Genomic DNA, 61102 nt, shown 5'->3' with positions numbered 1-61102 from the left:
GATAAATTTATGTTCACACCCATATTTTAAAGAATAATAAATATGAATCTCTTAAGTTGCTTTGTATGTGTTGAATAATAGGAACTACTTTGAAAAGCTACAATATCCATTTTCTTTTAACACTATTTCCTTAACGAATAAAATAAAATTTAGTTAAAAGGTCATAACTCATAACTAACCTATCAAAATTTTCAGGGAGTAATCCTATGCCTATCCCACACCACCTTGTTTAACTTGAGGTTGTCTTGATGCACATTAATTTGGCCTACAATTATGAGATAGAAGTCCAAAGCAAATTACAGCTATGCGCACATGATGACTTTGCAAAAGGCAACTCTAGTAGAGTTGCAGTCTAACACATACAATAGAAATGATGAAATTATCGCTTTCAGAATATTTCAAGTTTTCTTCACATTAGGAGCTATATATTGTACGAATAATCCAACACAAAATCAAGTAGGGAAATGCATTCCTTGGAGAATATATTACAAATGCTTCTATCTCCCCTCCTGAATTTTCAGTCTTCACTCTTCACTTTTTAAAAGATGTTTTTAATTTTAATACCCACTATAACAAACACACATGACTTCTACATTTGACAAACAAATCCAGTACAGGGGCTACACAAATTCATGTCCCTTCAGAACAGGAAATATGAAGAACCAAGAACAGATGCATGATTTCTTCCCAAGTTGCGCCCTCGGAGGCATTCCACATCAACAACATCCGAGTGATCTATGAAGAGATTCACCTGAAACATATCAAAGAGGTATAGTATATGTTTAATATCCCAATAAAATAAAATGAATAAAAAAACCCTTAATATCAATAGAAGATGTCGTATGTAAATAAACATATAGTAGAGAGTATTCATTTACATTTGGACCATATTGTTTGATAAACCACTCGGATGTTCTCTGATTTGAAGCTTCAAACATAGTCTTCTCAATCCCAAGGCGCCCTATGATCTTAGCTATAAGGTCTGCGCGCATGTTATCAGCATGTTTGGAAAGATCATCAGCATCAATCATTATCATGTCTGCACCGGCTTCCAAACATCTCTCAGCCCTTCTGATCAAGAGATCCACATCTTCCACGAATTCTGTGGCAAAAGTTTCAACACAAGTCAAACTAATATTTTGTTGTATGGTGATTTTGGGTGTTTGTGTTTCATTAACAAGTACAGAACATTTATATCATCATACTCTGTCCTTACAACTTACATCGCTTATATCACCCTTAGATTTTGGTATAAGCTTCACTCCAACACTCAAACTCTTATTTTTCAAATTTGATCACGATGGTTATCCAATTGACCTCCACATTATATGCTCAAATAGCCCTCAATCCAAAAGGATTGATACCATGCGCACCACCAGTAACTACAAGCTACGCTTTCTAATACAGCATTCAAATTACTGAGGAAGATGATAATACCATGGTAAAATATGTTCTGCATCATCCATTTGATTCCACACACATTCTAACTTTGAAATTTAAGAAAAGAAAAATTAAATGAATAAAAACTTATCTTATTATCTGCATTCATTCATCTGTTTAAAGACAATTTATCATCCAAATTGAACTCACACATTCTGAATTTCAATATTTCATTTCATTTCAACCCATTGTACTCAGCAGAATTAGAAAAGGAAGAGCATAGAGCAAAACAGAAACATGCTATATTTATTTTCCCCTCCAAAAAGATACGAGTTAACCATTCTATGAGTTAAAAGCTGAGGTTCCATTTAATTATGAGGTAGAATGAGCAGGTATCAGACAAGTTTACATCTCAAGATAAAAACATAAATCATACACACACACGCGTTTGCGCGCACGCACCCATACAAATATGCTTACCAGATGATCTGGGCGCTGAAGGAGGAATATAAGCCCCAAAAGCCCTATAAGGACCTCTTGGAATATCAGACTCCTTAATCTTGACCTCAAAATGAGGCTTAGCTTTCATGCCACCACTCTTAATCAATCTGACAAATCTGAGAAGAGTCTCTTCGGGAATCCCAAGTGAGCCCACATTGAGCTCAATTGTGTCAAAACCCATCTGCTTGCATTCCTGTCACAAGTCACAGCAATAAATCATGCAAATTATTATTGACCTAGCACAACAATAACAAACAGCTAATTAGAAACAAATAGAGAGAATTCTCAGACTCAAACCTCAACAAAATCTTTGAAAGCAGAAGGGCCTTTGGGAATGGTGTGCTCAGCCCAATCACCAGTGCTAACGTACACATCGTGGTGATGAGCCATGTCGATCACTTCTTTGAGAAGTGACTTTGGCATCAAGCTGTGAGACCCTCCAGAAAACTTCAATCCATCAACGTACTCTCCCATTGATTCAAATATATCCTAAAATTAATCAATTAATTGATTAATTAATGTAATCTCCACTTAAGCCTAATATAATTAAATTAGAGGCACGCAATGCAATGCAATGCATGATAATGTTAACCTGAAGAACATTGTGGTTGAAGAGAGAGTAATCAGGGCTTCTCATCTCGGTGACGCCGTAGCGGCGAGGTTTGGAGGGGCGGTCCTCGTTCTCCTCGAAGCTCTTCCATCTGTACGCTGACATTTCTCTTTCGCGATGAGATGAGAACTCAAAAGAGAGGAAGCGGGGAATTGAAGATGGATTCTTTTGGGATTAATTATTGAATCGAATTTCTCTCAGCAAAAACAAAAAGCAGCATCTGTTATCCAAATGGAAATGGATGCTGATTGTGATCGTGATTGAGTTCCTTCTCGGAGCTGAAAGAAGGATTTAGTTCCTTCTAGAAACACGGCTTATTCATATTGCCACGTGTTCATCTATGGTCTCTTTTAGACAATAGAACTTTGCATTTACATAAAAATATAATGTTTTTATGTATTATTCTTTATTTGGATAAAAAAATAAATAAAAATATTTTGATAAAAAAAGTGAAAAAAATTATAATAAAATAAAATTATATCGATATTTTTTAATTTTTAATTTTTTTATTAATTAAAGGATGAATTAATAATTTATTAATATTTATATATTTTTCTTTGTTTTTAGATTAAAAAAAAAACATAATTTAATGAGTTCTAAGTTATTTTTTTTCTCATTTAAATAATAAATTTTTTTTTCTTTATCCATTCTTCATTTTCTTTAGAAATTACTTGACCAATAACACATAATTTTGTTGAAACATCTAGTCTATCACTTTATTTACTGTAATTTTTAAAAAAGGATTAAGTACGATCTTAGTCCTTAAGATATAGGTTAAAATTTTTTTTGTTTTTAATCTTTTTTTCATATAAAATTATCCCTAAAGTTTAACTTACTTTTAAAATCGTCCATAAGATTTAACTTGATTTTAAATTTGTAGCAGCTGAAACGAAAGCTGAAATGAATAATAGATATATTCTTTTTCTTCTTTTTCTCTTTTTCCTTCTTCTTTTCTTTCCAACACTTTTCTTCTCTTGTTTTTATTTTTTTATTTTATAATTCTTTTATTATGAATAATTTGGTCCAATAAAAAGATTTAAATAAAAAGAACGATTTTAAAATTTGATTTTAAATCTTAAAAAAAATTTATATATAAAAAAAGATTGAAAACAAAAAAAATTTTGACCTATTAAAAATTAAAATTGCACTTAACCTTATCAAAAATTTTAGTTTAGATGAAACAAACCAATTCACTCGTTATTTAATAACTATTGTAATATATATATATATATATATATATATATATATATATATATATATAATAATTTTTTTTTTAAAGTTTGGGGTTGTAAAAGTGTGGCTAATTTGTTTTTATATGAAAAAAGATTGTGTGTAATTTATTATTATGGATAATTGGTGTGTTTTTTTTTATATGGATTATTTTTTTTCAATTTTAAGTAATAAATCGGATCCTCAGATTTAAAGAAGTAGAAAAATCTAAAAGTCAGATTTCATAGTGTTACAAATTTAAGAGTCAAATTTATATATTCAAAAAAATTTAAAATAAAAAATTCAAATCTAACTCTCATATTTGTATTTAAAAAAAATAAAAATCACAAATCTAACTCTCAAATTTGTGATATAAAAAAAAATTTAAAACACCACATAACTCTCAAATTGTGATATAAAAAAAAATAAAATAAAACACCACAGATCTGAAGATAAAAAAATATCACTATCACTCCATGTTAAAAATACAAAGGGTAAAAGTTTACCTCAATTATATATATTAGGTATAAATATGAAAAATAATTTGTTTTTAAAAAAAATAGCGATTACAAGAATATATCCCTATTTGGCCTATATATATATAATCGTTGCCATGGGGTGTTCTTATTTTTAATTTAAAGAAACAATAAAACTTGTAGATACCAGTCATACCACCAGTAAGTCAAATATCTGCCCTCCACCAATTGAATTAGTATGAAAGGGTAATACAATTCATATGAAAAGAAATACGTGAAAAATATATAACTACCATTTTAATTTTTATTTTTTTAATCAAGTCATATCTAAAAGGTAAAAACAGTGGTTCTTTCGTGTTCGATTGCATTTATCATCTTTAAATTACAGCTCATTTCTCCAACTGAGTTTTTCTTATTTTACAGAAAATAATGAAAACTAAAAGTATAGAGATTAGAGAACAATATTGATTCCAACAAGTTGAGTAGCAATACCCATGGATTTGAGCTTTCCTTGCTCATGAACCTCTGGTTTTTTTGTTCTCCATGGAAGGAAGGAATATTAGAAAGGGAAACAAGAAAAGAAGAATACAGTAAAAGCAGCTTTTACCCCTCTTAAGAACAACTAATAATTGCTCTCAGCCTCTCACATGAGATAATTGGCAACAAACCTGGCTCAATCTTTATTCTTATTCCCCCCACATTTAGATATATCATATCATATATATATAGTGCATCTCTATTAAAGTGGGAAATGGAGTTATCAACAAGGTATCTATTATTACTTCTTCTTCCCTTTTAGAAAAAATGGCCAAAAACTATGGTTTGCCGGCATACTTGGGGTTCAAGCAGAAATTTCTCAAAACACGGTACTTGAATGTTATTATTATATATATAGTATGTTTCATTATCATTATTATTGAGAACATTATATATATTAATGTGAAACAGGTGAAAGATTTGAAGACATGGGCAGTTGAATGCAGGGATTGGCTGCTGCAATTCTGTTGGTGTGTGCACATGCAATTGCTCACTTGCTTGGAAGATGCATTTGCATTTGGTCAACACAACAATACCAAACAGCCACTGCTAACAAGCAATTAGCTCTAGCCTTTCTCATATTCTCATGGTAAGTTAATAGCCCTTCATTTCACTTTAATCTTCAATTCTATGCCATAAACTTTAAACTTGATGTGAATGATTATCATTCTTATTGCAGGATCGTATTAGGAGTTGCATTCTCGATGCTCATCATAGGCACATTAGCCAACTCAAGATCAAGAAAGTCTTGTGGGATCAAATAATCGGTTTTTATCCATTGGAGGAATTTTGTGTTTTATTCATACATTGTTCAGTGTTGCCTATAATGTTTCTGTCACTGCTTCAAAAAGGGAAGAGAAGAAGCAACAATACCTATCATCTCGCCAAACATTTCGATTCATAGAAAAGAAATGTACATGAAAAATTATTTTTTCCTTTTCACATATCTTACCTCCTCTTCCTTTTTGCTCATAACTCATAACTGAAGTATTGAACAAAAAATTATTGACATGCACTTGTCACGTGAAGTTTGAATTAGGATTTGTATAAAGGTAATATAATTTGTATGTATTTTGGTCCCAAATATCATCCACAACTCTTTTTCTTTTTCAAATTATATATTTTATATATGTAATTGTGTGAGATGAGTTAATGTGGGTGAAAAGTCTGAATAATTTAACCGTCACTTTGACTAAGAAAATGTTACATAAACTATTTCAACAACTCCTCAAATAATTACTTAAAAAGAAAAAGAAAAGTGTATTTCACACGCATGATTTCTCTTTTTATTTAAGTGGTTGTTTTTTAATTTTTACAAAAATAAATAAATTTAAAAGTCAACATCACTGTGTGATTGATACAATCTTACAAAAAAAAATGTAAAAAGTAAAAAACTATTGATTAGATGTTTTTATTTATAATCACAAATATGTTTTTGAAATATTTGTATCATTTATTTTTATCAATATATCAAACACAATCCCATTTTTCTTTCAAGAAAAAGGATGGACATAAATCTTCATTACTATCAAATAAAGAAACACATAAATTTGGCTAATTATAAGATTGTGATAACAATCACCATCATCCACATTTGCAAACTGTGATGGAACCAAACTTTCATTGTTACACTAACATGATTTATACTATTTAGTACTAGAAAATGATAATGTGTCAGTTATATATCAGTTTTTTTTTCCCGCAAAATTTGAATTCTACAAAGATTCAATGGTCATATTCTTTTTGAAGTAAAAAGGTTCATCACAATAAAATAGAACAAAGAAACTAAAGAGTAAGTACAAAAATTAATCTATATTCATTTCTATCATTGTCATTAATAACTATTAGGATCAACTTCGTTCTACTCTTTATAGCTCATAAATGACTTGTTAATAACTTTCACAACTCCTATTTCTTGACTCTTAAAGATTATATTATTCTTTTTCTATTCATATGTACCAATTGATAGCAAAAATATCAATTAACCACCTATTACGCTCTTTCTTTCTTACTGTCACTTGTGTTTAGCTCTCAAAATGTTGCTAAATTGTCCCTAAAATAATCCACAATTTACCATAATCAAATACACTATACCTACTAAGTAAACTCACAACAAAAAAAACAAGTGGTAAAAGTCTGTTTATTAATTTTTAATTACTAAAAATTCTTTTTTGCTTTAAATAAACATGAAAGAGACTTATTATTATTACTGAGTTTTTGGTTTGGTCATAATTTTCTTTCATGCTCATATAGAAATTGAATTAATTATGATTTTGTAATAACTAATAACTATGCAAATTGCAAAACTTAGGTGGGCTGAATGTACCAAATCACCCTTGGGTGGGCCTTAACAAAAACAAAAGAAAAGATGATTTTTGTTTCAAGGAAGATAACCGTTAGTTTCAAATTTGAATTTATAAAAAAATAATCATTATTTCTTTATTTTATTTTATCGTAGATGATTAGATCAATTGGGTGAGTTCACCGCGCCACACCCAAATTCAAATTTCACGCTCCATCCACAACACAACACAACACAACACAACACCGCGCTCTCTTCGTCTTCCCTTTCCCACAAACCCTAAGTTCCCAAATCGACCCGACCATTTCCGAAGCCAAACATGGCTTCTCGAAACCAGAACAGGCCTCCTCGCAGCCCCTCTCACGTAAGTCCCCATTTCCCCCCTTTCATCTAATTTCAAAATCGATTTCATTGTTTTCATTCACTGATAGTCATAATAATTTTCGAATCTAAGGCAATTTCTTCTTCGGATTTTTTTGTTTGTTTTATTTTAGAAGAAGGTGGGTTCAGAAGAATTATTCTCGGATAAGCGTCGAAGGATCGGAGCTGACAAGATGGAGAGACAAGGAGCCACTGGAGGCAGGATAAGGACGCCATTTTCATCCGTTAACAACCGCACGGATACCGCAAGTGAGGCCGGAAGCGCCGAGCCCTCTGAGTGTGATACCGTTGAGTTCACCAAGGAGGATGTAGCGGCCTTGTTGAATGAGAAGATGAAGAAGGGGAATCCTTATGATAATAAGGTACTTTGACAATCTTAATGAATTTGTGTTATCTGGGCGGTGGATCTTATTTGGACAATTACTTTTTGCTGAAGTACTTGGGTGGTTGTTGTTATGCTGGTGTTTTAAGTTTCATAGTGTTTTCCCAACTCGTTTTGCAGAAAAAGATGGAGCAGATGACGGACCTGATAAAGCGGCTTAAGCTTTGTGTTCGCTGGTTTAAGAAAATTGAAGAAGGAGATGCCCAAGAAAAGCAGAGGCTTGGTTCTGAACTAGAGGCAGCTCAGAAGAAGTGCAATGATATTGGTATTGTGTTTCTCTCTTGACTTTGTGGACTTTTTCGGTGACAACTGATAAATTGATTGGATGTGTTGTTGAAAATATCTGATTTTTGTTAAATATGTGATTGAATCCTAGCTTCCTTGAATTCTACTATTATTACGCTGTGGCATCCAAGATGCAGAGTATTATCCGTGAACAGGGATGTCTTTCTTTAGTGTAACTGTCTAATAATTTCAAATTCCTAACAAAATTTGATGTTGAAGAAAGCTTCAATTTTCTACCTTGTTGCTTTGGCTGCTGTTTCTAAAAGGCTACATAGTACTTACATTTCCTTTGACATGTTATAAGAAATTGATACCACTAGACCAACAATTTATTCATTAAATTCTCATGTTTTTCTCAGAGATTGAGTTGAAGAATATGATGGAGGAATTGAACAAGAGAATCACTGATTTAGAAGAGAGAATTGCAAAGGAAGAATCAGATAAGTTGGTAAGAATGCCTGGTTAAATATCCCAATTGAAGAGTCTAATTTTGCCCCTCTTGCCTAATGGCCTAAATTTTCTTGGATTTAAAACCAGGAAGCAGATAATCGTTATAGAGAAGAAAAGGAAGCAAGGAATGCAGCTGAGAAAGTTTGTAAAGAGAAATCCGCTGAGCTTGAGCGGATTCAGGGCGAGAAATCAGCTGCCGAGCGAAAGGTAATACTGTGCTATATTCTAGAAAAGATAGTCATTGATAAACTGGTCAAATATGTCAGGCAAAAATATTTCTCTCGGGTTATTCCTCACTTGATTTAATAATGCTAGTCAGTTATTTGATTCCTGGTGATTCCCTCATTGTTATTCATTTATCATTTTTTCTTTGAAACTCTTGAGTTTTGCAGGCAAATTCAAATGAAGACTTGTACAAAAGATCACAGGAGTACAATATGAGTCTGCAGCAGTACAATAGTCGTCTTCAGTCAGATCTTGAAGTAGCTAAGGAGGCACAGAGAAAACTTGAAACAGAGAAAGCAACTGCTGTTGAAAGCCTTAGTCTTGCTAGAGGTCACAATAAGATACTGCAGAATGAGTTGGCGACTCTTAAAGTAAGTTTTTTCAGTCTGATCTTTCTTTCTTTCACCTGCTGATGCAGTTCTGCTGTTTTCTGTGCTGGCATCGTTCTTCATGATGGCACTGGAATTCAACTTGTACTCTGATTCCTAACATGTCATAAAATCTTATTGTGAAAATAGGAAATACTTTTGATTTGGAGCATTATGCTGTTACATGCTTTTCAATTATTGGCATTAGCTTCCAGTTGTCTTTGTATAGCATCCTAAAGTTTGTTCACTCTCTTTTTCATATTTGGTTTTTCAGGCTTCACAGAGTGAAGCTCTAAATGAGAAAGAAAAATTAGCAAATGAACTAAAATGTCTTCGTGAGGAGTTAAAACAAATCAGAGATGACCGTGATTGTCAACAGAAGCAAGTAAAGAATTTAACAGCAGAAGTAGCAAAGTACAAAGAATTTACTGGGGAATCATGTAAACAATTGGATTCCTTGATAGATAAAACAAACGCCCTTGAGGTTTGTACAGATTTCCAACGTTGTAATTTTTTATCCTTTTTATTAATTATGTGCACTACTGTGACCATAAGTCACAATATCATAATAGAGTGGGCTTTCTTTATAGGATACTTGTTCTTCTCAAAGGGAGAGAATATTCACACTCGAGCAGCACCTGGCAACTGAAAGGGAGAAGTTAAAGGTAAGGCAATTGACTTATATGTATCACATATTCTTACCTTTGAGGGTTTTTTTTTTTTTAAATTTTATCGGAAATAATTAAGTGATATTTATATATATAGTCTTCGTTTGATTACTAGATTTGATGCTAACATCTATTTTATTTCTTTTAGATGGCTGATATGTCTGTATCAGAAACAAGGACAGTGTTTGAAGATCAGAAAAGAATCATACGTGAACTGCAAGATAAATTAGCAGATAAAGAATCTCAAATAGTTGAAGGAGAGAAGCTGAGGAAAAAACTTCACAACACCATTCTGGTAATACTTTTTTGCCAAGCAATTGGTATCATCTCCATATTCCCTCTTAAGTTGTGAGGCAAATATATTCTAACCAATGGTCATTATTCTAATTTTCAAATTGTAGGAGCTAAAAGGAAATATTCGCGTGTTCTGCCGGGTGAGACCTTTGCTACCAGATGACGGCACAGGAACTGATATGGTCGTTTCTTACCCTACGTCAACAGAATCACTTGGCCGGGGAATTGAATTGGTTCAAAATGGTATATGCACAAATTTCTTTGCACCATTCTCTCTGCTACTATCGTTTGTTATAATTTTCACTTAGTGTCTATGCTTGCCAAACAAGTATAACAATGTCATCGTTGATGATCAACAGGGCAGAAGTACCCTTTTACATTTGACAAGGTGTTTCATCACGACGCTTCTCAGAATGACGTATTCCTAGAGATATCCCAGCTGGTGCAGAGTGCACTTGATGGATACAAGGTTGATTTTTTACTTTGACATGGCATACTCAACACTTATCTTTTCTTTTTGGTACAAACTGCATTGACAAGAGGGTCATGGCTTGTTATGGCAGGTGTGTATCTTTGCGTATGGGCAAACAGGTTCAGGCAAAACTTATACAATGATGGGCAGGCCTGATGCTCCAGATTTGAAAGGGTTGATACCACGTTCTTTAGAGCAGATATTCCAGACTAGTCAATCTCTGAAAGATCAGGGTTGGAAGTACAAAATGCAGGTTGGTACCTAGTATACTTCGTCCTGGTTTTCATGTGGGTTATACCTATGAATGGGAGCTGAAATATTTGGTTAACATTTGTAGGCATCAATCTTGGAAATATATAATGAGACCATCAGGGATTTGTTATCAAATAGGCCATGTGGGATTGACCAGACACGAACAGACAATGGTGTTCCTGGCAAGCAGTATAATATTAAACATGATGCAAACGGAAACACACACGTTTCTGACCTAACCATTGTGGATGTTTGTAGCGTGAACGAGATTTCCTCACTCCTAAAACAGGCTGCGCAATGCAGGTATGGTTTGGTTTATATATGTTGGGTCCTCCAATATAATGCTTGAACGAAATTTTTTGAGCAGAGTATGTGCAAGAATCTGTGTGCTCTTTCACCTGAATTTCAAATGAAATATTGTTCTTGTTTTACAATTTACTTATAAGTTAAGATTTGTGCCTCTTTCAGGTCTGTGGGAAGGACACAGATGAATGAACATTCATCTAGAAGCCATTTTGTCTTCACTCTGCGTATTTGTGGGATAAATGAGGTACTTGACTCCTAAATCCTAATACACATTGATAAAACTTTTATTTTTCATTCTGAGACACACTTGTAAATCTTTGTACTTTGTCCTAATACTTTATTTTCTGATGTGTGTAGAATACTGAACAACAAGTACAAGGTGTCTTAAATCTGATTGATCTTGCTGGAAGTGAAAGACTTTCAAGGAGTGGGGCAACTGGGGACCGGTTGAAGGAAACTCAGGTATCAATTTGATTTGCATTGTTCAACAAAACAGTAATTAATGTTTGTAATAAAAAAGAGATAGTAACTAATTTTGTTTTGCTGCAACAGGCTATCAATAAAAGTCTCTCATCTTTGAGTGATGTAATATTCGCTTTAGCAAAGAAAGAGGAACATGTTCCTTTCAGGAACTCAAAACTTACATACCTTCTTCAGGTATGATTCTTAAACTTGTTACATACTTATATAGATGTGCATCTCATATTTCTATGTTGTATGCATGTGCATTGCAGCCATGTCTTGCTGGTGATTCAAAAACATTGATGTTTGTCAACATTGCACCTGATCAGTCATCAACCAGCGAGTCGCTTTGCTCGCTTCGTTTCGCTGCCAGAGTCAATGCCTGTGAAATTGGGATTCCAAGGCGTCAAACTCAGACAGCCACACATCATCCATAACCCAAAAATAAAACTGTTATTTATATTAGTTTGGAAAAAAGAAAATGCTTATTCTTTGATGGTGCTTTGATAGATGTAAGAGTGTAACATTTCAGAAAAAAGGGGCTTGTGTAGTTTGTTTGTAAAGAGGCTTAGATTTAGCCTCGAAAAGAAAGTACTAATGATTTGTATCATTTAGCTGACCATGATAATAGTTACCTTTTCATTATTTTAGCAGTGTTGACCATTCTTAAAATAAAACTTTCTTCCTATGAATTGTTCTTGAGGGAAAGCTCTAAATAGAACAACACAAATCCTTGGTCCTTTTCTTCTGCCTCTTTTTTTCTAAGAGGGATGAAACTTCGTTTTGAAGAAAATTCTGAATAAATAAAGGCCAAAAACAAGACAACAAAGGATGCTAGCAGTGGTAAGAGACAACAAAGCGATGGGGCCATTTTATATGGTCCACAGAATTCGAATATGTTTGTTTTCTTTAATGTTATTTAAGTCGAGTTCCGAGGATGGTGGAATACGACCACGAAAAATAGAAATCATGAACTTGTATACGGATGAGCAACAGAAATAAATGATGTCTGAAATATGCGGATGATAGGAAAATAAGAAATAAATAAATACTAAGGCATGAACTTGTATATGTTAATAGAGTTGAATTTGAGTAACTGTCAATTCTGTGAGTATTATTAGTAAAAGTATTTAATCTAAAGACATATTCCTTCCATTAAGATTAAGATTATTAACATGAATAACAATTTCTAGTCTTTTAACATTTTATAAAAATATGTATAAAGCCTGTTAAGACTTGTTAACATGAATAATCTATAAGAAATAGTTGAATGTTAGAATTTAAAAAGAAATATGACTATTAACTTTTTTTTCCAATTCATTACTAGAATTTATAGCCTACTTTTGAGTATCCCAACATAAAAAGATAATCTGAGATACTATATTCTGTTGTGAGCAACAGAACCGAGAAACGTAAATTTTTCTATTTCTTGAATTTACTCATCCCTTCTTTCTTAATTTTGTTTAGGTACTGTACTCTCTTTTCTTCAATAAGAATTTCTCTAACCAAATAATGACAAAGTTACATTCATGTGATTCATCTTCCGGGAAGCTGTTATATGTTATTGCACATGGATATTACATGTCAGAATATATTAGCAGTCAAGCCTATGCTACATATTAATTTCACTCTCATAAGCTTGGCTACATTATCTATCTTAGTAATTTGTTTCCGTGACTCTCAGTAGGTTCAAAATTGCACTCCATGTACCATGTATGTAATTAAAAAAAAAAAAAAACTAAGGTTATAAAACTGAAATTCAGCATGGATGTTTGAACCCCATGTATTTCCCTGACTTGTAGTCCTTCCAAATATCCATGGCTCCAAAGCTAGTCATGAGGACAATGCTGAGTGCCATCACTAAGCTAACAGAAAATACTATCAAGGATGGTCTTCCATATTTTTTGATTGCTCTATGCACCACTAATAACCCAAGGAGTGATGCAATGAAACATATTATGGCCAATGTTACTGCTGTCTCTATGTGTTCCATTCCCAACATTACATATTGCAATGCTGACATGGTAGATGAGAAGAACACCATGAATGAGCATGTTGCTGCTGTTACCTGCACAACCAATATAGTCTTTTACACATATATCTTATATTGTCATATCAGCAAAAATATCTGTCTATGTTATCTCAAAAGTTATACAGATACCAGCATATATTCGAAATTAAAACTCCGAATTCAGATTAATCATAATTAATGTCATAAGTGAGATTTACCTCAGGAGGTACTCCAACCTGAATGAGAAGTGGACTTATGAGCATTCCACCACCAATTCCAAATACACCACCCAGCATCCCTGCTAGTAGTGCCATCACTGGAAAAATCATCTTATTTGGTTGCCCACTTCTGCTTAGGCATGGACCCTGCATAATCAAATTTTAAGGGAAGTTGAGTAACTTAATTGAATAGAGAAGCTTCTATTCTAAATTCTAATCAATATTTCATGAATTCAATTAGTTAAGAACTAGTTTCCACTATGTGATGTTCACTAACTTCTTTTCTAAGCACAATCCAGGCAGTGAAACCTATAGCCAGAGGTACTTGAACTGATGAGAGGATCCAATATCCAACACCACATGCCTCCATTGGAATTATACTCTGCACAATTTCACAATTCAAAGTATGCCAATCAAATAAAGTATCTGATTAAATAAATCTGCTAGATCGAAATTGCCTATGGCTATAACAAAAAGAGTGAAAGAAAGTGTTACCTGTCCATATTTATTGCCACGAAGAAGATAGAGGAAGAAGAAACAGAACCAGACTAAAAGCAACACCCCCAATTTCAACCAAGGGATACCAAATTTTCTATTCTCTTCAGCAGCAAGAAGAGGCTCAAGACTCTTCAACCCTTCATCATTCTCTTGTTTGTTCTCCTGAACTAGCCTCTGGCCTTCTTCATCAGCAGCATTATCCCCATTCTCAACTCCCTCAAACCCTTTCTTCCTAATCTCTTCTGACTCGGCCTTCCAAAACAGTACCCCATTGATGCAAGTTTTTGAGGTAGACCAAGTGAGAAAGACGGCAAACAACAAAGTGATCAACCATTCTGGGAACACAAGGTTGCAGATAACTCCAATGCTCACTCCCAGCAACATACACGGTTCTGACAAGAGAGCTATATCATAATCAATCAATGATTTGCCACCAAATCTAGTACTAGTGGTGCAGAGGAGGTTGCAGAAAACGTTAGCAATGGAGCCTCCAGTGACCATGAAAGCAGAGAGAGACGAAGCTGTTTTGAGGTCTAAAGAAGCAACAATGGTGAGTATAGGTATAAAGAGGCCACCACCACCGATCCCACCAGCACTGGATATGGAAGAAGCCACGAAACACAAGAGTGATGCAAGAAGCATGTGGCCTGATAAAGGTACCTTGGCATGTTCTTGTGATCCATTATCATCATTGCTGTTTCTCCATTCAAGGATTTTCTCCACCGAGCTTGTTTGTGATTTTGCAGAGGAGGGGTTGATGGAGTTGAAGGCTACGATGAAGATGAGAAGGAAGCATGAAAGAGAAGCGTGGTTCATGATTGGAATCACTGGTGTGTGGTTTGTGTGTTGTGGGGTTTATATAGTGACACAATTAAAGGAAGAGGAAGCATATGATAAAGAGTATGAATAAATACAAGTGAGTAAAAACAAATAAACAATATTGGACCGAATCTCCATTCAATTCTTTTTTTTGCTGAGTAAAACTATATAAAGATCACACTGAAACACACCATCTCTCCTTTAAATTAGTTAAAACAAGATTTTGCTGTTAATGATAGTATATAGAATTAACTTTTAAAAATAAATTATTAATGTTAGCTAATCTTTTTATTATTTTTTTTATCTTTATCTTTTAGAAGATTTAGAATTTTTAATTTAAGTCAATGATAACAACAATGGATGGCCGATCATAAAGGGTAAAATTGTGATATTAAGAATGGTGTTGGAAAGAAGAAAAAAATATGAATTAAAATTGACTACCAAAAATTAATTTCTAATTAAAGTAAAAAACCGTGGAACTTTTATATTACTCGATTTGATTCCGCACATAAGTAGTGGTTTTAAATTCAATTGTCGTAGGAAATTAGGATTTGTTAAAAGTCGAAAAAGAAAATATCTTTTGCTTTCATATTAGATATTCCTTCTTTAATTTATTAAATAAAATAAATATGACAGAAGACTAGAAAGAAAGAGCATTTCTAATGTTAATTTTAATTTTAATTTTATTTTGGGTTTTATAAGATGATACATAAATATTTGTGGGATTATTTGTTATAAATAGTAATTTAAAATTAAAAGTAAAATTTATTTTTCTAATGTTTAGTTTTAAATTCTTAATTCAATTAAAATTTTATATTATTTTTAATTATTTTATCAACATAATTATACAAATAATAAAATGTTATGAATTCTTTATTAAAATAATATTGTATTTTTAAGATAATATTAATTTTATTTCATTAACTAATTGTAATATAGATTTTATTTTTAAATAAATTTATTTTTTAAAAATATTAAAAATCATACTTTAAAAATATTCTATTAAAGATGCTCTAAAAGATTAAAATATTTACTAACTAATTAATTGCACATTTATTTTTTAAATATTAATTAAAAGGATAGATTAATATTGTAGAATTAATTTAGATGAGTCAAATAGGCAGTAGTAATCTATTCGTATTTCGTCAGGCTCCAATAACTTGAGTTTTATTTGTTCAACCACTTTGAAACTAGAAATTTTCAACACAAATCTTTTTATTATTTTAAAATAATTTTAAATTAAACTTAATTCTTTAAAAAATCTAAATTATTAAAATAAATCAGTTTATAATTTACCAACGTTGAAAAATATATGGATTATCAAATGTCAACTATATGTTAATTATATTTTAAAGAATTTAATATATCTCGATTTTGGAATGACTAAGAAAAGTTACGGCTAAAAATTTTAAATATAAAATAGAAACTATGATAATAGAATATTTTATTTTCCAGAGTTTCAGCTTTGATTTTATTTGTTATTTTGCATAGTGACATGCGAGCTTTTCAATTATGTTTAGTTTTCTCCACTCATGCAACAATATATTGGAGGAAAACACTGGTTGAGATTAGGAGTGACAATGAATAAGGTGAGGTAGGATAAGATTTAAATTTAACTTTTAATATTATCTATAGATTGAGATTTTTATATAAATTTAATTTTATTTTATTTATAAGTTGAGAATATTCTAATTTTAGTTTTATTAGTTTTTAATTTGTGGGTACTCAATCTTATTCGTAGGTTATTAAAAAGATATAATATTATTATATAACTTGAAGATAATTTAAAATAGAATTAATTTTTATGTAAAAAATATTAAATTATTAATTAATGATTTTTTTAATAACTAAGTATCTTTTATATTTAATAAAAAATGTTTGGTCAATATTTAATTAAAAGAAAATAATACTAAAAACTTACTTTTTTTCCGATTAACAATACTATTTGATTAATAATATTAGTCAATCTTTTTAAAATTATTTTATTTATTTTAAATTATAAATCTAAAATTTTAAATCTTTAAAAAAGTAAAAAAATTTAAATAAAAAAAGATAACTAATATTAACTCACCAATTCACCAAACATTTGGTCTCTCTATTTTTTTCTGTTAAATTAAATGAACGGGTGAATAGGTTAGAGTTAAACTAAATGCATACACTTTTTATGTCATATTTTAGGTTAGAATCTATGATACTTGACTGTGTATGATATGCATGAATATAAATAATGATGACTATACAGTAATTTTATTTTTTTAAGATGATTAAGGACTGCTGACAAATGACAATTTGATTAAGATTGAGTGAAGATTAGGTTCAAGCTTTCACCTTTGGTAATTACTATATATCCTTGCCAGACTTTTCTAGATATTACATAATTTTGAAAAAGGAATCTATCGACATAGGATGGGTCGGCATCAATCCAATGAACATGAACACACATATGCCAAGATTCCAAGGTCTTGGTCTCCGTAAATTTGAAGGGTATTATATTAGATAATTGCTTGGTGTTTATAAATATTTGCCAAATTTTTTAAAAGAATTAAAAATTAATATTTAATTTTAAAAATATAAAAATAAAAATTATTAAATATTCAAAACTTACTATATTAAATAAATTAAACAAAAATTAAGCACCATATTATAAGCATCATAGAATTTATCATTATATTATTTATTACAGAAACTAATTAATAATAGAATAATAGATTGTGAAACTTAATTAGTGAATGTATAAGAAAAAGTTTAGGGATCAGTAATTTTTATGTTTTGTGGTAAGTACTTAATCATAAAATAAAAATGAGTGATCTTCTATCATTAAATGTAATCTCACACTATTAAAAATATTATTAATAACTAATTAATGATTATAAAATACAAAAATTACTGCTCTAATACTCTTCAATGTATAATTGTGCTAAAATTTGGGCAAAGACATAATAGAGAATAACATCTCTTTGATAATCTAGAAGAAAGAATTGGTAAAAGCTCTTTCAGCCTAGATCTCTTCATCAGTTCATCATTTGCTTAGGGGTTGGTGGCATCATTATTATGTGCGTGAGATTAATAATTTTAACTAATTTTCTTTTTGTTATCAAATATTTTTGCATGGATAATTATAAGAATCTCATGAATATATATGTCGTGATTTGCATGCAAATCCAGTTTGTACAAAACAAGGTCAATGTTAATATTGATGCTTGAATGACGTCGGGTTATGTTATAGTGGATGGAGAAAAGTTTTCCAAATAAGTCTTTATTTGTTTTTAAAATAAATTATGGATATTAATTATTTAATTATTAGATAAATAATTTGATATATTTAATTAAATTATTTAATATAAAATATATTTGATATCTTTTATATGCATAACACCATATAGCGTGCGTCTATTTAGTAAATGTGTCTACCTAAGATATAAACACATTGATATATATTTGTTGTTTGATTAGTGAGACAAAATTTTGATAGCTACAAAAAAACGTAAAGGTACATAAAGACATAAAAGTTATGTATAACATTGAGGGGGTGAAATACAATATTTTTAACATTTTTTTAATTATATCTCTATTTTAAATTTATAAACCCAAAACTATCATTTAATATTTTAATAAGATTGTGATTTATGTGTTTTATCTTGTATTTATATATCAAACAAATTTAAAAATATATATCTTATTATTTTTATGTCTTTTTACCTCTATGTGAAGGGATGCACAAAACAAACGTAGCCATACTTAATGGCAGGTAAAGCAACTTATAAAGCCAAATGAGTTGTTGATTATATTGTGTTGATCTTCAACTATATACAAATAAAAATAATACAACCTCATTAATTTCTTATTGACCATTGATCTTTTAATACATAGGAGCACTCAAATAAAGACGTCTAAAACGTCTTTTTTTAAAGATATTTTTCAGTAATTAAAATTTAACATATATAATCGGTTAAATTATATTATTTTTATCAAAATTAAGCTAAACAAATTAATTTAACCGAAAAAATGGCAAATCAAATCTTGAACTGATTTAAATTAATATTATTTTTTAATAAAAAATGACTACAATACCTTTATTATAAAGAATGATTAAAATACTCTTATTATATATATATATATATATATATATATATATATATATATATATATTAAAAATTATAAATCCTAACCCTACAATAGAAAAATAAAAGACTAAAATGTAGGATTTTTAAAATTAATATGTATAATAGAATATTTTAGTCATTTTTTATAATAGGATATTGTAGTCATTTTCTATAAAAAATAATATTAATTTAGATCAATTCAAAATTTAATTTACTATTTTTCGGTCAGATCAATTTATTTAGCCTAATTTTAACAAAATAATACGATTTAATCAATTATATATGTTAAATTTTAATTATTAAAAACTATTAGCACCTGAGTCATACATGAGACAAAAACAATATATATTTAAGAGTAGTAGGCAACTTGCTGGAGATTTCATTTCAGTACCACGCGGCGGCTGAGTGGCACTTCTAGTCTAGTGCTAATTCATGGTTCAAAGGCTAAAATGATTATGTTTATGGTTATCGGTGCCAAGAACAGGAAATAAACGAACTCTCCATCATTCTGCTTTATTGCTTTTAATTAGTAATCACTTTCTATCTATTTCCTTCTCTAATTTCCAGTTGCACAAACACCCCTTTCTATCAACATGATTTTGCCAATCACATGATCGATCTTATCTGTACTTATTCATATTTCAAGACTCATATGTGACCTAATTATCTCACATCCATGCATTATTTATGATAAAAACTTTCTCTTGAACTTTTTTGAATACCACAATCATCATTTCTCTTTTTCTTTTTCCAAATATGCCAAAAGTAGGGATAAGTCATTGTACTAATTAAAGTTGTGTTTTACTCCTATACCTGTGCCTTGGTTAGTGGTTACATTCTTCAATGATTTTGAATACTTTTCATTAGTTAAAAGAAAATAATTTTTTAATGTTGAAGAAGATACTCAATTATGTAAATACATGAAGTGAATTTCGGTTTTGCTTCCAAGGGAATTTTGGTTCTGAAGAAGTTACAGGTTGGAGATGTGTGTCTTTTGGTGCATATCAAGTGACAAGAAACACTTTAGGCCTTTAGGGGGAAGGGGTTATTCAACTTTATTTCATATATAATTAAACAGTGATTAGTGGTAGAGTGACAGGGCAATGCAAGTGGCCATGAATTTCCAAGCCCAAATCAAATCACTGTGATAATGTGTCTAGTTTTGTTAGTCAATAATGCAAGATTTTCAGTGGTAGTGAGTTGGTGACTGCCACAACATACAACCACTTAATTAGAAGGATTTGGACTACCACCTACTGATTTTATTATTAGAACATGTGACTGAAGTCTGAACCCTTCATTGACACCAAAAAGGAACAACCTTTGGCACTTAATGGCAGAGAACTCAGATAATGCATTAATGTACTATATACAGTAGTACCATGTTACATATATATAGATATATGGAAGAGTTTCTGGTATGCCATTCACTTTATTGGAATTTCAAACTTCCAAGTACGGACCAGTAGCAGGTTGAAATTTTGTTTTTTGTACCGGGCTAAATTACTAAAATGTACGTCCTATGGGTGTTAAAAAGACAAAAATAGACAGCCTATAGTATATATATTTTTTTGGTGCATTTGTTACCGGCTTATTGCTATACACCCAAAATAATAATAATAATAATAATAATAATAATAATAATAATAATAATAATAATAATAACAACTTTTTTTCAATTTTTCCCTAAAACTTCAACTGCCCCAATCTATTCGTTGCGGTATGTTCAACACTAGTAGAAGATTTAAAGTAATTAAGAAAGCCAAAATTATTTATTTATTTTAAATATTAGAATTTTAATTTTTTTTTAGAGAAAATATTCTTAAGTATTTAAAAATGTGTAATTTTATAATTTTTAAATGATATGAATATTAATTAATTTATAAATATGTTTTAAGATAAATAAAATCAATATTAGTATTGGTCTGAATTGGTTTATTTGAGTAAAAACAGTATATATTATAAAAAATAAAATACTTTTATTAAATTTTAAATATATTTGGATATATCTTAAAAAATATATTTTTATTAAAAAATAAATTATTTGATTTTTCAAAAGCCAACCATACTTTGCTTTTAGAAAAAATAGAAGCAAAAGACATTTTTAATATTTTTATTTTTTTTAAAGTCTATTCAAATATAAAATAGTTTTATTTATTAAAAAATAAAAAATAAATATTTTTAAGAAATCAATTCAAACTGACTCTTAATGTGTTTAATATAAAAATAAAATATTTACAAATTATGTATATTTCCTAAAACTTAATGCTTTAATTATATCTTTAAATTATATATCTTAATTTTCTAAATAAATAACTATGTAATATTATAAATATGTATAGATAGATGTATATCTTAATTCATGTGTTTAGATTACTTTTTAATTTTTACATATAGTGTACAAAAGAATTTTACACAATCATCTAAATGTATGAATTTAATTGGATGATCATATAAAATTATATTATCAGTATATTAAAATAATTTATTAGGAGTATAAATAGAGTAGGATATACTATACCATAAACCCACACGATTTAATTTTTTAATTATTATTCTAATACGTTATAATGACCGCAACAGAATACATAAGTTATATAACTAATTATTTACCTATTCTGCAGAAAATAATAAATTGAGAATAATATAGTAAATTCGTTTTTAAAATTTTTTGATCGAAAAATTTAATTTTCAACAAATTTTAATTATTAAATCAGTTACTAAATTTATTGCATAAATTAATTTTCATCTTAAATTCTGTAACAAATAGACAAATTAACTTTCATTATTATTTAGAAAAATGTTACAAAATTATCAAAATTTATTATTTTTTATCATTATTTAACTATTGGCTCAATTATTTTAGTTTAATCTTTTTAATCTAATAATCTAAAAACATATTTTATTTTTAGATATTAATGACTAAATGATGACAAAAAATATTAAATTCTGATAGCCTTTTAGTATTTTTTTATTAAATAATAAAAATTTGAATATATATATATATATATAGAATAAATAATTTAATATAAAAATTAATTTCTTTTAACAAAATAAAAGTTTAAACAGTGATTTGATAATTAAAATTATTAGAAAACTAAAATAATGTTTCATAAAAATTTTCTTAAATATCGATCCAGTCATAAATTAATTAACACTAATTTACTATGATTAAGATTAGTAATTTTGTTCAATCTAAGGTAGGGTATGCCTAAAATAAGCACAATACTTATATGTTTATTAGATGTGCCATATTTATATAGACCATTAGATTTTATTAGATGAAACTCAAAGGCTAATATAAAAGAAGAGTATTGATGGACTCTAATAAATACAGAATATCTTAGTACATAAAGAAATACTTTAAATGGCGATACTTTAATACACAATACTTTAAATGGCAATTAAATCTTTTATTCTTAAATAATTAAATATAAAATATATAAATAGAAAATACATGAATATTTTTTATTCATTAAGATTAATTGTTATATAATTTTTTTATAATATTAAAAAATTATATTAAAATAATATTTTAAACTGTAACATAAAAATATAAAATAATTAAAATTTGAGTAAAGTATTGTTTTTGTCCCCAACGTTTGGGGTAAGTCCCAAAGTTGTCCCTAACATTTCAATCGTCCTATTTAAGTCCCTAACATTTCAAAATTGACTTAATGTTGTCCTGCCGTTAGGGATCCATTAACAGAATTGACGGCGGAACAAAATTGAGACGATTTTGAAACGTTGGGGACTTAAATAGGATGAAAACGTTAGGGATGAAAACGTTAGGGACAAAAACGATATACAAAAATAAATTTTAATTTAATTTTATCTTTCAATAATATTAATTTTTTACTGTATATAGTATTCAATTATTTTATAATTACATCTAAATAAATTACATTTAATCACATTACTTTTATTTTAAATCATTTTTTTATAATTTTAAAGAATTTTGATACATTAAAGACAAAAGGTATAATTTATATTTTATTATATATATATATATTATTTTTTTCTTTTCTGCAAGTTTATATACTAGTCATTCTACAAAAATTTCATGATAACTAAAAATCTTTAAGAGTAAAATTATAAAAAAAATTAATTTATTTAAAATGAAAGTAATATGATTAAGTATAATTTACTTAGATGTGATTAAAAAAATAATTGAATACTATGTATAGTAAAAAATTGATATTATTAAAGGATAAAATTAAAATTTATTTCTATGTATCATTTTTGTCCCCAACGTTTTCGTCATATTTAAGTCCCTATCGTTTCAAAAATGTCTCAATTTTGTCCCGCTGTCAATTCTGTTAACGGATCCCTAACGGCAGGACAACATTGAGTCAGTTTTAAAACGTTAGGAACTTAAATAGGACGATTGAAACGTTAGGGATAAAAACGATACTTTACTCTTAAAAAGTTATTTTATATTACTTGACAAATAATTAGATTGTTATATTCAAAATTTATTAACTAATTACTTTTGTTAAAAATATTATTATATAATTGTTCATACCCTAACCCAATGTCCAGGCCCAGACCCAAACACCTTAAGAAGGCCCCATCAGTAAGGTTGGCCTTCCCCCACAACTGACATCCGCATAGGAGGTTGGTTCCAACGCTAGGAAGTCGGTAAAGAGTGTTAACTGGCAGATAACACTCATTCAAATAAGTAACTGCCTCTAAAATCTTTTAACCCACTCCCCAAGTCAAATCTCAACCTCCCTAAGATAAAGGGACGGTTATCCTCCTTAAAAGGTGGAACCATTCCAACGGTAGCTATGGGTTTACCATTATAAGTACACTGACAATCCTCAGGTAATTAGAAGTCCCATACTCTTAAACTTGCTTAGACCCTTGCTGACTTAGGCATCGGAGTATCTTTCCAGGTATCACCCCCGTTCCCTTGCACATACATAAGTCGGACGAGGACTCTTGACCGGGAGTCGGATCAAAAGCCTCCTCATTCACCCGATTGGGCCAACCTTGTGAGTCTAGCCCATCAATCTCCGGTTACCCAACGTAACAATAATATATTTTTTTATCAAAATATTTTAAAAAATAATTTATTTAAAATATTATATATAAGTATATAACACATCGAGATATTAACTTTTTTATTTTTTTTAAATTAAAAAAAGCATAATAAGTATTAAAATTATATACAAGTCGGACTATTGCAGAAATATAATCACATAAATGCAAGGTGAATCACCCTAATCACATCTCTATGTAAATTAAATGAGTCAGACTAGATTTAGCTTTCTATATAAATCAAAACAGTCTGGTTCAATTTATACATATTTGCATGTTATCCTAGTAAATCTAATCAGGTTGTTTCGATTTATGCATGCGTGCATGCTATCCTAGTAAATCTAAACATAGTGATTAGATTTACACATGCATAAATCAAAACAGGGTAATTAGATTTATATAGAGAGCTAAATCTAGTCTAGGTCATTCGATTTACTTAGAGAAGTGATTGGGGAGATTCATATAACATTTTTTAATAACCATATTTTTTTATTCATTTGATAATTTAAATAATTATCAATAACTTTATACTATTCACATACGGTTTCTACCTTCTTCGATTCTCCATATTTATAGTTGCACTAAATTTTCGTATCATTTTTTTTGTTTTAGTTAAGTTTAAAATTTTAAACATTATTTTAGATTAGTAACAAACACGAACAAAAAATTATTAATTTCTAAAAAAATCGATGTAATTTAAAATTATTCATTTGAAATTAACACATTATTTTTATAAAAACCAACACATTTAAATTAGTATTCAAGCAAAAAAATTAGTATTAAAAAAGAATAAAAAATTAAAAATTTTAATAAATTTTATTTGAACATATATAATTAAAAATTTAAATGTGTTGGTTTATATAAATATAATGAGTTGGTGGTTTTAAATGGACAATTTTAATTCACTAATTTTACATAAATTCATATATTTTTTTAAAAATTAGTAATTTTTTTACGTGTACACTAATAATTTAAAATTGATGTTTATCTCTATTGTAATTTGAAACCATTTATTTTGAATTGTTCAGTACAAATAAACATGAAAAAGTTATTAATGGGATCAAATATTATTTTCTCCAAGAGAACCTTATTTAGTTTATTTAATGGGATAAAATATTATTTTGGTTCTCAATGTTTTGGCCAAATCCTAATTTGGTCCTTAACGTTTCAAACGTCATACTTCAATAAAAAAATTTAAATCTCCTATTTCAATCCCAAAAAATATTTAAGCAGGTTTAATGTTGTCCTACCATTAAATTTGACACAAGCAATTCGCATATTGAATAGCCAATAACATTCGATTTCAGTATATAAGTAATATCGATCCACCAACTGTCACTAATATAAAAAATTTTTCTTTTAATTTTGAAGCGTTCATAATTGATTATTAAGATTTAAATTTTGTACCAAAAAAATGAGAAAAATGTTATAAAAAGATTTTGACTATATATATTTTTTTAATATATAGAAGAAGATATGACTTAATTAGTAATATTATTAACGTCTATATCAGTCATTTTATTAACTATTAGTATTAAATTTAATAGTAAGACTATATTAAATTTGTTTAAAATTTTTTGGAATGAAAATAGTATTTAAAATGTTAAAGACTAAATTAAAATTTGTTCCAAATATAAAAAACCAAAAATACTACTTTATAAAGAAAAGAGAGTGTGGCACTTTTTTTTACTATACTATATTAATACTAAATAGATGTATAAGACTTAGTTCCATTTGTTATCTGTGGGTCGGATTTCTCAGCCTAAATAATAAACTAAAAAAAATAAAAAAAGACTGTAAATTTAACAATTATGGTTTCAGAGTTTGTAATCTCATAAAATAATGCTAGCCAAAAATTATACAAAAATGATGCACTTAAAAATTATTCATTATCCTTAAATTAATATAAGAAAAATCATGTACAAAAAGGTCTATTAACTATTCAATAAAAAAATCAGCCAAACCAAAACAAAAGGTCATGACAAAAAAAAAATCGAAAACATAAGGTAAGCCATCCAAAAATCCAATGACTAAGCCATCAAGCCACGCCACCAACAAGAGAAGCTTGTGTCAAGAGGCAGCAGGATGTAATTTCCATAAATCATACCTCGTGGAACGCAAAATTTGATACACACTTCACAATGCTTTCCATTATAACACATGTTAAATAAAAAATCACAACCCTTTGTTTAATTAATTATTAAATCCAATGGACACTTTACATGGACCATGAGAGTTCAAAAAAAGTGCTCTGGACCATTTAAAAACTTTCCTATATATATATATATGCACTCTAGATATCTACTGATTATTAAGTGATCTTAATTTAATGAAGCCAAATAATTAATATAATTATATAAATTCTCCCCTGCTAGGTCTTAACTAATAACTGATCAGCTTATATAATTATATATATATATATATATATATATATATATATATAATTGAGTAAAAACTCGACTGAATTTGTTTTTATATATTGATAATTGAAAATGTCAAATCATTTAAACACTTTTAACTATCAACTTCGCATGACATAAGCACTGTCCACCAACGAAAGGGTTGCTGTAGTAATCAGGAGACAAGACAAGAGTTTGTTCATCGAATCCATTCGTAGAAGAGATTATAATCATCAGGAAAATCAGAAAACCCATTTGATTGTGTGCATGGAATTCTTGCATAGTTCAAAATTAGAATTCACAATATGTTGATCACTACAATAGGATACATCATCATATGTGTAACTTCATTTTCATTCACATCCAGCAAAGTTTATTAAATATATATATATATATATATATATATATATGCATTCATAATTAACCTTATACATACTAATTTCTTATAACTCAACAATTTCACCACTATTCGTAGTAGCAGAAACAATTTCTAATTCCCTAGCAAGCATGTTAGAATGATCAATAAACTCATGATTCTCTTCCCATACATTGGTCATGCTGTTGTAAACTTGAAGCATTGTTGGCCTGTCATCTGGAAAAGGCTGAATACACTCACAAGCAACTTTGACAAGAGTAAACACTTCATTTTCAAATCCTTTCCCAATAAGAGACTTGTCAATTGCATCATAAATAGTTGAAGGGTCACCAGATAAGTCAGCATTGTTAGATAAACACACCAATTCCTTCAATGTTTTTCCGGTGACCAGTTCAAGAAGCACACTACCAAGATCAAAAACATCCTTCTTGCCATCCTCTACATAAAATGTCATGCCTAGATCATCATGTTTGTTGGGGTTCATAAACTTAGCCTCTCCAAAATTTGATAGTTTTGGTTCAAAACTCTCATCAAGCAAGACACACTCAGAAGATACATTAAGATGGACAACATGCCAATTGCAAGTGTGATGAAGCCAAGATAAGGCTCTAGCCATACCAAGTGCAATCTTGATCCTCTGTGACCATGTCAATATCACAGCCTCAGATTCCAGAGGATGCAACCATTTGGAAAGTCTTCCATTTGATGTATATTGGTACACCAGAATCCTTTCCTTATTATCCACACAGAATCCAAGCAGAGGAACTATGTTTCTGTGTTGAAGCTTCCCAAGAATCCTTATCTCTAAAAGAACTTGTCTCTCAAACAGTTGAGAATCGGATAGCCTCTTAACGGCAAGGTGCCAACCATTAGCTAGAACTCCCTCATACATTATTCCCATTTTGCCCACCCCTATGGCGTTGTCAATAGAAAAGCTTTCGGTAGCATCATTGAGTTCTTCTAAGTTCATAGTGGATGTCAATCTTTCCACTAGTAGCGCTATCTGTAGATTCAACTCAAAACAGTCATGATTTTTGTATGAAAAGTGACGAAGACTAAGTTCCATTCATTTCTTTGGATACTATAAAACAGGACAAGGCAGAACCGAACACATTTATTATGGCAACCCATTACATATACATTCCATATTCTTATATTTCTTTCCTTCTAAAAACATGGCAGGATGAGACAAAGGGGGTGGTTGAGGGAGTACCTGTTGGGTTCCATTGTGTTGCAAGTGCAGAGGTAGCAGTTGGCGTATGTGATAAACAAGCGGTCGCATCTTCCACCTTACGAGGGAACAAACATATTTCAATGTATCTAATTTGGCGGGCTTCATGTGTTTCCTAGTCCTAGAAGAAGCACGGAAGCACATGGTGCGCACAACAACACAAACGATGAAGAATAAAACAAAAGCAAGAAGGAGGGCAACCTTAAATGTTAGGTGCAGGTGCAGGTGGAGGTGCTTGTGAGAGGAGCACGGTAACAAAGAAGGCCCTCCACAAAGCCCTCTATTATTACCATAGCTAACACTTCGACCACTTGGGAAGTTAGGTACTGGTCCTGACAACTCATTATTGGTCAAAGACAGTGTCTTAAGCCTTCCGAGACTCGCAAATTCTGGTGGGATTCCACCACTGAGCTTGTTGTGATCAAGCTTGAGAGTATTCAGGTAAGTGCAGTTAGCCAAAGATGGTGGAATCTCTCCGCCGAACATGTTACTTGAGAGATCAAGGGTGGTAGCATAAGTGAGGATTGTTGATATATCAGAAGGGATGGGTCCCGATAAGCGGTTTATAGAAAGGTCCAAGCCAGTCAAAGATGAACAATTCCGAATGCCCCGCGGGAACTCCCCCTTGAGACCCATGTTCGATAGTTTCAGATTAAGCACTCTGTTTTCATCGGGATGCCAGCACTCAACGCCACTAAGTTTACATATGAAACCTTCGGTGTTGTTGCTGAAGTCCCAGGATTGTAAGTAGTTATATGGATCTTCCAACGATTCTTTCACGGATTTCAAACAGAATATATCTGTTTCAGTACCATGGCCTGGTGTGAAAACGGTGCTGAGCAAGAAACACAACAGGAGAATAATACCCATTCTTTGTATTGATATCTTTGTGACTCTCTCCATATAATGGAATGTAGGATTAATTGATGAGAATGTTGTTCACAAGGGAACTCACATGAAGTTTCCTACCTCATTGCTTGGACTTGGAGCCAAAAAGAAAAATACAAATATTAAAGACTTCTATCTGGTTGACTCTTGAGTCTTGACCAAGATACACATGATATTCCATCCTAGCAAGGGAAGTAGGGAGCTATGTTTCTCTCATTGTATCTTCCAATAATCCTTCTTTCTAGCTCCACCTGTCTCATCAGCAGCCCACTTAACTTACACAAAAATTTTAAAAATATTCCTAAATTTTAGTTATTAAGAATATATTTTATGCAAATCAAAAATTTTTCGAACAAAATTAAAACAAAATAAAATTTATGAATATTTTTAAAATTTTTGTCAAATTTCGAAGATAAAATATATACTTTATTCAATATAAAAAATAATGCTACTATACAATCAACAAAATTTATTATTATTTATCTATTAAATTTTATATCTTAATATTTAAATTGTAAATTCTAATAATATAAAAATAAAGTGTTAGTTTAAAGTTTGATTAATATTAATAAATAAATATAAATTTTGTATTATAAGTTTGTTTCGGTATTATTAAATTGTTAGAAAAAAAATTTCAATAAAAATTCTTTTTTTATTTTTTTAATGTATTTTACAAAATTTTAGTACTAAAAGTAAAAAGACTTAAAAAGATCTTTTTTTTAAATTATAATTTATATTTTTTTAAAAATTTTTTACTTGAAAGAAAAATATGTTTAACATAATAAATAAATAAATAAAATATTTTTATATTATTGTATCTAAATATAATTGTTAAATAAAATAATATTTTTATATGAGATATCTAAATATAAAATTATTTTATTTAAAAAAAAATTTAGTGTCTATAGAAGTTGTGCTTGATTTGCCTAAAATAGAGATAGAGTAAGGTGAGACCCACCTTTTTATGTTTGAATTATATGAGTGAAATATAGGCGCTATAAAAAAATATCTTTAAAAAAAATCATTTGAAAAAAAATCTTTTTATAAAGATTTATCTGAATAAGTTCTATTTCTCAAATAATAAAAATTACAAAAATTATGTTTAATAGATACTTTTAACATTTTAAATAATTTTAGTAAATATAAATACTTATTAATAATAAATTTATATTAATTTTTTTATCATTCAAAAACACAGATTAATTTTAAAAACTATGTTCACAAATCACAACCATTTTAAAAGGCTTTCTTTACTTTTGAATGAGCCTCTTTTTTTCCAATAAATTGATAGCTACAGCAAATAGCCTAACAGAGGAATAAGTCCACACGCGAAATTGATATATTTATGACAGTCAAATTTTTAATGTCCCAAGTTTCACATTGTTTGATATATAATTGATATTAATATTAATATTAATTAAGTACAGAAAATGGTGCAAAATATTGAGCTCTATTAACTAGTAGAAGAGATATTTTTAAATGCAATATACAGGAAGGATAGAATATATTTAGCTCTATATATACGGTTACATTTTTGCGCTCTGGCTATACCCGTTTCATTCTATAGCGTTAGTAGTTTAATTAATCTTCTATTAGCAGGGTTAAGAAATTTATCAAATGCTATAGATTTCAATAATGTTTTGTAAACAACTCAAATCAAACAATTATGTAGACAACTACAGCGTAATATGTATGTATAAATATAGTAGAACCGTAGAGATGTGTATAGAGATATCTCTCTCCTTTTTTATTAGTTAGTTGATAAGAAATGTTATAATAGTAGAACCCTATAATTTTTCTAAAAAAATAAACAAATAATGCATATGAGTAAAAATAGTTGCACTTCACTTTAAATTGGTTTTTCACTTGATTTTATTCGTCGTTTTTGATAAATTAATAAACATATATGTCAATGTACCAACTACCAAGTGTTCCATAATTTGAAATTAATTAATTTCAACTAATGAAAATGAAAATAAATCATATTATTGTACTGCGCATATCACCCCTCATTACAAACATAGACACATATACAAGCGTTATATAGCTAGAGAATTTGGTATTTATTATACCTAGATGGTAAACAGTGAAAGTAATGTTTATTATAGAGATGACAAGTTAAGGGGTATTAATGTGTGTGTGTAGTAGACTAGTAATAACTATTTGGTACATGCTTGTGTTGATCCAATCCTCTCTACTTTATTATAAGAAAGTAAAAAGTAGAAATATGTATTATTGATGTAATTTTTTTCTGAATTATTATTTTATTATTGTGGATTAAAAATTATATTAAAGTTATGGTAAATAATTATTTAAATATTCATATAAATAAAAAATATCCTAAGCCAATTAATAGTGAGATTTAAATTTTAAACATACAAATTGCGCAGAGTTGACAAAGTGGAGGGAACACTAAAGAGATAGATCCTGAATGTGATGGTGCCATGCCTTCTGAGTTCACCGGTGGAGTATTGCAAGATCCAAGAACAAGTTTTACAGCAAATGGGGGCCAAAAGAAAATAAAATATTATATTATATATTAAAACTATGGTTATAATTCAACAAATTCATCACGGTCAGTAGCAGAAAAACTCTCTGATCGCGTGCGTGCAAGTGTTAGAATCACCGCAAAGTTCATGTCTCTCTTCCCATAGACTGCTCATTTTGTTGTAGACTTGAACCATTGTTGGTCTTTGTTCTGGAAAAGGCTGAACACACTCGCAAGCAATCTTCATGAGCATAAACGCTTCACTTTCAAACCCTTCACCAATAATAAACTTATCAATTGCACTATAAAAACTTGAAGGATTAGGAGATAGATTAGCATTGTTACATGAACTCTCCACCAATTCCTCATATAATTTTCCCGTGACCAACTCAAAAATTACATTACCAAAATCATAAACATCCTTCTTCCCATCCTTGATATAAAACGACATGCCTAGACTCTCATGGTTGTTGGGGTTCAAAAACTTGGCATCTCCAAAATTGGATAACTTGGGTTCAAAATTCTTATCTAGCAAGATACTCCGTGAACAAATATTCAAGTGCACCACATGCAGATTGCATAAATGATGGAGCCAAGATAAGGCTCTAGCCACACCTAGTGCAATGTTAATCCTCTGTGGCCATGTCAATATCATAGCCTCAGTTTCCAAAGGGTGCAACCATTTCGAGAGTCTTCCATTTGAGAAATACGGGTACACCAGAATCCTTTCATCGTTTTCTATGCAGAACCCAAGCAGGGGAACTATGTTTCTGTGTCGGAGCTTACCTAGAATCCTTATTTCTATAAGAACTTGTCTCCCAAATTGTTGAGAATCAGTTAGTTTCTTAATGGCTAGGTGCCAACCGTTAGCCAATTTTCCCTTGTACATTATTCCCATCTTTCCAAACCCAATTGCATTGTTTATAGAAAATCCGTCTGTTGCATCATTTAGTTCTTCAAACTTCATAGTGGATGTTAATCTTTCCAGTAGTAGAGCTATCTGTGAATTCAACTCACAACTATCAATGAAATTATCTATATCATAAAGCTATAGAAATTCACTTAATGTTTGCATTCATGAAATGTAATGAAATATAGTAGTCTAGTATATCTCTAAATTCAACCGATAGACCTCAAGTCATTTGGTTTGAGTTGATTCAGTTTATTACTAATCTTAATGTTTGGGTCAGTCAAGCAGCATCAATAATGGGTGTGATAGAATCAATATAAAAGTAAATTAAGACCAAAAGGCAAAATGGAAAAAGCAATATTATTACGTTAACAATCTCCACCTCAAGTGTGAACCAACACATTAAGTACATAAACTCCCCCTATTCTTCTTGAATACTCTTTTAAAAGAGAACAGATAAGACACCACATCCAACTCAAAACCTTAAAATATCTAATAGGTCTCTCATCTTATAAACTTCTCACTCTTCTTTACTTTTTTCAATATAGAACTAATTTCATACGCTCCTCACACTTGCAACATTAACATGACTGCACTCATGTAGGAAACTAACATGATAAATGTATAAGTGGCTAATTTCATTGAGATAAAGAACATAAGTAGAATTACATAGCTTTCTTGTTTAATTATTGTAAATAATTAAGATTGTCCAATTTCCATACAAAGTTGAAAAGATAAAAAAAAAAAAAAGGAAAGAAGACTACAATATAAAATATACAGATTACAGACAGAGTAAATAAAGCGTTGAGGAAAAGAAATGGAAGAGAAGGAATACCTTTTGGCTTCCTTTCTCCTGCAATTGAGGCATCTGATCAGCTTCTAGTCCGAGCTTTCTCTCTGTGACGATGGAACACACATATTTGACTAGTTCTACACCTTTATTGTGGTTGATCCACTTCAATAATTTTGCCCAGTAACTATTTGAAAGGAAAAAGATGCACGCAAGAAGAAAACTAAAGGATGATGCAAAACCAACAAAAAGGCCATCCTTGAAGGATTGGTCCATGATAATAAGCCCTCCTCCTCCGTCGAAGGAGCATGGTTCCAAGGGCCCTCCACAAAGCCCCCTATTCTTAGCATAGCTAACACTTACCGAACCATATGCCAAGTTAGGCACTTCCCCTGACAACTTATTGTTGTCAAAAGACAGTGTTCGGATCCTGGGAAGCGCCGCAAGTTGACCCGGGATTCCACCACTGAGCATGTTGCCATCAAGCTTGAGAACATTCAGGTAAGTGCAGCTAGCGAGAGACGGTGGAATCTGTCCGCTGAAGTGGTTGTTGGAGAGATCAATGGAGACAGCGAAGGGGAGTAATGTATGAATATCAGAGGGGAGAGGTGCCCATAAGCTGTTTGATGAAAGGTCTAAGGCAGTTAATGAAGTGCAATTATGAAGTCCCCGCGGAAACTGGCCCTTCAGCCTCATGTTTGACAGGTCGATTCCTAGCACTCTGTTTTCATTGGGATTCCAGCAGAAAACACCCACAAAATTACAAATGACACCTTCGGTTTTGTTGTTGAAGTCCCAGCTAGCTAAGAAATTATATGGATCTTCCAAGGAATCCTTGATGGATTTTAAACAGAATATATCTGTTTCAGTAGCATGAATGCAGAGCAAGATTTGGGTGAAGATGAGAATAGTAATAGTAATTCCCATTCTTGTTTTAGGACTCATACTTCCTTGCTTCATTTTCAACATTTCAAATGGTCATATTTAGTTGTAACGTAACAAGAATTGAATTTGTGAATTAGTGAAGATTTCATCTTGGTACTCTTTCTTCCTCACAACTATATTTTATTATTTTATGAGTTTCGCATTCTGACTCTTCACTCTTGTTGGTATATGTTCGGTTGTCGGTTTTCGGACAGGTCGGGTGATTGTGCGAGGGAGTGAGAACGCCTCAACCACGGTCGTGCTGGAGTCGGGTTTGCCGAGTAGCCGAGTATGCGTTGCAGAAGGAGAATAAGGGGGGTGCCACCTGCAAAGACACTCCGACGCTCTAGTCAGCAATGTGCAGGCGGGAAAATGGTTAGATGGGAGAGTGTGACATACCTAGGGGGAAGGGCAGGTCCTTCCCCATTTATACTGTGTCAGAGGTGGGCCCTACAAGGGCAGGCCCACCTTCCTCGAAGCTTCCTTACAGCTGCAGTGGAGAGCTGTCAGGGACGCGTGTCCGGGTCGAGTGGTGAGCTGCACGTGACCAACAGCTCGGGTCGGGTATTCCGTGGGTCGGGTCGATCCGTACGTGGCTTGGGCCAGGCCGCTACAGTGCCCCCACGCGCCGTTAACCGACCGTATGGGTCGTTGGAGGCGAGTTCTCTGTTGTCGCGAGGTCGATCGTTCGTATGAGGGACGCGCCGCTCGCATGCGTGCCCGTTCGCAATTCGGGGCGTTCTTTTGTCGCCTCATTTTTCGCGAGGGGCATTAAATGCTCATTAAGGGTGGAAAAAACCCACGTGTGCAAAGACTGTTCTGCCCCCAGGCCTTTCGCGCTTCCACTGAAGCGGTTTTAAACAGTTTTACGTTTTATTCTTCTTCTGCTTGCCTTCCTGATCATATTGCTTGTTCCTTCGTCCTACGCTCTCATCATTTAGAAGTTCTTTTTATTGCTCCAGTGTGCTTCATCCTTATTTGAATTTTCTCAATTCATCCAGGTAACTACTTCTTTCCTTTCATTTTAGCGGTTGTTTGCATGTCTGTTATGATCATTTTTCCTGTGCTTGCTCCTTTCTTGTTGTTCATGGGCGCATTTTCATGGATGCACTTTCTTTTTCTTTTTGTTGACTGTGGTGTGTCATGGGGGGTTTATGTTTTTGTTCTGGTCTTGGTTTGTTTGGTCCCCCTTGTGGTCACGGCACGTGGGGTTTCTTTGGGTTTTTCCCGGATTCCGACCTCACGGACTAACCGCGCGGTGCCCCCACTGTAGGTATGCCTCGTGTCGTTAGCCGAGCTTCTAGCTCCGCCGCGGGTTACGACCCGTATGCGTGGGTGGTTTCCGACCTCAGGAACTCTCCCAATCAGATGGGTGAGGAGGAGCTCACGGAATTTCGCCAGGCCGAATATCTCTGTGGGGGTACCGACGAGGAGGCGAACTATGATGTTTATGTCCCCGCCCCTCACGAGCGGCTTTATGAGATTAATTTCAAAGCCCCCCGGGTTGCCGATTGGATCTGGTTTTACAAGGCCATGTTCACTCAGGTCGAGGTCCGCATCCCCTTTTCCCCCTTTCAGATGAGCCTCCTAAACCGAATTTCCGTGGCACCGTCTCAATTGCATCCGAACAGCTGGGCATCCATTCGCTGCTTCGAGATGGTGTGCGAGTACTTAGAGCTACCGATCTCTGTCGACGTCTTCCTCTTTTTCTTTAATCTAACTAACCCTTCAAAGGAGGGGAAACACAAGAAAGGGTTCATGTCCTTCCGGTCTGCCCAGGGCCGGAGAATCTTTGGCTTGTTTGAGGACTCCTACCATAGGTTCAAGGACAAGTATTTTAAGGTCCGCCCGGTTAAGGGTCGTCACCCTTTTTGGTTATCTTTGGAAAAGGAGCGCTTCATCCCGACGTATTGGAGTTTCGGGGCGGGGTCTAATCCTTTTATCAAGGTTACTTATAAAGGGATGTCGACCGTGGATCGGCGGATAGCCGACATTTTGTGGGCGGTTCTTGGGAGGAATAATGTGAATCCCCATCTCCTTATGGGTAACCGGGAGGCCGCCCGAGATTATATCCGTGAGTTTCTCTTGTCGTGTAGTCGCTTGTTTAAATTTTCCATTGCTGCTTCCATTAACTTGTTCATTTTTTCAATTTGTTCTGTAGTGGGGCTTTCTGCCGAAGTGACCGGCATGGATAACTTGTACCAAACCTTTCTTCAAGACGACGAGGGTGAGGAGGCCGGAGGACCACAGGCGACGGTTCCTCCAGAAGTGCCTCCTCCTGAAGTCGACGCGTCTGCTAAAGCTGCCACTCCGACTTCCGCAACCCCGATTCCTCCCGAGGTTCCTATTCCCGGGCACTCGTCCTCTTCTCGCCGGGAGGAGAAGGAAGAGTTGTCCGTCATCCCCACCCCCAAGAGACAGAGGTCGCAGTCTAGTCCCGAGGGGGTTTTGACTGTCATGGAAAGGAATTTTGATGCTGGGACATTCATAGATGCCCAGCTGCTTCCGGGCACGGAGGATCATTTCCATGGCACCGACCTCTCGGGACAGGCTCGGTGGATGTACCGTACCCTTCTTCGTGGCGCGGCCATAGCCCGAAAGGCTGAGTTTGAGCTTTTCGGTATGGCCTCGCTTCGTCGGAAGCTTGAATCTGCGGTTGATGCCAATAACAAGTACAAAACCCAAGTAAAAACGCTTCAGGATCAGTTGGTTGAAGCGGGGAACAAGCTTGACGCCGCCCAGAAAAAGACTGCTTTAGCCGAGGAGAAATTGAAAACTGCCGACGCCTCCGTGTCCCGTTTGACGGAGCAGGAGCTGACCTTGAAGAGCCAGCTGAGCGCTGCGCAAGGTCGGGTGTCCGCTCTGGAGAAAGAGCGGGACGAAGCGGAGGCGGCTGCCAAGGCTGCTCGGGAGGAGGCCGAGTTGTTCAAACGGAAACACAAGGAGGTCAAGGAGCAGGGCAAGAATGCGATTTTCATGACTGAAGATGCCCTCAAAGCTCAGGTGAAGATCGTTTCTCCGGACTTCGACGTGTCGGCAATCGGAGTTTTCAAGACCATCAAGGATGGTAAAGTTGTTGATATGCCGAAGAAGTAATGTTTGTACTATTTGAACTTTTTGTTGAATCTTTGTATTGCGACTTTGGTGCCCGTTAATGGGTTTATGGGATCGTTTGCCCGTATGTTTAACTTCTTGTTTCACTCGTTGTTGATTTACTTCGCGTTTCCGTTTACTCGCGTTGGCCGTTTATGGCGTGCGTTCTTTTTATGGTCGTTTATCGTGTTTTTGGTCTGGGGGGCTCCCGGGGTGATCAGTCCCGAGGCCGCATGTCCTTAGTTTTCATAGTGGTCGCTCAAAAAGTTAGAAACAATAAGATAACATAGGCAAATATAGCATGTGGTAATTGGGCAGGTTCAGTCATTGTAACAAAGACATTGAAGTGCTATTACAAAATAAATGGTTTAGGAATAAAACCTCCTCAAGTTATCTGCATTCCATGTCCTCGGGACTTCCTTGCCGTTGAGTCTTTCTAGTTTGTAAGCTCCTCTCCCGATTACCTCTTTGATCCGGTATGGTCCTTCCCAGTTTGCTGCTAGTTTGCCTTCTCCTAGGGTGGATGTGCCGATATCGTTACGCCTTAGGACGAGGTCATTTTCTTCGAACTTTCTTTTAAGTGCTTTAGCATTGTAGCGTAAGGCCATTCTTTGTTTTAGCGCCGCTTCAGCCAGATGGGCCATTTCCCTGGTTTCTTCTATCAGGTCTTTCTCAACAGTTTCCTCTACTCCCTTCAGGATTAATCGTGGGCTCGGCTCCCCGATCTCTACGGGTATCACTGCGTCTGACCCATAGGTTAGTCGAAAGGGTGTCTCTTTAGTGGAGGATTGCTCGGTTGTTCGGTAGGACCAGAGGACAGAGGCTAGTTCGTCGGCCCAAGCGCCTTTCTTGTTATCCAACCGCTTCTTGAGCCCCAGCAGGATGATCTTATTTGCGGACTCGACCTGCCCGTTTGTCTGTGGGTGTTCCACCGAGGAGAATCTCTGCTTTATGCCCAGGCCGGTGAGGAATTCTGTGAACTTTTTGTCGGTAAATTGTGTCCCGTTGTCCGAAATGACGACTTCCGGGATACCGAATCGTGTTATGACTTGTCTCCACATGACTTTCCTGCAATTGGTCGAGGATATGCTGGCCAGTGGTTCGGCCTCTATCCATTTTGTGTAGTAGTCGATAGCGACTATGAGGTACTTGACTTGCCCCGGGCCGACGGGAAAAGGTCCTAAGAGGTCGACACCCTATTGCGAGAACGGTCGAGAGGTCGTTAGCAAGCTGAGCTCAGAGGCTGGTGCACGATGGAAGTTGGCATTTTCTTGGCACTTGACACACTTCTTAACGAATTCCTTGGAGTCAGCCATCATCGATGGCCAGTAATATCCAGCTCGGATTAACTTCCTTGCTAGGGCTTTGCCTCCTATATGGTGGCCGCAGCATCCTTCATGGACTTCCCTGAGGACGTAATCCGTTTGGTCGGGATGCAAACACTTCAGCAGGGGATGATTAAATCCCTTCCTGAAAAGCTGTCCTTGGATGATGGCATATCTGGCGGCCTCCCTTCTTAGCTTTTTGGCATCTTTTTCGTTGTCGGGGAGCTTGCCGTTTTCTAAGAGGTCGATAATGGGATCCGACCAGGAGGGGCCTAGCTTCGAGAGGTGTAGTGCGACTGCCGGCTCTTTCGCCTTTCCTTGGATTAGAGACCGGTTGCCCTCTCCCGGCTTGGTGCTAGCTAGCTTTGACAAGAGGTCTGCCCGTGTGTTCCTTTCTCTCGGGACGTGTTGGATCGTGACTTCTTCGAACTTTCGGCTTAAGTCCTTGACTTTTTCCAAGTATTTCTGTAGCAGTGAGTCCCTAGCTTGATAGCTCCCGTTCACTTGGGAGGTAACGATTTGTGAATCGCTGCATATCTCCAACCTTGCTGCTCCGACTTCCGCTGCTAAGGTTAAGCCTCCTATAAGGGCTTCATACTCCGCTTGGTTATTTGAAACGGAGAATTCGAACTTAATTGACTGTTCGTATACGACTCCAGCCGGGCTTTCCAGGATGATCCCGGCGCCCTCGAACGTTTGATTGGAGGCTCCGTCTACATGGAGCTTCCACCGTGTGTTCGTGTCTTCGGCCGGATCCCCCGCTACTTCCACTAGAAAATCTGCCATCGCCTGCGCTTTGATGGCTTGCCGGGGTTCGTATCGTATGTCGTATTGAGAAAGTTCAATGGACCAGGTCATCATTCTTCCCGCCAAGTCGGGTTTTTGGAGCACTTGCCGGATCCCCTGGTCCGTTCTCACGACAATCTGGTGACTTTGGAAGTACTGCTTTAACCTCCGCGAAGAGGTCAGGAGTGCCAGGGCTAATTTTTCCAATTTGTTATATCTCAACTCTGCCCCTTGTAGGGCCCTGCTGACAAAATAGACTGGCTGTTGTACCCTTCCTTCTTCTCGTACCAAAATCGCGGCCAAGGCTTCTCCTGTTATGGCGAGGTACAGGTATAATGTCTCCCCGTCTTTTGGCTTCCCGAGGACAGGGGGTGCCGCCAGGATTTCCTTAAAATGTTGAAAGGCTTGCTCGCATTCGGGCGTCCATTCGAATGCCATTCCTCTCTTCATGAGGTTGAAGAACGGTAGGGCCTTTGTTGTCGACGCTCCGAGAAAACGTGATAACGAGGCCAGCCGTCCTGCCAACCTTTGAACGTCCTTAACGCTACCTGGGCTCTTCATTTGGAGTATCGCCTGGCACTTCTCCGGGTTAGCTTTTACCCCTCTTTGGGTTATCATGAATCCGAGGAACTTTCCAGCTTCCATGGCGAAAGCACACTTGAGGGGGTTCAATCTCATGCCATGTTGTCGGAGGGACGCGAATACACTCGCCAGGTCGTTCAGGAGGTCGTCAGGTCGTGTTGTTTTTGCTAGGATGTCATCCACATAGACTTCAACGGTCTTCCCTATGAGGTCGTGGAATATCCTATTCATCAGCCTCTGGTATGTTGCCCCCGCATTTTTTAGGCCGAATGGCATCACCTTATAGCAGAAAGTTCCTCCTGGCGTTATGAACGCCATCTTGTCTTCGTCTGGACGGTGCATCGGTATCTGGTTGTAACCAGAGTAGGCGTCCATGAAACTTAGATATCGGTATCCCGCAGCAGCATCGACGAGTGCGTCTATGTTAGGGAGGGGGAAGCAATCCTTGGGACATGCTTTGTTGAGGTCAGAGTAGTCTACGCACATTCTCCACTTGCCGTTGTGCTTTTTCACCAAAACTACATTCGAGAGCCATGTCGAATAGTCCACTTCTCGTATAAAGCCTGCTTCAAGGAGGCCGGCCGTCTGCTTAGCCACCTCCTCTGCTCTTTCCGCCGACATTTTTCTCCTCCGTTGGGCTACTGGACGTGCTTCCGCCTTAACGGCTAAATGATGTGAGATGATTTTTGGGTCTATGCCCGGCATGTCGGCCGGCGTCCAGGCAAACAAGTCCCTATTGGCTCTTATCATTTCGACCAAGGGCTCCTTCAACTCGCGCGGGAGGTTCTTGTTAACGAACGTGAATCTTTCCTCTTCCTGGCCAATCCTGAACTTCTCCAGATCCCCTTCTGGTTCCGGTCTGGGTTTGTCGTCTACTCTGGCATCTAGGTCGGCTAGGAACACACCGGAGGCCTCCTTGGACTTCTTTCTTAGGGAGAGGCTGGCATTGTCACAAGCGACCGCCGTCTCAAGGTCTCCTCTTATGGATCCTATAGATCCGTCATCGGTAACGAACTTCATGACTAACAACTTTGTGTTGATTACGGCCTCGAAATCATTGATAGTCTTCCTTCCCAGAATGATATTATAGGCGGTGGAGTCTCGGAGGATCACGAACTCGGCCATCGCCGATCTCCTGTTCTGGGATTGTTCTACTGAGATCGGCAGGGATATTATTCCGTCTGGTTTGATGAAATGGTCGCCCAATCCGATGACCCCGTGTTGGTGAGTCGTCAGATCGGCATCCCTTAATCCCAGTGCGTCGAATACGTTGCGGAACATGATGTTCGAGTCCGCTCCCGTGTCAACAAGGATACGTTTGACGAGACCGGTCCCCACTCGGGCCGTTATGACCATGGGTGGGTTTTCCGGTGCGTCGTCAAACCATTGGTCTTCTGGGCCGAAGGAAATGGACGGAGGCTTCTTAGAGTTTCGCATCGACGAGGAGGAGATCGACAATATCTTTGCGTCTTTCTTGTGTGCGGATCTGGATCTTGGTGCGGCGTTTTTGGCCGTCGCTACGTTGATCACAGTGAGGCCGTGATCTCCGCCATCTGGCTCTTGTCGCCGCTTTGTCGAACGGGTTTTGCCTTCTTCGTCCTGGTCGCGGTAGCGCCTCCTTGGCTCCCTGATTAAGTGGGAGAACGCTGCTAGTTTACCTTCCCTTATCGCTTGCTCCAGTGCATCTTTTAGGTCAAAACAGTCCTGCGTTAGGTGGCCGTAGCCTTTGTGGTAATCACAATAAAGGTTTTTGTTCCCTCCAGTGCGGTCCTTAAGTGGTCGGGGCTTCGGTAGGATTCCTTTCTCGGCTATTTGTTGGTAAGCTTCCACGATGGGAAGAGTGAGTGGAGTGTAGTTGGTGAATTTCCCGACTCGAGGGAATGTCCTCGGTGCCTTGTTTGTCGCCTCTTCCCTGGTTTGTCCCTTTGGCCTTTCCCCGTTGCCCTGTTGTCGGGTTTGATTGTAGCTGGGCTGCCGTTTGTTGGCGGCCACAACTCGGCTGACTTCCTCGTCGTTTATGTACTCTTTGGCTACCGTCTGGATCTCATGCATTGTCCAAACCGGTTTTGTGGTAAGATGTTTTCGGAAGTTCTCGTTGAGGAGGCCGTTTGTCAAGCAAAGACTGGCCACCGAATCGGTTAGGCCATCGATTTCCAAGCATTCATCGTTGAACCGATCTAGGTATCTCCTGGTCGGCTCTCCTTGTCTCTGGGTTACCCCTAGCAGGTTGATAGGATGCTTTGCCTTCGCTATCCGTGTTGTAAATTGGGCTAGGAATGCGCGGCTGATGTCTGAGAAACTGTAGATGGATCCCTGCGGGAGGCCGTTAAACCACTTGATCGCGGGTCCCGCTAGGGTTACCGGGAAGGCACGGCATCTTACCTCGTCCCCCACTCCCTCTAGATTCATCCTGGCCTCAAAAGCCGTGAGGTGTTCTAGAGGGTCTTGAGTTCTGTCGTTCCTCATGTCCGTTGGTTTGTCGAAGTGTTTCGGCAACCGGACTTCGAGGATAGATCGGTGGAATGGGGTGGCGCCCATTATCACAGGTTGTCGTGTTCTCTCGGATCTCCCTTCCCCGTCTTCGCGATCTCTTGCCGCTCGGCGGGTTAGCCTGCCCCGAGAGTAGATGATCGTGTCATTTTGTCTTCTCGGGATAGGAGACTCCTCGCGCGTGCTTTCCGCTTCCGTTCGGGATGCGGACGCGCGCCGCGGGCGGCTTCGGTAAGAGTCTTCCTCTTCGCTTTCGGGGGATGGGGTGTAGCTAGGGTCGGTGGTTCGTCCGTCCCGCTCCCGGTCGGCCAACTGTCGCTCTAGGTTCTGGACCCTGTGGCGTAGCTCCTGCATTATTATAGCGTTGTCGCCGCCCGTTCCCCCGAAGGGTCGTGTCCTCGTGTGCTGCTCTGTGTGTTGTCGGGGGGACCTCCGCCGCCCCCTTAGCGAGGCGACGGAGGCTGCCCCCTCCGCTCCGGCTGCTCGGGCTTGGTCTCCGGGACCCAGCGCGACTTCCATCTAGGCGTTCCCCACAGACGGCGCCAGTGTTCGGTTGTCGGTTTCCGGACAGGTCGGGTGATTGTGCGAGGGAGTGAGAACGCCTCAACCACGGTCGTGCTGGAGTCGGGTTTGCCGAGTAGCCGAGTACGCGTTGCAGAAGGAGAATAAGGGGGGGTGCCACCTGCAAAGACACTCCGACGCTCTAGTCAGCAATGTGCAGGCGGGAAAATGGTTAGATGGGAGAGTGTGACATACCTAGGGGGAAGGACAGGTCCTTCCTCGAAGCTTCCTTACAGCTGCAGTGGAGAGCTGTCAGGGACGCGTGTCCGGGTCGAGTGGTGAGCTGCACGTGACCAACAGCTCGGGTCGGGTATTCCGTGGGTCGGGTCGATCCGTACGTGGCTTGGACCAGACCGCTACAGTATACTTTATCCCATTCATTTTTTAGTAAATTAAGGAAATATCAAATGTTATATGGTTTTTTTCCCTTAAATTAGATTATGGTTATTTCATTATAAATATTAGTTTCCTTTTTTTGGATGATATGTTCGTAATTTCACGGAATTGTAATTGTGTTTAGTCCGTGTCATTTTGAAGAGGGAAGTGATAAATAAATTTAAAAAATTTATATTTTAGATAAATTAATTTAAAAAATATATTAATAATTTTTTTTATAATAATAAATGTAAATAAATTAATTTAAATTTAAATTTTTTATTTTAATTATAAGAATTAATTTAAAAATAATATATCTATATTTATTATCTTCAAAAAAAATTATTGATTTTTTTTAATTAATTTATCTCAAATATAAATCTTTAAAAATTTATTTGTCAATTTACTCTTTATATTATATGCTACCTAAACCTTGCGTCAAACTAGCTGATTTGTCTGCAGTAGACTTGAAGCACCAGAACTAGCATGCATCAATCCAATTGATGATTTATGACAGGTCGCAGAATAAGTCCACACATGTGTGCGGAAAATTCAGGGCTCGTGTCTCATAAAATAGAACATTAATACAGAAAGACTAGAGAGATTTTTAGAATGCATTTAATTTGTGTCTTTTTGTATTCTTTTACTTTTAATTTATAAAATAAAAAATAAAAAACAAATCAAAATATCAAATACACAATTAAAAAAGGCAATACATTTGGGCCGGACATTCTAGCTAAACAATTTCCTCTTTTGTGGTCTAAGGCGAAATTTGACTTTTTAATTTTGTTCAACAAACCAAATTCGTCCATATATAAGTAACATCCAAATGGATTGGATTGGAGATCAAATAATAATGAAGCTTTACAAAGCAAATCTTGACCTCCACCTTTTCCCAATCAAAGACCAATATTTGTTGTCCAAAAAAGAATTAATTGATGATGTTTATAGGTTTGGCTATGGATCGACGATTATTGAAATACATCAACTGACAAGTCCAAAAAAAAAACACAAAGAAATACATTCATCGGTAAGGGCGATCCATTATATTAATGTACTGTAATTTATAAATATTTATACAATTATTTAATTATATTAATTCTTTTGAATAATTATTCATATAATTAACATAAAAAATAATTACGTAATCAAATATACATGTAAAATTATTATATATTAACAGTGTATTATTATGTTATAAATAAGATTTATTTTTTTAATATTTTAAAAAAATTAAGAAGTCGAGTTAGATCGTTTCAATTTCTTTTTATTTGGACATCTAGATAATCACGATTAGATGACCAATCATATATGACATTCTTTTAGAATTTTTGTTTTACGAATATTTTTTTAAATATATTTTTTAAATTTAAATTTTGTAAAATCGAATAAACGAAATTATAGATAAAAAACGCTATAAATATTCCGAAAAGAGACAGAAAGGTTGCATTTGTTAAAAATTGGTCCATTAATTTTATAACTTCAATCATATCTGAGTTTCACTATATTGATTTAAAATTTATTAACTCCATATTTTCTCACTTTACCAATTCTCTACTTTCGACAATTTTGAACCTTAATTTTAATACTAAAATAAAAGATGTATTAGAATATAAGACACAATTAAAGTGATACATATAGTATTTTTCCGGTATAATATAATTGTTATTATTATATTAAATTAACTCAGTTTTACAGTTTCATTTATATTAAAATTAATCATTAATATTAGTTATTATATATTTATATGTATAAATATATATATTTTTATTTAATTTATTTTTAATATATATTTTATATTTTAATATATATTTTATATTATTAGTAATTGATATTAATAATTAATTTTTGTACAAACATATATATATAAAGTTGACAAAACACAACGCGTCTTGACTCTGGAAATGTAGAGACAGACTGATGATACTATATATATTGTTTTAATTAAAATTGTAGCATTGACGACTAGGAAAAATGTTAGACGATGATTAATAACTTTCTTTTCTATATATATTTTTGTTTTATATTTGAATTAATACTAACAAAATTTCTATTTTATGTTACTAAAAGTGTTGACCCATGTCATTATTTCCTTTAAACAGTGACATGAATAAAATGCATCTGTTGTGCTAAGCTTTAGAAAGTGCTTATTGAAATGAAGAGAATGGTAGAAGCGAAGCAGCAGAAAGTATATAAAAAGAAATCCATTATTAATAGTAAGCTAGGTAGGAAGAGAAGTAAGAGAAGAAAGACGAAGTAGAATAGTGGAGGATAAGAGAAGCTAAATAAAGCAGGAAGATAGAGATGGAAGTAAAGTATTAGAAGAAAACGATGATTACATGAGTATAAGCAGCAAAGAGTAGCGGCAACCACTATCCTAAGCCGCATTTTATTTAACATTTGAAATCACCGTAACCATCACCATACTAACAAGCATACATGATACATGCATTTAGTTGGCAGTTGGAGGCCAGTGGCCGTGATGAGGTGGGTGTGGCTTGTATGGGTGTGGATGTGGTTTGTAGTAACCGTCAGTCTCCGCATTCTCCGCCGGAGGGTGGTGACCGCCGTGTCCACCTCCTCCATACGGTGGCTTGTAAGGACGAGGCTCATGGTGTTGTGGTGGCTTGTAGTACCCATTAACCTCAACCTTCTCTACTTGCTCCTCCTGATGGGGTGGCTTTCCATATGGTGGCTTCTCGTGTGGTGGTTTTTCATATGGTGGCTTCTCATGTGGTGGCTTCTCAAAGGGTGGCTTCTCGTGTGGTGGTTTCTCGAATGGTGGCTTATGGTATGGAGGCTTCTCATAGGGTGGCTTTTGGAACGGAGGCTTGTGAATAGGTTTAGGGTATTCATCAGCAATGGAGACTGCTGCAAAGAGCAATGCAAGTAGCAACACTGCAAGTGTGTATTTGAGAGCCATGTTTGTTTTGGATGCTGAAAGCAGAGAGGGGGAGTGGGGTTTTATAGTGGTTCCATGGCATGCATGATGGCGTCATGGCACTTGTCATCTCTTCATTCTTTAGTCTCTTAAGTCCAATTGCTAAGATTTTTAGTGGAATTTATTCAGACTTTGACAGAGACGGATGTCTCTGATCTGCCTTGTTGGGTCATATTTTATCTTATGTAATAACTAAACCTTTGGACTGTTAGGAATAAGCTGCACCACAGTTCAAATCTTTGACTATTTTGCTCAAATCATACGTACCAACTTTATTAATTTCGTTAGGTAAATTATGTTATCAGAATCATAGGTAAAATTCGTCAAAAGTAATGCATATGCTTTTGTTTTCCGTCATCCGCGAATAATATTTCCCGCATATTTTATTTGTCGCCTCGTCTACGCATCATACCGTTAGGTAGCGTTTGTTTTCAGAGACTGAGAGACTGAGACTCAGTATCGTGTTTGTTAGTTCAGAGACTGGTACTAAAATTTCTGTCTCTGTCTCTAAAATTTCAATATTTCAGTACCTCCAAAAAGTAGAGACACAGGGGACTGAAATTTTTAGAGATAGAGACTGAAACTTTAATAACATTTTATACCTAAAATACTTTCATTTCAATTAATTAATTCCAATTTTATCCTTTATGCAAATTAATTTAGAGTTTCATTCTTATTTCAATTCCTGTCTCCTATTTTGCACCAAACAGAATACTGAGATTTGTTTCAATCCGTGTCTCTTAGTCTCTGTCTCTCAGTCTCAGTTTTTCTGTCTCTGTCTCTCTACCAAACGCTACCTTAGTGCCTTCTATTTTTATTTCAGACAAGGTAAATTATACGATAAAGATGATATAAAAGAGAAATTAATAAAAGTAGGATCTATATTTTAAATAATAATAAAATAATAAAAATAATTATAAAAAATTATATTTTTTTATATCATTTTAATTTATATAGTAAAGTGTTTTTCAGACAATAACATTAAAAAAAGTTCGAATGAAAATATTTTATTTAAATAAATTTCACAATATTTTGGCAATCCCTTTTTCTAGACATTTAAAATATTAAATATATATCTAAGAACTAAGATAATCCTCCCATGGCCATGCAAACAAATGTCAATATTTGTTAATTCCTAGTCTTTAAATCCATATATCTCTCACATCAAAGGATGGCACGCCTTAAAAAAGAAAAAATTGAATGGATATCATATAATATAATCCTATTTGAAGATGTCTTATTAAGCTAATTAGTATTATTTAGCAATTTTTATGATTTAAAATTTTAATGATATTTTTTCTTTTAATTAATATATTTATTTTTTATTATTAACTTATTACTATTAAATAAAATTATATTATACTTAATATATATAGCATAGTATTACAAATTTTTATCATTTTTAATTTTATCAATTTTAATCTACACTAATAAAAAAACCTTTTACTTTATTGAGCAAAATTTTTTTGCATCGATTTTTTTGTTAAAGAATGTTAGGAATCGATAAATTTTATAATTTATAGTTATTAATTAATTATTATTAATATTTTTAATGATGTAAAATTATTATTTTTTAATAATTAAATATTGAATAAATTTTAATAAAAGTGCGTCATAAATTTTTTTCTTTTTAGTAAACCAAAGCAAGAAACAATCTTTGTAGGGCCGCTACCGCCACGCTACTTCCCAAGGATAGCCGTGGCGCCCTCTTTTTTCTTCCACCATCTTTTCAGTGCTTTTTGTAAAGAAAATCAAGATTTTAGAAATTAAAAAAGTAAATTAAGTAGGTAAAATGTAAAATTTTAATAGGATTTAAATAATAAAATCATATAATTTTTAATGTATATTTTATAAAATCGATTAATCTATTTAAAATTGTATTATCAAACAATTTTAAAAGTTAAATAAAAAAATTTGAACTATTATGCTCTCGTCCTTCTGTTCTACCTCTATTTCTTCTTCTTTTTTTCATCCATCTTCTAAATTTTTTTATTAAATTAAATTTAACTAAATTAAACAATAAAATTTAAAATAATATTAGTTATAATCGATTTTTATTATGTTAGACTAAATTTAATTTAATTTGGTTAATAAAACTTAGATCTATAGTATTATTTAAAAATAATATCTTATAATATTATTGCACTACTTTTAATTTTGTGTAGTTTTAGAAATAAACTAGATTAGATTTTATCTATATGTTTATATATATTAAAATTATATGGAATTGAATATATATTGGATTATATATATATGATCACTTTCTGTTACGTAATATACATGCTGGGACTCCTAACTAACTGCTGTTAAGTTTTTGTATTTAGAATATACAGTTACATGTAGCAACTAACCATGTGAATAACTTAGTGCTAGAGTAATTAGAAGAAGTTGGTTACAGACTTGTGGTTATAAGTGGCTAGTCATAAGCTACTATCTATTGTATATAAGGACCTGAAGCCTCATGTGCAAGATGAGTTTTACCATTCAATGCATCAAGCACTCTTCTATACTTTTCTCTGTCTCTCATTCATCTAACTCACACACTCTGAGCCACCATTACCGCACCTTCAACATGGTGCGGTGAGCGTGGACCTTGAGAAGGTAGTGTATGAGCTGAGATCAGAGTAGAAAGTGTGAAAACTTGATCTCTGAATCTCAATAAACAACACTGAGAATTCAGAAGTCCGAATCGCACATCGATTTGGAGCGACAATGGCGGAACCAAGAAGAAACAATCAAGATTCAACCAATAATCAAGATTCGACGATTCCGAACATCGATTTGCAAAGTATCGCACAATTCATGAACCAGATCGCATCATTACAAGCTCACCTGAATCGCGGATCCACAAACTCAGCACTAGATCTTCATCCTTCGAATCCTTTCTACCTTCATCCTTCTGAGAATCCTGGTATTCCTATCTCAACTGTCATCTTAAATGGAAAGAACTATAACACATGGAGTAGATCAATGTTACTAGCTCTTAAATCGAAGAATAAATTAGGTTTTATAGATGGTACGATAGCTAAACCTGAGGAGAATGACAATTTGTTTGGACTTTGGGATAGATGCAACACTTACATTGTGGCTTGGATTAACCTTTCACTTGAACCAAGCATCTCTCAATCAGTGATATAGAACAATATAGCTAGTGATATGTGGAGTGATCTGAGGCATAGATATTACCAAGGAGATAGGTTTAGAGTTGCCGAATTACAAGAGGAGTTGCACGCATTACGACAAGGAGATCTAGATGTCACAACATATTTTACAAATCTCAGATCGATATGGGAAGAGTTAGAAAATTTTAGAGGAATTCCAGCATGTAGTTGTGGAAGCAATTGTGTATGTGGCCTGGGAGTAATAAGGAGCCATAGAGCTGAAGATCAAGTAACAAGATTCCTCAGAGGGTTGAATGATCAATACTCTGGAGTGAGATCTCAAGTGATGTTGATGGAACCACTCCCCAGCATCAATGTGGTATTCTCTTTACTTACACAACAAGAGCGGCAAGCTCACAGCCTTGGACCAACCTCACACATCATGGCACACTTTGCCACTCCCTCAAACACTGCAGAGGCTCAATATGGCAGAGGGAGAGGGAGGGGTAGAGGAGGAAGGTTCCAAGCTACTGGAAGAGGCCAAGAAGGGAGAAGCAGAGTGCAATGTGCACATTGTGGCAAGACCGGTCACACCGTGGATGTATGCTACAAGAAACACGGCTTTCCACCGCATTTGAGGAATAAATTTGGTGGAGAGGCTGCTGTGAATTCTCTGGCAGCAGTTAAGTCTGAGAGGATAAATGAAGATCTCAGCACCAACCTAGATGGGAGTGGAATCGTCGAGTCTGGATTTACTGCAGAGCAACGACAAGCATTACTAGCCCTTTTAGGTAACCATGAGGTAAAATCAATTTATAGCACAAATCAAATTGTGGCACAATCACAGCCACTACCTCTTCAAGGTAATTTGGTACATCTTCTTCACTTTAAAACAAGTGTTAAAGACCTAAAAATTTCTAAAAATAAGTGCACTTCATGGGTAATAGATACAGGTGCTACAGACCACGTATCATATTCCCTTGAAGATTTTCAAACATATTACACAATTGATCCAATTCTTGTGAAATTGCCAAATGGCTCATACACCACAAGCAACATAATTGGAACAATTGTATTTTCTGAAAATTTGTATTTGACAAATGCATTATACATACCTTCTTTCAATTACAAGCTCATTTCCGTGTCCAAGATTACTGCCAAACTGCATTGCAAACTAACTTTTTCAGATACACTGTGTGAGATCCAGGACTGCAGCTCCATGAGGATGATTGGGAAAGCTGAAACTGTTGGTGGCCTCTATGTACTGGATTCTCAAGTAATAAAACTACAGCAAAACCAATCATGCATCATGCACATACAAGCAATAACAGATAAGAATATATGGCATTATAGACTAGGACATTTACCATATAAAAGGCTAATTGCCATGAAAAAAGATTTTAGCTTTATCACTCATAATAAAACAGATAGGCCATGTGATGCATGTCATTTAGCCAAGCAAAAATTGTTACCTTTCTCTCTGAGTAATAACATTTCTGAATGTTGTTTGGACATGATCCATGTAGATATATGGGGACCTCTTTCAATTCCTTCAATAAATGGACACAAATATTTTTTAACTGTTGTTGATGATAAGTCTAGATACACTTGGGTGCATTTCATGAAAACAAAATCAGAAGCAAGTAGTCTTTTACAATCGTTTGTTAACTTTGCAAAAACTCAGTTCAACAAACAAATAAAAATTATAAGAAGCGACAATGGCCCAGAATTTCTAATGAAATCCTTTTATGAAAACACTGGTATTGTGCATCAAAAATCGTGTGTGGAAACTCCTCAGCAAAATGGAATTGTTGAGAGGAAACACCAACACATACTAGCTGTTACAAGGGCCATTTTATTTCACTCCAACATTCCAAAGTGCTTCTGGAATTTTTCTATCTCTCATGCCATTCACATTATTAATCGGATTCCCTCCACTCTTTTACAAAATTCATCACCCTATCAAGTTCTTTATTCATCACTTCCTGACTTATCAGACCTAAAGGTTTTTGGGTGTTTAGCATTTGCAAGCACTATTTGCTCAGGCAGATTGAAACTTGATCCAAGAGCACGAAAGTGCACATTTCTAGGATTTAGGGAGGGGACCAAAGGATTTGTTTTACTAGATATGCATTCAAGGGAAATATTTGTATCTCGAAATGTTCAGTTTTATGAAACTCACTTTCCTTTTATTAATAAGACTGAGGTTTCCTCTGCATCACAAAATAGCAACATTCATGCATCTGACCCATTCATTTACGATGAAGCAATCACTAGTCCACATGCTACACACATTTTGCATGACACACACATTGAAGTCCCTGATGCACATATCCCTGAACCCTTAGCTAATCCATTTGATGAGTCATTAGCCAATGCACCAATTCACACCCACATGCCACCTCATGCATTACCACTAAGACGATCCACTAGAGAAAAGAAAAGACCAGCCCACTTAAAGGATTTCCAGTGCATGAACACTACAACGGAAGCAATCTCAAGATATCCCATCTCACAGTTTGTATCTTATAGTGCACTTTCTAATTTTCACAAGTCCTTCTCCCTGGCCATCTCCACTAACAAGGAACCAAAGTGTTATGAAGAGGCAATGGCTCATGCTCACTGGAAAAGTGCTATTAAGGACGAACTCAATGCTCTTCATCATCTTCAAACTTGGCAGCTCACTCCCTTACCAGTTGGAAAAAAGGCAATTGGGTGCAAGTGGGTGTTCAAACTTAAACATAACTCCGATGGGACCATCGAACGGTACAAGGCACGTCTAGTGGCTAAAGGCTTTACACAAGTTCCAGGCATCGATTATCTCAACACGTTTAGTCCCGTAGTCAGGCTCAGCACACTGAGAATTGTTCTGGCCATAGCTGCGATGAAAGGCTGGTTTTTGAAGCAAGTAGATGTCAACACCGCATTCCTACATGGGGACCTTGAAGAAGATGTCTATATGCAGGTTCCTCCAGGCCTTAATGCACCTCCAGGAATGGTTTGTAAACTGCAAAAATTTCTCTATGGTCTCAAGCAAGCAAGCCGTCAGTGGAATACTAAGCTAAAGTCTGTTCTTTTAGAATTGGGCTATCTCCAATCGAAGTCTGATCATAGCCTTTTCACTAAGTCTCAAGAAAGTGGATTTACTGCTCTCTTAGTATATGTTGATGATGTGGTTATTGCTGGGAATGATATCTCTGAGATCAATTTTATCAAGTCCCTGTTAGATGCAAAGTTTAAAATAAAAGATATTGGAGACCTTAAATTTTTCCTGGGAATGGAGGTGGCTAGGAACAGCACTGGAGTTGCCTTATATCAACGCAAGTATGCCCTTGACTTGCTCAAAGATCATGGTCTCGAAGACTGCAAACCTGCTTCAACTCCTATGGACTACAGCATCAAATTGTCAAAAGATGGGGGGGAGCCTTTACATACCAACAATGAGTACAAAAAGTTAATCGGGAGATTATTGTATTTAGCCAATACTAGACCAGAGATTAGCTACGCCATTGGAAGATTAAGTCAATACCTTGAAGCACCAACTACCTTACATCTTAAGGCGGCTCACAAAATTTTAAAGTACATCAAAGGGGCACCTGTCAAAGGATTATTTTTTCCAGTAAAGTCTGACCTTAGTGTTACAGGGTTCACTGATTCGGATTGGGCATCATGCCCAGATTCAAGACGGTCTACATCAGCATATTGTTTCTACATTGGAGGAGCTATTGTATCATGGAAAAGTAAGAAGCAGACAACTGTGGCTGCCTCATCTGCCGAAGCAGAATATAGAGCAATGGCATCCGCTACAAAGGAAGCTGTCTGGATCAGGAAGATTTTGCTTGACTTGGGTATGCCCCTCACTAATCCTATCAGCCTCTACTGTGACAGTCAGGCAGCAATTCATATTGCATCCAATCCGGTTTTCCATGAGAGAACCAAACATATAGAAGTTGATTGTCATATTGTTAGGGACAAGATTCTTAAAAAGATCATCCATCTTTTGCCAATTTCGACACATGAACAATTGGCAGATTTATTGACAAAGGCTTTACCTCCAGGGACCTTCTCGTTGTTACTTAGCAAGTTAGGAATGCAGGATATCTACACTCCTAACTTGAGGGAGGGTGTTACGTAATATACATGCTGGGACTCCTAACTAACTGCTGTTAAGTTTTTGTATTTAGAATATGCAGTTACATGTAGCAACTAACCATGTGAATAACTTAGTGCTAGAGTAATTAGAAGAAGTTGGTTACAGACTTGTGATTATAAGTGGCTAGTCACAAGCTACTATCTATTGTATATAAGGACCTGAAGCCTCATGTGCAAGATGAGTTCTACCATTCAATACATCAAGCACTCTTCTATACTTTTCTCTGTCTCTCATTCATCTAACTCACACACTCTGAGCCACCATTACCGCACCTTCAACACTTTCCATCTTAGTTTAATATGGAGAATATATATGTAATTTTTTTCTTTAGATATAAATCTAAATGTCTTTTTGTTATTTGTAAGTGTTGTATGATTATTTTATGAATGAAATATTTGTTCCATGGGAAAAAAAATCTAAATATCATTAAAAAATACTCTTATTTGTTTAATTTCAAAGAGAGAATACAAAAATATATTTATATTTGGAAAATTAATACGGAATCAATATATGCTCTAAAACATAAATTAAATATTTTCTAAATAAATATAAGAGGACATGCATAACTGTACGTTTCGTTTCTCTATTTTTATATTTGTCTCCAATTTCTAAAATAAAAAAATTCAAGCACAAGTATTTAAAAGTTAAAACAATAATTTGTTGGTAAGATTTTATATATTCGTTTTGTACTATATATATAATGTATAGAATATGGTTAACATCATATGTATATACAAGTCTTATGTCTCACCTAATGGTTAAAATGTCTATACTAGTGGTTGGATACGAGACAAAATGTAATTAACGAAGATCTATTTTGAGCAAGAATTTTTTGTCCACGTGCGTTGCTGGTTTGCTCCGCATCCACCTACTAATTATTCTACATTATTTATTCAATCATTCAATAAATCTCATCCATCTCTCATATAGTAGAAAACTTCGACACGGAACTCCCAAATAAATTAAGGTAACTCAATAATCGTTTGTTCTCACTTTTTCTTTCTAGAATTAAAATAGTGAGTCAAACTTTTTCTATTGGAAAAGTCTAGGGCCAGCAATTTTGTTAAATTCTAGCCAGCATGTAACCAGCAATGAAAAGTGAGTTATTAGATGAAATATCACACTAATTTTATACCATTAAAACTATCTTGATGGCTATTTTATGGCTACAAATCATCAAAGTTGCTAGTCCCCTAGCATTTCTCTTTTCTATTTGTTTAAATTTAAAAAAATAAAAAAATTTATAATAAAAAATTTACTAATGTATGTTAACTGTTTAAAAAATATTTTTTTAACCTTTTTCTTTCGAAAATAGTTAAACAACCAGAAACCAGTGTCAATTTGCCAAATTCATCAAAAAGGTTGATTGGATGAAAATTTTGAACTCCTCGACTTCGTAAATTTTGTTATAAGAATATATACAAAAATTAAAAATTATAATTTTTAAATACATTTCTTTTTTATTATTTTGTTATTTAGTTTTTTTTTGTGATTTAACTTATTTCTTAAAACAAAGATATTTTTGTTTTTTTATAACAAAATTTTATTCCTAATTTTATGTTATATTGTGTTGTAATTTTTTGTTCGAAAATTATTTGTTAACAAAAATTAAGTTTAAAAGGCTTTTTTTTATTCTTTGTAATAATTTGAGAATGATGAATATTATAATGGAAAACTCTTTTGACGTTGAAACTTTGTGTTATAATTTAAGTTTTTATTTATATTTGAAATATAATTAAAATTTTATTTATTATATTTCTTAAATTAATTTTTATTAGTTTTATTATTTAAAAAAAATAGGTGAACTACCCACTAGCCCTCCAATCTTTCAAAAAGCCAGATGAACTAATATTTCAGGCAAAGTATCAAAAATTAAATTGGTGATCGAATTGATTTAAATTAAAAATTTAATGATTTAATTAATATTCAATCGAAATTGGTCAATTTTTATCATAAAGCAGACGAATTTGATAGCTGATTTTTTATTAATTCGATTAAATCAGTCGATTCGATTTGATTCTTATCAAAACGATTATTTTAAATTCATTTATTTTGATGGTTTGGAGTGATAATATCAATTTTAGATAAGTTTTTTTGTGATAAAATTCAGAGTCCACTTTATCATGTCGATAATTTATTAGTTATAGAATATGAAAAAATAAATATTATAATTAATTTACTATAAAAAATGAAAATTTGATTAAGAATAGAGGAAACCAATTATATTTTGAAACGTAATTGACATAGCAATTATATATAGATATCTGAAGCTTCTTCACTTAATTATTTTTGTTTTCCATGGACAAGTGCTCATTTATTTGCTTAACTTTCTTATCAATTATTCAGACCTTTAGGATACCTGACTAATACTAACTTACACCAAGGCAGTAATTTGTGGAGGGATTTTAAATCCGAATAAAATATGATGTATTTGGACGTATAATAATAAGAGGTACATGCATGATGCATGAGTCATTTTCCACTATATGCAGGCACCGTAGAGTGATTGAATCGTTTTTCTAATAATGCGCCAAAATGCTTTTCACAACACGCGTTGTGTTGCCGGAGTAGCTGCTTTATGTCTCTCATCTATCTTCATCTTCCTTAATTAATGCCAAATGCTTTGCAATATCTTATTTATAGAGGGAAATTGTTTACTACTTGTTTAAAGGATTTAATTTTGATACATTAAAGGTGTAAAATATACCAATGCATCGTCTAATTATAATATTTTTTTAAATAATTATTTATATAATTAATATAAAAAATATATATTTTTATTGACATGATGTTACATAATTAAATACATTTATGTACCGATCTTTAACTTGGTAATATGATAAGTTTAAACTTAATTGTTCTGAAAATTGAGATAGGTACAAATAAACTAAGCTACCAAAGAGTACTATTTCTCATCATAATATTTAATATTCCCATGGAGTAGTGTAGCTTAGTTAACTTTTGTCATGGGAAAGTAATGTTATGAATTGGACAAATGTAGAAAGACTGAAGGAATAACGTTAATTGCATATTTTTAAGTCAATGCATGTCTATTCAAGTTACTGGTTAATGTGTAGAATAATTAGAACAAAATAAGTGAGAATTATGACCTAATTAAACGATTATAAGTATCTAAGAAGGCAGAAACTCACCTGCAGTCGACTGCAGGTGAAGTTGTTTCTGGATGGCTGACACATGTTACTATATATAGTTTAAAAAAAATCGGTTTATTTAAAAAAAATTGGTTTGAATTGAACCAAACAGTTACTTTTATTCTCTTCTTTTTCGTTTCACACGTAAAATTCGTTCTCTTTCAATCCCTTTTTCAGAACTAATATGAAACTTTCAATTAGGTATGTTCCTTTTATTTATATTTCTTAATCAAATTTATTATTTCAAATGTATTTTTTAATTTATGTTTTTATTCATTCCTCTGTGAATGATGAAAATTATTTAATAAATACGTACATATTTATGTCATCACACCATTTTGATGTTCAGGATCATAAATACCAAGATAATTCATGGCAATTTCATGTGATAGAAGACAAAAATGTAATTATGGTATAACGTATACTAGTTTGATAGCATGAACATTGTTGAAATTTTGGCATGATCTCTTTCATATTTGTTATATGTCTCTTTAGTTGGTGATGTTATAGTTTATTGTGATGATATGAGGGTAGTTTAATTGTATGAGTTAGGTCCTTTTTATTTGGTTGAATTTTTTCTATGGCTATCCTATTCTTGATGGCAATGTCAAAATAAATATTTTCATTAGTTGTTCTTTTTTTCTCTATTTTTGAATCAATTTTATTTTGAAAAAATTTATTAAAAATTTTTGTTGTAAACAAAATTAATAATATTATGTTCAATTATTTAAGGAGACCAAATTAATATTTTGATTAGATACTTTTGTTTTATTGAAAATAAATTCTAATTTCATTAAAAAATAAATTCTAGTGATAAGTAAAAACACAAAAACGTGCATGATAGTGAAATCATAATTTCTAGACAAGTAAATTATAGTTTTATTATCTTAAAAAAATAATTTATTTATAGAATAATATTGAAAAATCAACAATAATTTGCATGAAAATAGGTTATTAGTAAAATAAAAGTTAATTGATTGATTACCATAAAATTTAATTTAACGATAAATTTGCAATTGAACATATTTTTACAACTTAATTTAAAATTTGTTTACAGTTTAATTTAAAAGTAACTGAAAATGTAAGTTATGGAAACAAAACAAAACTCATCAAAAAAATAGGAACAGAGACACAAAAAGAAGGACAGATAATATCATTTATGCCATTCCTATAAAAAAACCGTGAATTTTGTTTTTTTTTTCAGAATACTAAATTTTACTTTTTCAAATAATTTGTATATATATATTTGACAAAAATTAAATAAAAAAAAGTTCAGATAAATTTAAAAAAAAATTGGTCAATATGAATAAAGAAAAAGAACATATCAAATTCATCTGTTAGGAATTTAGGAATAACACGTAAAAAGAATTTAAATTATTTTAAAAGTAGTTATTTGGTCCATTCAAACCGATTTTTTTAAATAAACCATTTGTATAAAATAAATTAATTTTTTTTAAACCATACAATAACACGTATCAAACGATCCAAAAACAACTTCACCTGCAGTTGACTACAGGTGAATTTCCACCGTCTAAGAATGATACAGAAAGAAGTATTAACTATTACTCATTGACTTGATCTATGATGTTTATATTACGTAAAACAAAATGCGTCTTGGAGTCCGAAGACTAATTTCCTTTCTACCACCAGTAAAAGTATTAGCTAAAAATATTTAAAAATATTAGCTAAAAATATAATAATGAACTGCTAAACTAAAAGTATTGAATTACTAGTTAAAAGTACATACTATATCCACTGTAATAAGTTACTCCAAATTTTAATTTGTGGTGATGATTGATTTTCCAGTGGTGGTCCAAATATTCATTTTATCATTTTATGTATATCATCCTTCTTTTTCTATTCTTGAAGTGTTCTCTAAAAATAATTCATAGTAATGATCAGTTTTGCAGCAAAAATGTGCTTGTCCAATGTAAGAAGATTATTAATTACATATTTTAAAAAAAATTAAGTGGCATAGTGCATGAGGTTTAAAATTAATAAATTATGATTATGTTGACGCATTATCATATAAATCTGTCTCGTTACGCATATATCTCAAAATAATAATAATGATAATAGGACCCAACCCATGTTATAAAAGCTACGATGTTCCATCACTTGCATGCATTCTAATTAGAAAACATAATGATGGAGATATAGGACTAGAGGAGTTACAACGGACAATCAATGGCAGAATAGTCTTCAATGGCGTCTGATGTTCACACTAGGCCTCTCATGCAGAAACGTGTAATTGGTCCTAAAACTTCTTCACTCATGTACTGTACAAATATCGTCTTGCAATAATATTGTCTTGTTCCCAAAGTAATTAATTATTAGTTGAAAAGTTCACTACAAAGCTTTTGGAATGGAGAGACAAAATTCTTTTTTTTTTCTTATATATTATTAAATACTTATTTATTTATATTTTATGGTAATAAAGTACTAATATGAAAAAGATTACTATGCTTTTTTACTATGTATATATGCAAAACAAAAATAATATTCATACATTAAATAATTTTAATATTTGTGTAAAAATACAATTTTTATTAATTAATTATGTATTTAAATTATTTTTAATTAATAAAATAAAAAATATTAATATTAAAATAATTATTAAAGAATATCGATATAATAGGATTGGGTATGGAATGTCTCACTTTCCTCACGACTGTGTTGTGCATAGTCATACATGTAACTTTCTTGAGCCCACTCTAAATTCCTATAAGCGAACGTAACGAACATTCCCGATTAATTGGTAGCTAATCAATTAAAATATCAGTTCATTTGAATCGCTTTTTAAATTTTAAAAAATACGCATTGTCGCTCTACTAAAAAAGAAACATTCAATAATCAACATAAAAAAATTATCTATTTACTTAAAAAAACTTCTAAAACTGTGTAAAAAACATCTCTTTAATAAAAAAAAGTTAAAAAATAAAAATAAAGGTCATAAAATCTAAAAAATAAACATCCAGTAATTTACATAAAAAATTATAAAAAAACATATATTAGAAATTCTGTAAAAAAAATCCAAAAATTAAAAATAGTTAAAAAAAAACATTAACATACTGCAAGAGAGCGCTATGGTAGGAGAAGCAGAAAGGAAGAACGTAAATAGGAGTAGAAGAGAAAATAGGAGGTGTGCAATTATTATTTTTTAATTTTAAAATTAAATTTAAGAGTGTCTTTTTTGTGTAATTATATCTTTTTATTATAGCTCACATTATAATCAGTTGAAATTGGCTAACACCCTAGTGGTTCCTAGATTTTTTCATTCCCAATTATGTGCGACCAATAAACTTTATTCAGCCAATAAGGTATAAATGGCTATAAAATTTTAATAATATTTAAAAATATAGCAAAAATTAAGATTATATTTTCAGTATTTAGTAATTTTTTAATTTGATTATCTTTTAAATTAAAAATAATACTAACAAATAATAAAAATATGATTTTAATTTAAATTATTTTGTAAATTATTAAAAGTTTAGTCATCATAATAATAATCATTATATTGTATTCAATCAGCGCATAAAACACTTATGATGTTGAGACACTTTATTGATTTATTGTGTCTATCTGTCGAATACGAATTAGACACGAATTAGACATGATACTTGTTCAATACGCGTTTTTGTCGTATTTAATCGTATTTTAAAAAAAAAAATAAAAACACACTTAAATATTATCATGTGTCAACATATGTAATAATCTTATTTTTAATATATATTCTTAAAATAAATGTAAAAATAGTATATATTATTATTTATCAAAATAAAAAATATTTTAAATATTTTATATAATTAAAAAATATATTAAAAATAATTAAAAAATTAATTTATAATTTAATATTAATAAAATATTAAAATATTATTATAATTTATTTAAAAAAATACTATATATTTTATATATACGTATCTCTATATTTTATCAAATTTTAAAATTTGTGTCTCCATATATTTTTCATTGTATTGTATCTCATATCTTATGTTTATTATATCCGTATTAATATCCATACTTCATAGTAAAATATATATACAGTATATAAGAAATGAGAATATGCTTGATTTCACTTACAGAGACATAAAAAAAAGTATAATACAATTAAAATATAGTAATAATATGCATCTGAGTTTTCTTTTCTTTTTTCTTGAATATAAAATCATTTTGAATGTTTCTATTTTATTGTGCTAACTGGTTTCTTTAGTAAATAAAATAAATACTAAAAATACTATAATAGACACATTAGGATTTATTTATATTTATAAATTTTATTATATCT

General features: G+C 33.2%; 6 protein-coding genes across 7 annotated transcripts; 1 reads left to right on the top strand and 5 right to left on the bottom strand.

Moving 5' to 3' along the window:
- Positions 1–371: 371 nt before the first annotated feature.
- LOC112791354 (protein HEAT-STRESS-ASSOCIATED 32) lies at positions 372–2847 on the bottom strand. The gene is made up of 5 exons (XM_025834155.2): positions 2474–2847; positions 2179–2370; positions 1861–2074; positions 879–1102; positions 372–751 (listed from the first exon to the last, which is right to left on the bottom strand). The coding sequence occupies exons 1-5, from the start codon at positions 2594–2596 to the stop codon at positions 641–643; spliced, it is 864 nt and encodes a 287-aa protein (XP_025689940.1). The 5' UTR covers positions 2597–2847; the 3' UTR covers positions 372–640.
- Positions 2848–7167: 4320 nt separating this feature from the next.
- On the top strand, positions 7168–12205 carry LOC112791353 (kinesin-like protein KIN-14C). 2 transcript variants are annotated; one of them, XM_025834152.3, is made up of 17 exons: positions 7168–7379; positions 7510–7758; positions 7899–8043; positions 8423–8511; positions 8601–8720; positions 8906–9109; positions 9381–9590; positions 9697–9771; positions 9923–10069; positions 10176–10311; positions 10428–10537; positions 10632–10793; positions 10878–11095; positions 11261–11342; positions 11456–11560; positions 11651–11755; positions 11833–12205. In XM_025834152.3, exons 1-17 carry the CDS (start codon positions 7335–7337, stop codon positions 11995–11997), a joined length of 2367 nt encoding a protein of 788 aa, XP_025689937.1. In that variant the 5' UTR covers positions 7168–7334; the 3' UTR covers positions 11998–12205. The 2 variants fall into 2 exon arrangements, with proteins under 2 accessions (XP_025689937.1, XP_025689939.1); XM_025834154.3 differs by having other exon boundaries at positions 7190–7379; positions 7513–7758.
- Positions 12206–13101: 896 nt separating this feature from the next.
- LOC112791352 (sulfite exporter TauE/SafE family protein 5) lies at positions 13102–15247 on the bottom strand. The gene is made up of 4 exons (XM_025834150.2): positions 14285–15247; positions 14067–14171; positions 13790–13936; positions 13102–13628 (listed from the first exon to the last, which is right to left on the bottom strand). The coding sequence occupies exons 1-4, from the start codon at positions 15101–15103 to the stop codon at positions 13320–13322; spliced, it is 1380 nt and encodes a 459-aa protein (XP_025689935.1). The 5' UTR covers positions 15104–15247; the 3' UTR covers positions 13102–13319.
- An 11799-nt stretch (positions 15248–27046) lies between these two features.
- LOC112791351 (probably inactive leucine-rich repeat receptor-like protein kinase At5g48380) lies at positions 27047–29278 on the bottom strand. The gene is made up of 2 exons (XM_025834149.3): positions 28241–29278; positions 27047–28030 (listed from the first exon to the last, which is right to left on the bottom strand). The coding sequence occupies exons 1-2, from the start codon at positions 29159–29161 to the stop codon at positions 27095–27097; spliced, it is 1857 nt and encodes a 618-aa protein (XP_025689934.3). The 5' UTR covers positions 29162–29278; the 3' UTR covers positions 27047–27094.
- A 2271-nt stretch (positions 29279–31549) lies between these two features.
- On the bottom strand, positions 31550–34655 carry LOC112791350 (probably inactive leucine-rich repeat receptor-like protein kinase At5g48380). The gene is made up of 2 exons (XM_025834148.3): positions 33380–34655; positions 31550–32634 (listed from the first exon to the last, which is right to left on the bottom strand). The coding sequence occupies exons 1-2, from the start codon at positions 34301–34303 to the stop codon at positions 31723–31725; spliced, it is 1836 nt and encodes a 611-aa protein (XP_025689933.1). The 5' UTR covers positions 34304–34655; the 3' UTR covers positions 31550–31722.
- A 3892-nt stretch (positions 34656–38547) lies between these two features.
- LOC140183587 (uncharacterized) lies at positions 38548–43053 on the bottom strand. The gene is made up of 2 exons (XM_072232045.1): positions 40567–43053; positions 38548–40392 (listed from the first exon to the last, which is right to left on the bottom strand). The coding sequence occupies exons 1-2, from the start codon at positions 43051–43053 to the stop codon at positions 38548–38550; spliced, it is 4332 nt and encodes a 1443-aa protein (XP_072088146.1).
- Between the last annotated feature and the right edge of the window lie 18049 nt (positions 43054–61102).

The sequence above is a fragment of the Arachis hypogaea genome, chromosome 3, assembly GCF_003086295.3.
Source record: "Arachis hypogaea cultivar Tifrunner chromosome 3, arahy.Tifrunner.gnm2.J5K5, whole genome shotgun sequence".
Taxonomy (NCBI): Eukaryota; Viridiplantae; Streptophyta; class Magnoliopsida; order Fabales; family Fabaceae; genus Arachis; species Arachis hypogaea.
Note: the sequence above shows the minus strand (reverse complement) of the source record. Positions and strands in the feature narration are given on the sequence as shown.

Coding starts and splice junctions, on each gene's coding strand:
- LOC112791354 (XM_025834155.2), bottom strand. CDS start 2,596: ATGTCAGCGTACAGATGGAAGAGCTTCGAGGAGAACGAGGACCGCCCC. Junction 2,371..2,473: donor TCAACCACAATGTTCTTCAG/GTTAACATTATC, acceptor GATTAATTTTAG/GATATATTTGAATCAATGGG. Junction 1,103..1,860: donor TTCAGCGCCCAGATCATCTG/GTAAGCATATTT, acceptor CTTTTGCCACAG/AATTCGTGGAAGATGTGGAT.
- LOC112791353 (XM_025834152.3), top strand. CDS start 7,335: ATGGCTTCTCGAAACCAGAACAGGCCTCCTCGCAGCCCCTCTCAC. Junction 10,070..10,175: donor AACTTCACAACACCATTCTG/GTAATACTTTTT, acceptor TTCAAATTGTAG/GAGCTAAAAGGAAATATTCG. Junction 11,096..11,260: donor AAACAGGCTGCGCAATGCAG/GTATGGTTTGGT, acceptor TGCCTCTTTCAG/GTCTGTGGGAAGGACACAGA.
- LOC112791352 (XM_025834150.2), bottom strand. CDS start 15,103: ATGAACCACGCTTCTCTTTCATGCTTCCTTCTCATCTTCATCGTAGCC. Junction 14,172..14,284: donor GTGGCAATAAATATGGACAG/GTAACACTTTCT, acceptor GAAATTGTGCAG/AGTATAATTCCAATGGAGGC. Junction 13,937..14,066: donor GGATTGTGCTTAGAAAAGAA/GTTAGTGAACAT, acceptor TTGATTATGCAG/GGTCCATGCCTAAGCAGAAG.
- LOC112791351 (XM_025834149.3), bottom strand. CDS start 29,161: ATGGAGAGAGTCACAAAGATATCAATACAAAGAATGGGTATTATTCTC. Junction 28,031..28,240: donor AACACAATGGAACCCAACAG/GTACTCCCTCAA, acceptor TTGAATCTACAG/ATAGCGCTACTAGTGGAAAG.
- LOC112791350 (XM_025834148.3), bottom strand. CDS start 34,303: ATGTTGAAAATGAAGCAAGGAAGTATGAGTCCTAAAACAAGAATGGGA. Junction 32,635..33,379: donor AGGAGAAAGGAAGCCAAAAG/GTATTCCTTCTC, acceptor TTGAATTCACAG/ATAGCTCTACTACTGGAAAG.
- LOC140183587 (XM_072232045.1), bottom strand. CDS start 43,053: ATGGAAGTCGCGCTGGGTCCCGGAGACCAAGCCCGAGCAGCCGGAGCG. Junction 40,393..40,566: donor ATTCGACATGGCTCTCGAAT/GTAGTTTTGGTG, acceptor GGTTACAACCAG/ATACCGATGCACCGTCCAGA.